The sequence below is a fragment of the Argentina silus genome (genome assembly GCF_951799395.1).
Source record: "Argentina silus genome assembly, chromosome: 12".
NCBI lineage: Eukaryota > Metazoa > Chordata > Actinopteri > Argentiniformes > Argentinidae > Argentina > Argentina silus.
The window spans coordinates 9017189-9079688 of record NC_139666.1 but is presented as its reverse complement, the minus strand read 5'-3'; the positions used below and the strand labels follow the sequence as shown (position 1 = coordinate 9079688).

Sequence of the window (62500 nt, the reverse complement as noted above, 5' to 3'; positions counted from 1 at the left end):
TTCGTACCATACAGTAATTGTTGCTGTGACAACTGTAATTTGTTACACTTTAACACAAAGAGTAAACAATATCTAAACAGCTGTTGTCTGCAGTACACACCGTAAATAGTTATATTAAACATATGATGCTTGACAATCGCTGGCTTTGTAAATAATGTGCTCAGTTACAGGATGTTACACAATAACACAATTTGATGACATGTCAAATATATTTAAATTTGTTGTCAATCCATTGAGAAGTAATTAATCAGTGGGTGGGACTACTTAAATATTGTATGTAGCTGAACACTGGATAATGTCTTGTGGATAATGGAGTTCATGTCATATCATGCTGTATGATATGATAGGATTTCTATTTGTATTTCTTTCAGGGACATGATGACCTCAATCTATTGGCCTCTCCTCCTGTATGCTATTATTTCTTCATTCAGGGCAGTTAGAGCTTGCAATGAGGGGTGTGACTGTCTCACAGACATAAACTATGTCAACTGCTCCAGTTGGAATTTTACCTCCCCTGTCAACTCTCTCCCCCAAAACACAGAGTACTTAGACCAGTCCAGAAACCTCTTGACAGCCCTCCCTGCGGGCTCCTTTGGGACACTGTGGAGCCTGAGGGTACTACTATTGAAAGACAACAACATCAGCTCCATAGCTGACGGAGCTTTCCTCCACCTCCAGGGTCTCCAGAGGCTGGACCTGAGCAGTAACCGCCTTGCTGCCCTGGGGGTAGGCTTCTCCCTGGGTCTAGACTCTCTCAATGAGCTCCTCCTGGCCCACAATTACCTCACAGTCCTGGAGAGCGGAACATTCCAGAACCTGGACAACCTCCAGAAGCTCGACCTCAGCTCCAACCTCATCAGTGTGGTCAGACCCAGAGCCTTGGGCGTCATGACCGCCCTGCGTCGCCTCCATCTGGAGGGGAATCGCCTCACTTCCCTGGACTCGGGCCTCTTCTCCACCCTGCACTCTCTGGAGGTGCTGGGGCTCCGGGGGAACCAGGTCAACTCCACCCAGCTGGGGGTCTTCACCCCGCTGTCCAGCCTGGCCCTGCTGGACTTGGCACACAACCACCTCAGGACCTTGCACTTCAGGACCCTGCTGAGCATCCGCACCGCTGCGGCCCACGTCCTCCTGGAGGGGAACCCCTGGACCTGCGACTGTGACCTGCAGAGGGTGTTTAGGAAGCTGTCCAGCGTCCAGAGGCTCTTCCTGGATGATTACTCAACACTGAGGTGCAGCGAGCCCACCGAGCTGAAGGGCAGGTCGATGAGGGAGGTGGACGCGAAGCTGTGTTTCGGGGAGACAGTGACCGTGCTGATTCTGACTGTCATCGTGGTGGTCACTGTGGTGGCCTCCATTATCATGGCAGAGAAGACCAAGAGGAATAATCCTGCGAAGGATTGGACGGTGGAGAGTGTGGGGCTGGAGTCCTACTGTGACAATTAGGGTCGAGCCTTTGAAAGGGCAGCACAATTAAAGGTTTACCACAACAATGTTTATGACTTGATGGACTCTATGAATCATGAACAGAATGTATCTGATTTGTGTGCATATCCAAGATGATCCAAGAATGCCTGTCCTGAACATGGTGAACTCTCTTAATTTTTTTGAGAAAATTATAGTATAGTCAATTCCACCTCAATTCCCCTTATGAGACAAAGGAAAAGGAACAGACTGAAGTTTACAGGCTTGTTACTGTATAACCAGTGACTATAGTTCCAATGATGACATGACCACCATTAGGGGCTGTATGAATACGCCACCTTACAACATATGGCCTCTTTAAAAGGCAATTGTTGACCACACAATGGAAGAAGAGGGCAATTTGAAATAATGTTTTGGATGCTTAACAAAGTAGAATCATGCATATTTTATGTGATTTCCTCTATTCATAACACATAATGGCTCTTAACAACAGCCTTTATAATTCATAAAGGCTATAAATGCATGCCCATCACATTCCATCCGCAGAGGACATGCATGGCTCGAAACGGTTACAACAATAAAAAGTATTTTTTGCATTTAATTTGTTTAATGACCTTTCTCCCTCATCCTGGCACTTGTTTTAATGCCATTCTGATTAGAATGGTGTTCGTCTGGTGCGACATGTGAATAATTTATCTCGCTCCACTCCAGGGTACATGTTTTATCATCATGCCCCATATCGCCGTTACCAAGTCGTAGATGGCGGCTGTCCAGCATGGCTCCCAGCTCTACATTACCTCTCACAGTGTGGGCTAATTAGATTAATCCAGAGGTCATTAGTGTTCACAGTGACTGAATCAGGTGGTTTCCAGAGTGATAGAATAACACAAAGTGAAAAGAGAAAGGGTAGATGGGAAAATGTTGCAAATGAATGGCATTTGACATTCTATTTATTAAATAGCCAGCCTTATAGTGTACTTATGTAATAACACCAACCGCTTGACTCCATTACTACGTAATTGTAAAGCAATTAGGCATGTATTATGTAACAGCATGTTAGTCCAATGTTATTACCACGGGTTATTACACAGGAATAGGGGCAAGTTAACGTAAAGTGTGACCCACAAAAACATATCGATTTGAATAGAATTACCCTTTTGAGATCCAAGGCTGACTCAACTACTCTCAGAGTAGGTGTACTATTTGTGTGTTTACAGTAGAGGGCACTAGAAGATTAATCAACTAGAAAAAATAGTTTCCACCTCAACCATCCTCGGCAGAAACACAGAGCACTGCACACTGCAAATAACTTCCACGAGAGGGGGGTAGAAGATAAAGTTTGAAAGGCACATGCGGTAATTGCCATAGCCTTGCCTATAGTTCTCATGGGAACCTCTAATGAAGCATAGGTTCAATGTATGTGGCTTTTTCAGGCTTATAGGTCTTCAAATATCATACTCTACTCAATGTCTCATGTCAGATATTACACCTCTGTATGCACTGAGCATCACATAGACAATGGCCCTACTCAAAATCCCAGTAATACTTCCTTCACTTCCTGAGAGTGGCTGCCTTGGAATTAGAGGGGAGATCCTGATCAGGTGACTTCTCAGAGTGTCTGACTCTTATACAACCCAATTAGCACGATGACACCCAATTGGAATACACCTATCCAGGGATCAAGCCACTCTAGTGGGCACACTACCAACATGATGTCCCAACCACAATATAAACAATAACAACAAAACAACAACACCAACAACATCATTAGCTTGCTTCAACAACAGCTAAGTCAAGATAAGACACCAGCCTATTCAGAGAGTCTTGGCAACCCCGTCCTTATCCCCTAGCTTATAAGAGGGATGTCAGGATGACTGATCAGGGAAATACTACAGTATGTCAGAGGAAGGAAGTACAAACCCCATGAAACCCAGCCCGAGGTAATCTAGGTTTCAACTGCACTTAGTCTCTGAGATTAAGAACGGAAATCACAGCGGAGGTTACTCTGCAATATGTAGTAGGTTATGGTTAGTGACAAAGCACTGTGAAGATTTCGGAACGCATCAGTGTCAATAAATATCTTACTCTGTGTTGTATTTCATGCTATGGTAACTATGGTAGCAAAATAGCTCAAATGCACTTCAAATGCACTTCACTTGTCTCCTATTCCACTTCCCAGGTCACAGAACAGAGGAAAAGTCTGACTCAACAAATTACTTCAATCAGAATAAAATGGTGGCACGTGGCCAACAGACAAAACCGCAAAACCGTTAAGGAGCCTGTTGGTTTTTCCCTTGGTTTCACTAAAATCCATATTAAGTCCACTTAAGCAATTCACTGTGATTTATTTGGCTTAAAGAGAACTCTCACTCTTGTGTTAGTTTAATGGACAAGCATCCTACTCAGCAGAATTCAACATAGCAGGAGTGCCTGTGGGACTCATTTTGCCTCCCTTTTCAGGTCCCAGAAGGGTCAAACAGTGCGGAGAAAGAAACACCCTGGAACCTATAATTCTCCCATGGCATTTTACCCGTCCAGAGCCAGCTTGCCAACAAAGCATTAAGTAAGCAGCCGAAATGTGAGGTGGGCAGCACCGCCAACTTAATTCAAAGAAGTGGCATGGCCTCTATAAAGCATTGACCTAAAGACTAGCACAAGTATCTTCTCTGCTCCTCTAGCTTGTGTGACTCGTGAAGGATAGTAACTTTGGCACATAAGCACACGCATTTTGGCAAACACAGAACATTTCTCTTTCTCTCACACACACCTTACAGTAAGAGGACCAGTGACAATGTATTGGCTGGAAGTGTTCGGTACAGTAGACCGTTGACCTGAGTACTGTAGTGAAAGTATCCTATGTCTGACTGACCTTTCACAGAGATAACACATTGATACCATCATTTGAAAAGACACAAAAAACAGAGAAGTGTTGTTGAAATTACACAGAATTGCATTGTATTGTATTTATTTAATCTTTATTTATACAAGAGAGACACATTGAGACTCTTTTGCAGGTACACCCTGTCCACAATATTTACACAACAACAAAACAACACATAAAAAATACAACACAGTTAAATACAAAAATCAATACATCATATAAAACCACAATATATTAGGAGAAACAATCACATACTTCACCAAGGAGGTCCTCAATTAACACCATAAATTGCCCGAGCGGCACCAGAACATCCAACTGAAATGTTTTCTGTAGATTGATCCAGCACTGAAGTACACCGGAACTAAAAGCAGATTTACCCAATTCACTGGAGACCCGAGGAACCTCAAGAGTCAACCAACTCTGAGAACAAGTTAGATCATTTCTGTTCTTGAACTTCAATAATGAGGTTATGTAAGTAAGTAAGTAATGCAAGTTTATGCAGTAGGGCTTTATACACAAAAAGGGAGTAATGAAGAGATCTACAGGACTTTAATGAGATCCAGCAAACCTGTTGATAAAGCATGTAATGATGAGTATTACAACTATCACCTGTGACAAAGCCATGGGCGCTGTGGTAGATGGGATCCAAAGGTTTAAGAGTAGTGGCTGATGATATCACCATAATCAAGCACTGGCAATCAGGTTGATTGCGCAATATTTTCATGGCATTGTTATGTAGTATAGTATAATACAATGCAGTATGCGTCATGACTTGGTCCACTCCTGAGCCACATCAGGTCTGTCACCTTAATCACTCAATCACCTCATCCCCCCCCTCTCTCTCTCTCTCTCTCTTGCTCTCTCTCTCTGTCCTGGCCTGTGTCTCGCCACTGGAATCCTCTTAGTAAATCTTGTGTCCTGGCTGCCAATCTGACACTCCAATTACACTAAGCTGTCACTGTCAGTGTCACAGCAGTGGGATGGCTCTCTTGTGGCAATGGTGGTGGTGGTTGGATTCTTTGTTCACCTGGCTTGAGAAACCATACTGAGGATTTAGCAAGACTGTTTGCCAATGTAGTGTGTACAGTATGTAGGTGTTTGTTGTTGGTTGTTGGTTTTGTTTTGATTGTGGACTGGATCAAGCTTATTTCAAGTGACTCTGATTTAAACCCTACAATGATCATTGCAATTCTGTATGTTGGTCCAGTATGTAACATTCAAGCTTTCTAAATGCTTTGCAATGGTTGTAATGACTATGTTAAATCAGTGGCTATCAGGGAATGAGATCCCTTGAAATAAATATTTAATTTACGAAAGCTGTTTTGGTCCTACCCGACACTTGGTTTGTATATAAACATTGTTGTTGTTACTGCCAGGGGTGTTATAGGGGAGTGGACTCACCCATTTTCGCCTTTCTGTCTCTGGTGGCTGCCTCTTCGAATTGTGTGCGCATGCAGAAACACAACAGCTAATGTCCAACGCTGCAAGTCCATTCCAGACCGTTATATGATTATTATGTTGTTGTTTGGAAAGTCAAACTGAATTTCCCTGCGGTGGCCAGAGGTGGGAGAATTCCAACAAACTTACATTCTGCTCCTTTAATAATGACACTCTTCTAAGGCAATCATCATTTAAGTAATAGCCCAATTACTCCAAGATCCTAACCAGACAGTCATATGTCAAAGCTCCCTTGATTTCCCAACACCAGTATTTGTTTTGTCCCCCTAAAAATGCCCAAGGACTGTTACCATAGCAACCCAATCCGCCACTTGTCACATTCTAACCTTTAGATCTGCACAAAACATGATGGCAAGCCTCTCATTTGACATCTGGACCGTAGTGCGTCCCATCTGAACCCAAGAGGCTAAGAAGAGAGGAACAGAGGGTGAAGACAAGCACTTCAAAGCATTCAAACAAGGAACCATTTTACCATTCTATCCAAGATGGGGTCTGGGGTCTGGGGTCTGGGGTCTGGGGTCTGGAACATTCTATTGTCAGACACTGTCAAAAGGAAAATGTCACACCCCTGAAGCCACATTCAGCAGCCTCAGCGGAAAGGACATCAAGCCACAAGCTGAATATGGACTGGTTAGCCCCCTGGCTCCTGTGTCTGTAGCTGTAGCAGACGAGGTAGTTGTTACAGACTGTTCTGCCTCAGTGGGCTAACATTTCTCATCTGAAAGCAAGTCCAAGCCACTGAGGAGAGGAATACGGTTTGAATGTCCTTGAATTCAATGGCTGAAAGGGCTATTCTTGAAAAGGAGGTATTGTACATGGCACTTCAGGAAAGTTTGGCTAGACAAAGGAAATGTATATTCATAATTGCATAACCTAAAGTTGGGGTCTGTAAGTACTCGGCCTATCCACACCAAAACCAATCTGATTGCTACCTTCTTTTCCTACCTCCTTTTCTTCCAATAAGCCTGCTCACAATGCACTTTATTTAGTTGTGCATTCATTGATTTGGAAATCAGGAAGTAAACCCATTTGGCAAAAAGGAAACATATTCAATATCCTGCCACTGCAGATGTCCACCTGATCTATTACCCCAATCTCCCAGCTCACATTTTGTAAACAACATTTAAAAATCACCTCTGGCCCCTTCCAGACATCTCTAACTTATTTTTAAAAGCATTCCAAAATAGTCCCTAATGTGGCTCATTTTATCTGCCTTCTCAGTGGTTAGGATGGAGTGCCTGTCTCAGTCGGGCGACATTCAAATGCGTCTCTCTTTTCTTTGTTGGGGCTCACGGCGTGACTAACTCCATCAAGCTCTGGAGGGGAGAGAAGAAGGCCCCACCACAGCGAGGATCATAATAATTGGATGCGCACAGAGCCAATCTGTTGGCAGATGATTGGGAATGTCATTAGCTCCTCTGCTTTTATCACCCAGGCAGGCAGAATCCTTCAGGCCGAAGTGTTTGTGGTGGAACCGAAGAGAAATAGTTTAAATCAGGTGGAGCTAAATAGCAACAGAGGGTTTTGTTCTGCCATACTGTATGCTTTGCATGGTTATTTCCAGAGACAGTACAAATCAGAATATTGTGTTCATCTTATTGTTATTGTTGACATAGCATGTCTTTATTTGAGTGTGTGTGTGTGTGTGTGTGTGTGTGTGTGTGTGTGTGTGTGTGTGTGTGTGTGTGTGTGTGTGTGTGTGTGTGCGTGTGCGTGCGCGTGCATGCGTGCGTGCGTGCGTGCGTGCGTGTGTGTGTGTGTGTGTGTGTGTGTGTGTGTGTGTGTGTGGGTGTGGGTGTGGGTGTGTGGGTGTGTGGGTACTTACTGAGGTGTGTGTGTGTGTTTGTTTGTGTGTGCGAAGCAAGTGTATGCGCATCTGTGTGCATCTACGTGTGGGTGTGTAGTATGAATGGTGACATAAGACATCTCCCCGGCCCACTGCAAGGCCAGAGTCATTTGAATTCTGATCACATGAGAACCAGAAGTTCACCATGTCTCTCAGGAGATTGGAGTTCAAGCGTCTTCACTGAAGATGGAACAAGCTCAAACCCTTCTTGCCTCCTGGAGGCTGACGGGCCCTGGATCTCTTCAGAGAGCTCCTCTACACACACACACACACACACACACACACACACACACACACACACACATACACACACACACACACAGACACACAGACACACAGACACACAGACACACACACACACACACACACACACACACACACATACACACACACACACACACACACACACACACACACACACACACACACACATACACACACACACACACACACACAGACACACACACACACACACACACACACACACAGACACAGACACACACACACACACACACACACACACACACACACTCAAATAAAGACATACTGTGGATGTCAAGTTGATACTGCTTATTTTACTGCAGAATAAAGAATGAACCATCAGAGACGAGCAGTGAACTGAGGCTTCTTCCCCCAGCGGCGGTGTCAGTGCGTTAGCGGTAAATGACTTTTTGCCATTTCTGTCAGAGATCCATTTTTACTTATTTATGTGTTTGTACTGTAAGTTCAATATTGGTCTACAGTATTCGTGACATGTTCAAAAATATTCAATATGGCACATCAATCCCAGAGGATAGACAGGAAAAGGGTTATGTAAATGTATTCATACGTGAAGCTGACGAGATATTTTATTGAACTTTCAGGAAAAAAAGCAAAACTCGAGAAGTCCATTATCTTCAGATTCACTGAATGTAATTGAAAAATGTATCATTTCCTCTGTGGTTTTGCCATCTTTCAATTGGAGTGGTTATTTTTCCCTTGTCTATGCCTCTGTGCTTGATTGAACCATCATTTCTGGTCTGCAGTGAGGCTTGATTCACACATGTCCTACACTGAATCGTATTTGAATATGTTTTAGGCCTTTTTGTATTCATGATCTCTTATTTCCTTCTGGGGCGATTCTATGGAGATTGTGGAAGAGCGAAGTATAACGTGAGATTTAATAGAAAAACAAATAAAAAATAAATGCATCTTTTTTTGTACAGTCTTTGAGACTGTTGGAAAGATCATGATTATGCTGTCAGTAACAGTAGTATGAGCAGCTGGCCACAAGCAAGAAGTCTTATACATTTGTTGAAAAATATATGTTTGCTGTAAAGAATATCAAATGGCACCATGGAAAAATACATAACTCCCTATAAAATAGACCAGGCTAGAATAGAATAACAGAATACATGTGTGGATGTTTGGGGTTTCTGCAGGTAAAAGGTGCCCTCAACTAACCCAAGCCACTCTCTGATATTCAGTGCAGAATACTGATTGGCTTGGGATGAGGGAGGTGGTGTGTAGCCTAGTAGGGAGGGGTAGAGGGGTTGGGGGTTGGGGGGGTGGGGGTGGTGGCGGGCAAGTGCTTGGTGTGCTATTACTCACCATGGAAACCCAGGCAAATTTGAGAGATTGCAAGAATACAAAGTAGGGGATTGGAGAGGGAGAAAGAGAGTGAGAGAGAGAGTGAGAGAGAGAGAGAGAGAGAGAGAGATAGAAGGAGAAGGAGAAGGAGAGAGAGAAGGAGAGAGAGGTACCTCAATACCTCTAGGTGTGAGGTTCAAATGGAGATTGCATTCTGCCTTTAGCCAATATTCCTTCTTATGTTCTAGCCGAGAGAAACAGCCCTGAGAAACATTTGCACCCTTTAAACTCCACACTGCGTGTGGAGGAGGAGGAATGAATGATCGAGACTCTAGAAAGTGTGTTTACTCTCTGTTCTCTTTAGGGGGGCAAGAGATAGATGCTCATGGGGATTACTTAATCAATATTTAATGTTGTTTTCAGCATTTTCAACCCACTGAAGACTTTTTTCTTCATCTCAAAGCGAGAGCTTCTCTTATTACTATACTGAAAAGTCAAACTTCAAGCATTTAGGTTTTCTTCCCAGTCTATACTTAAGAAGTGACATGCAGGGGGCATCAAAGTTCAGAGTCTGGGTCAGAGATATCTGACATCATAGCATATATAACACAGTGTGCAGCTCAGGGTGGTAAACTCATGTCTTTTCAAGAGATTAATTTCGATCGATTCATCACCAATAGACAGGTCATGCCTTTACTATAAGGCCATACTCCTGCATTCAGGAAAAGTAGACTGACAAGAGTGACTACCCAAAAGGGTCACAATGTAGATCCTGTTACAGGTCAGGATACATCTCCAAGCGCATCACACACCAGTGGATGCCGGTGGAGGGAGAAATCGGAAGGACGGCTTGTGTTTCATACCATTCGTCATTCCATTCCTTGCATCACAATGAGCCCGTCCTCAGATTTCGACCTCCACCAGCCTCCCCTGCCACATGACATCTCAATCTTATATTTAGACTGAGGTAGAAAACATCTGAAATATAGTATCCCCTATCATCATTCCTGTATCCAAAAGAGGGAGAAAAGGAACATTGTGCTTCTCTGCATCTCACTGTATGTCTTTTTTCTAATGAGTACCAAGTTATAAGGATTATAAAAGGGGTGTTAAAAGTACGACTCGTTAAGTAAATATATGTAATACCAGCTAAAGCTAAAATTCTCATGTCAGGATATTTCAATGTCGGACACGAGGCATCCACTGCTTAGGCCCTGTTAATGACCTAATTCAATTTGACTCAGAGTAGGAAGTTCAGGAAGGAATAATGTGTGTTGCTTATCAATGGCTGCTAAGAGGCTGGCGTTCCGGTTCTTTGTGCTGCTGCTTCCACCATTTCTTTCAGAGGTAGTATGCTTCAGTAGTTGGCCCTTCTGTGATATGCCAAAGTAATTATGAAACTGTTTTTTTTTTTTACAGATGGCAGTGTTTACTGTTGTTTTGACTGTTACCATCAATATTTCAACTCATTTACTCTTTTCATAACGTCCCCACTCTCATCTCTGAAACGGATTAACTTAATGTAACAGCACTGTTGTTTGAAGCTAAACTGCTATAACTGTTAATACATTTCAAACAAAACCATAACCTGAAAATTTGAGAAAAAAACACCCAGAAAGGTTGATGGAATGTTCACCACTGTTAGCATGTGTTTTTCCTTTGAACAGAGACATACTTCATGACACACCCAGTCAGTGCTTGAGCATGAGTAGAAACCACAGCAGAAAGTCACATATCACAGTTTCAGCTACATGACACAGCATGCTCCCCTCACCCTGTTGTGCAAGGCTGTCTGATGGCCCTGCACACGCTGCCTCTGAGTAGCTCCACCCCCTTGGAGAGGTCACAAAGGGGGTGTACATGAAGGCATTTCTTAGGACTCTCTTTTTTTTTGTCATGGCTTTTTATTGTAGCTGCTTGTGCTTAGCTGTTATCTTATCTACCGACTTGACTTTGTTGTTGTTTTTTTAGGAAAAGACAAGAAAGCGCCCCTTGTCGTCAATGGGATAAAATGCATTTAGGTTCATTTATAATCAAAAGAACGATGTTCACCCTCTGATACAATGCAACCATCTTTATCTCCTGTAATTGTGGATATTGATTTGATCATGAAGCCTGCCTGTTCACTCCCACCTACACCAGTGTTCTCAAGCCTCACACAGAAACTTCTGAATCTGAACACTTGTTATAAGTGGGTATAAGGCGGGCGGCCACCCCCCAGTCTTTTCACAGGATAGGCATCAGGTGTCTTCTCTGTTTAGGCATCAGGTGTCTTCTCTGTTGTCTCTTAGCTTTAATGTAATTTTGTTTCATTACCTTATTGCTGCTACTGCTGCTACTGCTGCATGTCTGTCTAACTGTCCTGTCACTCACTGTGTGGAGCCAGAATGGCAGCTAGGCTCCTCTCTCTGATTTATTCTAGACACTGGCTCCAAAGCCAATTACTCAACACATCCCCTTACTCATCATCCATCAGATGGGCAAGCTGATTTAAGGACTTAATAATGAAAATACATAACATATAAATCTGCCAGCGCCTCGCTCTGCATTTGAACAGTGTGTTCTTCAGTATGAGAATCATTAGAAACTGTTTAACTGTTCCCAAATGTGATGGCATGATATAACATGACTCCCAGCAAACTCAAGTGTCTATAATAGTTATATTACAACTCTACTACAATTACCCTATTATGCAATATATGACATGGGATATAATGTACTGCAATACGATTTGATATGATTCAATACAATATGATTCAATACAATGTGGTATGATCCTGTACAATATAAGACTATACAATGTGATATAATCACTGAGTTCTTTCAGTGCACTCCTGAGATTGCCTGCTTATATTAAAACCGTAATTTTATAATCCTGAAATTCCTTGAATTTCCAGTGCTGTATTAGCTTTTTTCTGGAGTACAGCCTAATATATTCTGACAGGCCTTTTTAAGTGCCTCCGAACCAAATGAGTTAGTTTGTTTTATTCATGCAAGAAGTTCTGATAATGATATGTAATAAATTCAAATTTACTTAGGAACTTTTTAAAATGTATACTTTATTTCAAACATGTTTCTACAATAACTACATTGTTAATTATTCATGCAAAGAAAGTATGTACATGGACTTGTATCAAGGACACATGTTATCTAGGAGTCTATCCAATTAGCAGAGCCTTTACTTTAATTAGAATTGACATCTTTGGTGGGCAAAAAAAGACCTTTAGAATGCATGTTAACAAAAGGTTAGATGAGAGATTAAGCACATTATAGATGTGAAGGTTGTTACTCTTGCTGACACTATTATGCGTACAATCATTGTGTCTGGCAAAAATGGCTCCTTTATCAGAATTATTGGCACAAAGAGGACTTGTAGCCCTGAGGCTCAGACTTAGTTAATGAGGAAGTGAGGAGGTAGGGCTGACACTCTAGATCCTTGTACTAAACATATTCTTCTGATGTTAGCATTTAGCAAAATGGGACATTCAAAACATTGAAGACATACCCTACACTCTTAGATTTTTTTTTTTTTTTAATTTGTCCCTGTAGGCGATCCCTTTGAAGAATCATTTTGGGTTACATTTAGAACCCTCTGTAACATGAATACATGAGCTAAACTGCTATAACTGTTAATACATTTCAAACAAAACCACAACGTGAAAATTTGAGAGAGAAAAAACTAAACAGAAAGGTTCACCACTGTTACATGGAATCAAACATAGTTATTGAAAAGGTGCTCCTACAGGGGCAAACATGTCTACAGTAAACATGTTGTCGACCATGAATAATGTAGTGCCCCTGCCTGTGTGAATTGGTGACAATTAGTCAATCAGTGTCTTTTCAGAATTGCAGTTGTTTACCATAGCACCCCCCCTGGGCCAATCAGTGTCATTTTGTAAATGCCAGATCTCTATGGCAAGATGCCATCATTCACTCAAATTTCGTAAAAATTGTCCCAGTGGTGTCTGAGATATCGTGTGTGGCGTTGTGTAGGACAACATGGGGACAATGAAGAACCCTATTTTGGTACTAACTAGAACTTTCAGAGGCATAACTAGTGAGTGTAGGATTACAGAGATGAACTGGGATTATCCCAATGTTTGGCACAGTAAAGAGGAATACATCATTGCCTAGTGTGCATCACTGTGAATAAAATTCGATCCATTACTTTGATGAAGACAAGTTGCAGGCACTTGACATATTCCATATTTTATTACACTCTTTTCAAAGGTCTACAATGACCTTGAAAGACTGAACTGTGATGGAACGATTTGGAGTGAATTTAGTCTCTTTATGGTCCACTGGTATGCATTCAGGAATTAAATGAATTAAGCATGCTATAGTCTATAACTTGCATATTGTTGTCTTCCCAACAGGAAAATACATCTCCACTCCAATAGCATGCTTCTGAAACGACTGAATGCTGTAACATAAGAACTAATGTGTCTGTTTTTACAGTAAAAACTGCTGAAAAGTAATCTGAAACTCATGTAATGACATCATTATTAATGTAAACCAACTCCAGTCCACGCTCCTCCCTCTCGCAGTGACATCAGCTAGGTCTCGCTCTCCCATCGCCAAAGACCGTGGACTCACAAAGGAGTACAACTGAACTGGAGTCGTGGATCTCGCCAAACTACGCCCGTTTGATGCATTCGCTCCAAGGGATACATTTGCGGGACTTTTACCAGGTGAATTGAGCTCTTTTATTATTCTTTTTTTTGCGTCTTTTCGGCCGTTAAACTTTATGCTCATTCCAACATAAGTGCTTGCGTCGACAAAACAGTTATTGCACTACCTGGGCGCGTTCTAGTTTTTCTTTTAGGTTATTATCATTGAGAACTTTTTGAATAAGCCGACAGGGGACTTTTGATTTTTCTAAATGGTAAGTGTTGTTCTAATGATTCGACAGTTCTACCAGGTGCGTGCGTAGAACCTTTCTCGACTTGGCAAGGTGGTGGGATTTTTATTGCCCCTCTTAGCGGTGTTAAATAGTATCCATGTATGTGCGTTATTGGCTACATTATAGCGTTTTTTTCAAGCTAGGCGCTAGATCACTATTTAAGGCATTGCATCTATCTAGTATTTGCCATCTCACAGTATTTTCCCTCACAGTTCAGTCTTAGAAAGCAGTTAGTTTTGCCTCCTTGTGCAATGGCAGTCATAGCCTACATATGACTTCGTCTCCACCACCTATAAAACACAAGTAACAATGCTTTAATGATTTTTTTGTGTTTGCAACATTGATGTAATCAAGTCTTCCCCCGCCATTAAAAAAGTTGGGCAAAAGGCACTGCGCTCGCATGCGTGACATTCGTTGCCATGACATCAAACAGTCCACTCACTCTCCCTAGACGTCGGCCAAAGAAAGACCCTGAACCATCGAGCAGAGCAGTAGGATCGCGGTGTAAAATGTGGTGCTTTATCCATTTCATGTGAAGTTGTCTGAACTGGATTATGTTATTCCCCTGCATTCTATTCTGAAACCTCGCTCGAGAGGAAAGATCCGAGTGTTCTTGATATGACCAGGCTAGATGTAAGGGAAATCTTACAACCATTTTCAGCATTCAGCATATTTTCCTTTCCCTTACCCCAACCCTCTAAAGCACTCTCCTCCATGTGCAATAAGTACCATTCCTAATTACAAATACAATATTATTTCCCAAACGTATAGCCCGATTAGACCATCCTGGCTTCAATTTCACACACATCACGTTATAATCAGAGAGCAATCTGTTTCAGTGGTTTTCTCTGCAGATGTAGCTTGCACAGACACTGTACGTCAAAACCAAGCTGTAGCCTACCTGCCCATGCCAATATGCTATTTGAATAATGTATATCTCACTCATTTTGCATGGATCTGAAGAAACTGTATATCTGACAAGGCTCAATAGCCACCACATTTCTCACTCCTTTTTATTTGTTATTTAATTTTTTTTAAAACTTTTACTAAGTTAGCTTACTTCATATTGAATAATACATGCATGCACCAGTCCATGTATGTTTTATTTAGTCAGCCGAGGCATGAGAGAGTCTCACTTTGCCAGCAGCACGGTGTCATGGAGATGAGAGTGTCTGTCTCAACCAGGGTGGTGTGGTCTGCTCTCCAGACATCAGACAGACATGTAGCCTAATAAGCACTGTTGATGTTAAAGGGTCAATGCCAAAATAGAGCAACACATCAGGGTGGGCTTATGTCTATTAGTTGTGGCCTACACCGTCCCACATGTCATTTTGTAGAAAAGATATCTGGGGGCGTGTTTAAATTTTTAGCAAATGAGTAATTTATTATGGTAGAAATATTTCTCTCCATTCCCAGACTAGTCTCTGTTGTGGCTAGGTCATTTTGATCATACTGAAGTCACCCCCACCCCCCCCCCCCCCCCCAAACCCCCCCAAGCATAACTTTCCCATTTCGAGAGCTCAGTCTTGAGCGACTACTGGATTTAAATGGTGTTCATTGTGTGGAGTGAATGTGCATGTGATTCCTAGATAAGCTGCTCTCCCACAGTGTGAATGTGCCTTTCCCAGTGCAGGCTACATTTGTCCCAGGCCATGAGTCCAGCTGGTTACAGAAAGTCTTGCATTACGACACATGGGGCACACTGGCACCGCTGGCATTGGGGTTGGCATCAGATGGGCAGAGCTGCGGTGGCCTCCAGGCACAATGGAACCTTCTCCGACGCATAATAATTACAGCCACTGATTGCCAGGTGTGACTCAGGCTACTGATGTGCCATTCTGTGCTCTCCCCTTACTGTACTGTGCATCAGCTTAAATGACTGTGTCCTCCATTCTCCATGTCTTGAACAGTGGCGATCTGGCCATGGATTTCTTAAGAGAGGGTGTTGTATCGAAAATTGTGGTTGCAAGTTGGGGCAAGCAAGCAACACAGGCAGACCACTGTGGCTTCGGATTGATTTGTTCTCACAATTCTGATGCTTTTCCTCAGTGATTTATTCATCTCAAAGGGATCTACGCCAAACTGTTTTATGATATGTTGGGCTTTGTATTACCACACATCCAGGGTGTTATTGATCGATTCTTGGAGATTATTAATATTAATCACAGGCTGTTTCAGGAGAGACTAGGGTATTTTAGAGGATGCGTTCTCTCCTGGAGTCCACACAGCATTGTTCAAAATTTGTGACAAGATTGGCAACATCACATTAAGTCTAGTGAAACACTAGATAAAAGCATGGAATGACAGTCGAGAACACACCCTTTGACCCCAGCTTTGTTATTGAAAGAATGATACGCTTTCCCTCTCTTCTCCTCTCTTTTTTTACTTGAATAATGTATGATTTCATTTAAGTTCCAGCATTCTTGGCATTCCTTACCCCTGCACCATTTTGCGTTGGTATGTGTATATTCAGAGACAAGAAAGCAAGTGGAAAGGGAGGGATAGGCAAAGCTGTAGCAGACTAAGTTAGGAAAATGGGGTTTTCCACAACCATTTAAGGTCTGAGGCCTGTTTGTTGACACAATGGTGTAGAGTAATTACAGAGTCCCTACACTGGTAAGAGGGCTTAATGTAAGGTGATACCCACAACAATAACATGACAATAGTCAATGCCATTTGGAAAAGAGAAATTTATATGGATATATGACAACCCCAATAAATTAAATATTGTCACTGTCAGCCAACTTTGGTACCATGAAGACCAGAGATGATGTCACTGAGATGTCCTCATCCTGATGGTGTCGAGATTAGTCAACCTACACAATGAGGCTCCTGTTATGCCTCTGAATGTAGCTTTAATGATACTTTATCAAGTGGTCAACACTGTAGAGTAGCTCCACATAGTGTCATATTGTTCAGACCCTCTCTCTTCTGCATTGTTATGTTAGAACTACCCTTTTAGAAAGAGTTAAGTCCCCATAGTGCAGTTCTATAGATATATTCGTTTCATAGACCTCAATTTACCCCAGGCCTATTGGACCTTAAGAAATCAAACAAGCGAACACAAAGGAGTTTTGACAGCTCCACTCAAACTTTATGACAGCTTTAGGACTTTGTGAGTCCCGGGAGAAGCTTGCTCTGTATTTTTGCTGAACACTAAGAGGTGGTACCCTTGGTAATTCAATCTGACGCACTGTACTGTGTCACCAAGGTGGATATAAAAAAGTTATCTCTATGGGAGCTCGATATATATTTTTCGTCATGTAATGTTTTCATAAAAAAGTTTGAAAAGATTATATAAAGTAGGACACGTTAACCCCCCTCATAACTTTAAAACCAGTTATTAGTTTTTTCTTTTTTTGCAACAATATGACCACTGGGCTAACACCATATTTGTTTTCTTTTGTACACTATGAGAGCTATTTTGAAGACAGAAACCCATACTGTATGTAATTGTGGGTCTAGCTTGCAGTAACAGACGATAGATAGTCTGTCCTCAGAAGGTACTGGTATTGTGGTCGTTTACACAAGAAGCTTATTATTAGCTACAACTACCCACAGACATGAGAGTGGGGAGGTCTGTTGACCCTACATGGCTCAAAGAGAACCTACTCTCCATATTCCCATGTCCTGTTTCCTGAGAGTGTGGCATCTGTGTGAAACTCATTATCTTTTAGATTCACAAGGAATCTAAATGACCTCACCTCTGCACTGACTCCTGTCATCAGGGTGACATCAGAAGCTAGCGAGTTCACTGAAATGCAAATCGACTGCATCCAATACATATTTGCCAATGCCTTCATTTTATGTTTCAGGCAATTTATCTGTATTTTCACAGTTTATAGTTTAACAAGAGATCTGAATAATGTACTTTAAACAGGTTGTCACAGTGGAAGTGTTTCAGGCTGGGAGAGTGCAAGGGGGGGGGGGGGGAGGGAGTGAGGGTGGGAGGGAGGGAGGGAGAAGGCGGTGGGAGGCATAAGGGATCTGGCTGCCCCTCATCACAAAGGCATTTCCTCCTTGTTTCTGCTCCTCAGGCACTTCCTGTCCAGGAACAGCCCTCCTTAAACAGAGAGGCTAGAGGCTCCTCTGAACTGCTAGCCAAAGAGAACACACAGCCCTCCACTAGAACCTCATCTGTACAGCTAACTCTAACCCTAACCCTTAAACAGAGGCAAGAGCCTTCTCTGTACTGCTAGCCAAAGAGAACACACAGCCAACCTTAGCCGCCTATATCTCTCTTTTATTGCAGGTCACTGTCTGCTTCTAACCTTATTTGGTGTCTTTGGCCTCCTACATACATAGCCCTTACCTCAACTATAATATACTTTACTGCATGATAATGTTATTATTATGTTGTTAGTGTTTGTCCTTGTCCTGTCCAAGTACACACACACAAGGCTATACAGTTCTGAGAAAATCTTCCTCCGTCTTAGCAACGGACCATTTTCTTCCCCCATGATGAATCATGACATAATGCAAGGACAGGGAACAAAACAGTATGTTCAAGGACTTCTTGTCTGCATGAAATCCAATACATTCATACAGTACTTTTGTTCTTTTCACCAGTTAAAAAGCAAACTACTGCTAGCTTGTAGGAATACATAAACAAAAAGTCCTTGGTATTGAACCCTAGTTCTTAACCATTCTTACTAGAAGAATACACACTTGTCCTAACAAACACATCACCTCAGGTTAGACTGACCAAGACAAAACAATTAGCTCAGTGGTGAAGGCTACACAGTAACCAGTAGTATCTTACACAATGTGCTGTACTGCACAGTAACATCAGGGAAGTCATAATCCATTTATATGATATTCAAACTAGCTTTTTAAAGTGGAAGCTCATGCTCACTCACACCTGCAGTTTATTTGACAGGTCATGGTAGCCTTATCTGCAGGTGGGTCCTATCCCATGTCCCTGATGTGCACAGTCATTGTCAACACAGGACAGCAGTGTCGTCAAGTCTGAAACCGAAAAAAGAACACCACAAAGACCGTAGTTGTTCACCCGGATATGTGACATGTTTATTACTGCTGTAGTGAGATTAATAACAGGATCACTCTGTCCATCTGGTATTAGTAAACACTTCCATGTAATTAATCAGTCTAGTACACAGGTTTATCAGGCTTGATCCTCTAATCGGATCTGGAGCACAATGTGCACATGCTCAGAGGGGTGAGTGTCGGTCAGTCGAGAGGTAGCACAATGTCTACAGAAGGACAGCGCTATCTGTACGTGTATACCATTGATCATATTGTCTGGATGTGTGTGACTATTTTGAGTTTGGGGTGACGATTGTGGATTGGGGGTAGCTTTATATGTTAAAAGAATCCTGCTAAAGTTAAGTTTAACAAATGACACACTTTTCACAGGGCTTGATGGAAATTAGCTCATTGTTTCATGTTGAAACAGTCACCCAACAATGTCCATTGTAAGCTTGATTTTTTTTTTTTTTTTTTACTTAGAACCCATTTCTTTCCCTTTGAAACTTGAAAGAAGACTGGCCTCTCTCTTTCCCCCCCAGTTTTCAGTTTGGACTTCTTAGATTTCACAGTTAATCCTCAACTTCACACCGAAACAATGAAAACTGGGGAGCTAGTATCTTTTTCCATTTTCACATTCAGCAGATTGTCAGATAGTAGCCTGGGCTTGCAGTATAGGAGATATGTTACAATACATTCTTACATTCAGTACATTCATTCTTTGGAGAAAGAAGGGGATTCTTTGGAAAAAAGACAAAACTGCATTTTTTCTGCATTTATGTTTATTGTGATGAGAAAACTGGATCCAATTAGAATTGAATGAAATTTCTTTATACCAAGGCATTTATCATTTGCAAGACAATTGTAATAATTTCTGCATTATGCAGTATTGCATGTCCATCCATATGCATGTTAAACAGACAGATTCATGACTTGTGCGTGTTAGCAGGATGTAGGGCCTAGCCTATTCAATAATGTGTTTCCTCACACATTGCCCTTGGCAGAGAGGCATGAGTACCTGCTGTATGTGACCTGGAAGTAACACACTAGACGTTGTATTCTATAATAAAAGCCATTTGCACCACGATCTCTCCTTGGGGGATGGGGGGGATTGAACATGCCAGCAACAAAATTGTTGGATAAAAGGAGTGGCGTGTGGATGACAGATTCGTAGTGCACTTCCTCTCCATGGGGATCTTAGCGGAAAGGGCATTTTTGCTGTTTCTCTCATGGCCTCAGTAAGCACTGGACCCGGGTGTTATAATCCTCTTACAGTCCCTGATGCTCTGTGTGGTTGAGTTACTCATCCCTCGCTGCCTTGGGGGGGAGGGGGGGGTTAGGGGGGGGGGGTTGGAGCTGTGCTTAGTTACCCAGCCAAGGGTCCAACAAGGAACGAGAATATCCAAGTTTCAAGTTGTAGCAGATGTAGATGGAGTGTTTATTTTCACAATGTGGGTTTGTCAGTATGTCAGGGTCACATGTTGGCGAGATTATGCTATTATGCTTTTCATTTGACTTGAATTATGTAATTAATTTGTCAGGCCAGGTTTCGAGTGAGGTGGCCTATATTAATGTGAGATAGCAGGGTTTAATGGAATGCCGCCCTAGTTGATTGGGGTCCAGTTTTATTATGCTGAAACAAAATGAGGAAACTAAATGATATTTCACCAATCGTCGGGCATTGTCAGCCATGTGGATAAGCTTTGCTGTTGTTAACAAAGGCTTTGTTCTGAATGGTGCACTTCTCCAATATGAAGGGTAAAAGCTTGATTGGCTCCAGAGCTGTTTAGCGAGTGTGTAGCTTGTCTGCTGGGGAATTCCACTGCCGATTCTCTGATTAAAGTACCTGCGTTTCAACATTGTAGTCCGTGCCTAGGACGAGACAGTTCCCTGGTCGGTTGCATGTAACCGTATTAACTTTAGATTTTTCCCCGCCAAAATGTGATAGAATAATATACGCCATTTAGCTGACGCTTTTATCCAAAGCGCCTTACATTGCAGTGAATGCATACAGTTCAGTATATACGGTCCCAGCAGGAATCAAACCCACAACCTAAGCGTTGTTAGCGCCGTGCTCTACCAACTGAGCCACAGAGGACCACGACATGTGAACCAAAGAGGCTAAGATAGTGGCTCAGCAGCTTACCAGAGCAGAAATGGCATTTGAAGACAACCAATGGGACTAGTGGGACCAGGAGAAGTTGAGGCTAAACCATCGTCACAGCCTCTCTGAGCGCCTTGCTTGGGTGCAACTTCAAGCTCATTTGCATCCAGAGCATCGTAAAGCTGTCACTTGGTTCTCAGCATTTTGGTCAACATTCCATCCGTCACCGTCTGCCATTGTTCCTGTTGATCTGCTGCCGGGGTGGTTAAAGACCTGCAGGGTGGGCAAGGCCAAAGGACAGGTTTAGATAGCTGCTGATACAGACCACCCATGGGTTGTGTTATAGCAGATGGCCACATACAGGCTATATTGAGTTGGCCATCAAATTCTCCCACAGGCCAGACATAGATAAGTCTATGGATGGCTCTCGCACAAGCTAGGCTACTCTCTCTGGTTCATGTTAGCATTCATTGTACAGGATTGAGGATTGTATGTTAACAGATTTATGATCAAGCAATTTCACTTCACTCCTCATACTCTTCGATCCACTGGGGCCTGGTTATACGTATAAAACATGGCGGTGTCATCAGATATTTCTTCCATGAAAACCCCCTCCCCTCCCCTGAGTTTACAATATTCTGAATTATAGATTGAATCTAAAAAGATGAGAGTATCTTATTGATGTGTGTCAAGCAACATAACTACGTTCCACTGACCCACATCTGGCTTTAAGAGTGGTGAAAGAGAAATGAGAGCTAGTTTAGAGTTTATGGTCCTCTGCTTATAGGCCTTTTAAGACTTATTTTGCTAATATGCTTTTTAGGACAGATCCTCAGATCCAGATTAGCCTAAAGATAAGCCTAGTCCTGGATTAAAGACCATGTCCAATGGGGAATCTTCATTGAAAGTGCGTTCGAGGCCAGGAGTAGGCTTGACCGGTGTGTTGTAAACAACCCATTCGGATTTGGCTATTTTTGCCAGGAAGTCCTCTTGCGACAGTCACAATACAAAGCTCTTCTTACATCTTACTGCTATCCCAAACTGGATTGTTCAGAGACTGTCACTTAAATGTTGAATTCCGATTTTCTTTTAGCACCTTATCACCTCACCATTTATTAGGCCCAAAAGTAATTTTCACGGTTTGTTGGACTTTGAAGGGACACACACAGGGAGATAAGAGGGGTTTCGGCCCGAGGTACAACCCACCTCCCCAGAGTGTGGGAGAGGAGGCAGATGTGACATGTTTTCCATGTGTTTCTGGTCGTCCACCAAATATGCAGAACATGAACAGAGGCTAGCTGAGACAAGTTCTGGATTTTGTTTTTCTTCCATGACTGATTCTCAGAAATCATCAGACCAGTCATCAAGTTCCTGGCAGCAACATGTCTGTTGCTTTTCTACAAGCTGCAAGAGATGTAGGGAGTCCTCTGAAGTTGTTGTGAGATACCACATCAACATGTTGAAATGCTTGAACATTTTGTCACACCAAAGTCATGAATTCATGAGTCTGTCAGCCAACATATTTACTTGGAATCAAATGGAGCTTTTTTGATTTACACTTCATTTGTCATTCTGTTGCAGTATGGATATATTTCTCCCGACCCAGAGTGTATCCTCAAGGTTCTGTTTGATGGCTCTCTTATTTCTTAGGAACTCTGGTAATCAAGTTTTAGAGGGAATGGATATGTAAATTAGTTTAATATACAGTACAATATATGCAAAATACACACACACACACACACACACACACACACACACACACACACACACACACACACACACACACACTCACTCACACACATCCTCACACACACACACACACACACACACACACTCACACTCACACACACACACACACACACACACACACGCACACACACTTTCACTGATACAGCCTTGATGGTTAGATTTATGTCAAAATAGAGGAAAACTGATTGGAGCTAAAACCATGAAATAGCTTCAAATGTAAAACATTTGGAGAACTCAGGGTTTGATATTTCAAGGATAGGGTAATGGACAAAGGTAATGGAACAACATCAATAGGATACATTACAAAGGCTAGGGAAGAGGTGTAATATATAACTATGGTGGTGTGTGGCAATCTGAAAAGACAACATACATTTGGTATAGAACTGTAAATAATATGTAATGGCAAGGTGCTAGATATAGACTAGTATAATCCAGCACTTGTATGGCTTTCTCGTGTGTGTGTGTGTGTGTGTGTGTGTGTGTGTGTGTGTGTGTGTGTGTGTGTGTGTGTGTGTGTGTGTGTGTGTGTGTGTGTGTGTGTGTGTGTGTGTGTGTGTAATACCTGTCCCTTTCCCTTATTTACAGATCCTGCAAATTAATCTGTGCATTCATTTTAACTGAAATAAAAAATATGGTTGAACTGTTATTCAATTTTCCGGTTTGTTAATTCTGATATTAATCGTTTTGTCATAATTTCCTTGAAAATGGGACTTTTATTGATCACATTGATTAACATCAGAATTGCGGCATGATGTAGCAAAACATGCCCTTGGTTATTGCAGAGGAGAAACCTTTGTTGATTCTCTTTCAATTGCCACATTCAAAGTGTCACCACAAGGATAAGGAACTTGCAAATGTCTGGGGACAGATGAAAACTCAATTTACATTTACGTTCTGTCACAATTTGCAATCCATTATTTTCTGTCTCTTAATTATATTATTGAGCAGGTGGCAAGTCAGATTCAGTTTCTTAATCAGAATGCATCAGGCCTCTTTAATGAGATTGTCAAGGGCGGCTAAAAGCTAATTCGAAATATAAGCCATTAGTTAATCCAGTTTTTCTCTTGTTTCATTCAGACACCATGGAGGGTTGTTGATGATTGACTCCACTGCCATTGGCTGAAGGGAACCCAGGAGAGCAGCCTGAGCACATAGGTGCTGTGTGCAGGGAAAAGAAACAACAATGGCCGCCCATCGAATCAGAGCAACTAACAACAACAACATTGCACTCCCACGGTGCAAGTCAGAGGGGACGCTCATTGACCTCAGCGATGGAGTGTCTGAAGCCAGTCTCACAGATGTCAAAGGTCAGTCACTTATGTTTGTTACCCCATTTGAACACACTTGAACTAATATATTGCCCCCATGCCTGTGTAATAACTGTAATAATGGAGTTGAGAGTGTTATTCCTTATTAATTTCACCTAGTAGCATATTTTCTGTGTTTTGATTTTTGTAGTGCCTTCTCCCAGTGCCTTAAGACTGGATGCCACTGCCTCCTTTGGCACTGCCAGGGAAGTTGTTGCCATCAAGGATTACTGTCCCTCCAGCTTCACCACCCTGAAGTTCTCCAAGGGAGAGCGTCTCTTTGTGCTGGACACATCAGGCGGAGAGTGGTGGTATGCCCACAACAACACAGAGATGGGTTACATCCCATCAGCTTACGTCCAGCCCATCAACTACCGGGACTCCTCCTTCAGCGACAGTGGGATGATTGACAGCTTAGGGGACTGTTCAGAGGAAGCAGCCAAGGAGCTGGATCTTCTAGGTGAGTGGACGGGGGTGATCCTCAAACCCAGTGCACCCCAAAACGGAAACCCATTTGCGGCCAACCGCACCTCCACCAACCCTTTCCTCAATGGGGCCCTCCAGGGCTCGCTGGATCAGAACAGCAATGAGAAGTCAGTGGACCTCCTTCTCTTTGACACCCTACCTCCCTCAGAACCAGTTTCCACCAGCAGCACTGTCAACATTAATGGCTTTGGTAGTGGGATCTTTGATCTAAACCCCATAAGCCCAAGCCTGGGGATGGGGCCAACGATACGCAGGGACAACCCATTCTTCAGGAGCAAGAGATCCTACAGTCTCTCTGAGCTCTCCATCTTACAGGCTCAAAATGATGCCCCTCAGGGGTCCTCAGGTTTCTTTGGTGGCCTGAAAGCCCCTGCGCCCGAGCAGTTCAAGAGCAGAGAGGACTTTAGGGAAGCATGGCTCAACCATCGCAAGCTGGCCAGATCCTGCCACGACCTGGACTCCTTGGGTCAGAACCCAGGCTGGGGCCAGACACAACCAGTAGAGATCAACATTGTGTGCCGACTAGACAGCTCCGGAGGGGCTGTCCAGCTCCCGGACACCAGCATCAGTATCCACATCCCTGAGGGCCATGTGGCACCTGGGGACACCCAGCAGATCTCTATGAAGGCTTTATTAGACCCACCACTGGAGCTCAATAATGACCGCTGCACCACTGTGAGCCCTGTGGTGGAGATCAAACTCAGTAATATGGAGACCAAAACCACCGTCACCTTGGAGATGAAAGTGTCCGTGGTGGTGAAGAAGGAGAGCAGACAGAATACAGAGGTCATGTGTGTGCGGAGTGATTGTAAAGAAGGCCCCTATACGCCTATTCCCCAGGCGTACATGTATGGAGATACGGTCCAGGTTTGTCTGGATAACCTGGAGCCCTGTATGTATGTGTCTGTTGTGGCCCAGTCCCAGTCTGTTACCCCAGACTCCACAGTCTGGGACCACGTAGTGAAGAAGGTCACACTGGGCGTCTATGGGCCCAAGCACATTCACCCATCCTTTAAGACCGTGGTGGCTATATTCGGCCATGACTGTGCCCCAAAGACATTACTGGTGAGTGAGGTAGGGAAAGAGGCGCAGTCCACCCCACCAGTGGCTCTTCAGCTCTGGGGGAAACATCAGTTTGTCCTCTCCAGGCCACAAGACCTCCGGGTCGGGGTTTACTCCAACATGGCCAACTATGAGGTCAAATCCAGTGAGCAGGCTAGAGTTGTCCGGGGTTTCCAGGTTAAACTGGGCAAGGTTAGCCGTCAGGTCTATGTGATAGCCTCCCGCACTGGTGAGGATGTCTCAGATTTCACACTGAGGGTCCAGGTCAAAGATGACAATGATTTTATTCTGGCCCAGTTCTGCGTTCAGACACCAACACCACCACCCAAGACGGGCCCACGGACCTCAGCGCATAGACGCTTCCTGAAGAAGAAGGAAGTCGGCAAAATAGTCTTGTCCCCTCTGGCCATCACCACTAAGTATCCTGTGTTCCAGGACCGGCGAATCAGCAACCTGAAGTTTGGAAAACTGATCAAAACGGTCATCCGCCAGACGAAAAAACAATACTTATTGGAGTACAAAAAGGGGGATTTTATTGCCCTGTTGAGTGAAGAAAAAATCAAACTGAAAGGTCAGCTGTGGACAAAGGAATGGTATATTGGGTACTACCAGGGCAGGACAGGGCTTGTCCATGCAAAGAACGTTCTGGTGATGGGAAAAGTGAAGCCCATTTACTTCAGTGGGCCAGACCTCACCACCACACTATTACTGGAGCAGATCCTGAAGCCTTGTAAGTTCCTCACGTACATATATGCCTCTGTGAGGACTATACTGATGGAGAACGTAGGCAGCTGGAGGGCATTTGCCGATGCCCTGGGTTACGTCAACCTGCCATTGACACACTTCTGCAGAGCGGAGCTGGACAGCGAGCATGAGAGGGTGGCGTCTGTGCTGGAGAAGCTGAAAGAGGACTGCAACAATGCAGAGGGCAAGGAGAGGAAGTCCTTCCAGAAAGAACTGATGACTGTAAGTTCTGGCCTATTCTGGCCATATTTTTCAGTGTGCGTGTGCGTGTCTGTGTGTGTGTGTGTGTGTGTGTGTATGTGTGTGTGTGTATGTGTGCGTGTGTTTGCGGGCGTGTGTGACTTGCGTGTGTCTTGTGTGCATCTTGAGTTTGTATCGACATTTTGTCTCGTGTGACTGCATCTGTCAGTTTCAGTGTGTAGCTTGGGTCTCCTTTTTTCAGCACAATCACGGCGTAGGTCCTTTATCTGCTTCCAGCTGCTGGAGGCCATGGTCCAGTGGGCTAATTCTGTTGAGAGTGCAGTCAATAAGTGCAGCGTGGGCATCAAGGTCTAATGGGGACTTGGGAGTTGTGGAGAGCAGCAGAATATTTTGGCAGAGTCCAGTCCCCATCCCCTCTGTCTTGTAAATCACATTGAGTTAGAGATGTGCCTCATTCGTAAATCCAACTGATGGCTCAACCTGCCTTCTCAGCCTGCCATAATAATGCTCCGTCTTCATTTTAGCCACAATGTATGAATCACAACCCTACAGAAAACAATGTCAAACTTTTTTATGGAATAGTCTCTGACTTCAAGATTCAAGATTCTTTATTTGTCACGTGCATACAAGTATACAGTGAAATGCAAAAGTGACAGTGCCACAGAGTAGTGCAACAATAAGTTTTAAAATAGAATAAAATAAAATAAAATAGAAGTAATAAAAAATATAAACATTATAAACAGTATAAACAGTATAAGCAGTATAAACAGCGGTGAAGCAATGTACGCAATGGAATGGCAATATACAATGGCAATGACAGGTTGACAGTACATGTGTCAGTACATGAGTACTTGTGTCATCAGTTCAATTCTTGAAGTCATGTTTACTTTTCTGGCAGTTAGTAGTGGGTGTCATGGCTCCCTCACCGTGACGGAACATCATAAACTTAAAGAGACAAGCTGAAGAATAAAAATTTAGAAGCTTGTCATACTGTATAAATTAACAGAAAACCGGGTGAATACTCTTGCTTTCATGATGCTGGCAGACAGCGTCCCTGTGTGACATTTTCCTCCTTGTCTTGCTGAGAGATATTATGATATATTATTATGAGATATTATGGTATGTTTAAACAATGACATGGATATTATGTGAGGTCGTTTCCCCCCTCAAAGGAAAGCAGATGTGAAGGAAGAGAGGCCACACAGACTCACACACACACACACACACACACACACACACACACACACACACACACACACACACACACACAGATAACGATTGTCATCTTCTAACATCTGCGTTATTCAGTCATCACTTGGTGACCCTGATGTGTCAAGATAGTAGTTGACACTCGCCTCACCCCTCTTTCCCTCCTCTCCCTCTCCACCCCCTGAATGGACTGTAATCAGCTGCTTTAAAACAGTCAAAACACTACAGTTTTACAACCCAACTCATTATCCCACTATTGTGTGCATGTTGTGAGATGTTAGACTAGAAATGGACAAAAGAGTTTCTCTCCAAAGAATATTCTTCTCATATGAAGGCTATCTCTCCCTCTTAAGATTGTTACCTCTCAAGCGTTGAGGATATTAAAGAGATGTTATGACATAATATATACTCTAATTATCATTTAAATCACCAATTGTGTCATCATCTATTATGTCGAGGTCCACAGAGGGACTGCGTTGAGAACACCTTCATAAACTGAAAGTGGTCGTATATTTGCAAAAAAATACTTGAGCCTTCCTCCTGCAATACCTCCTTCTTCGCAATGCTTTTTTTTTTCTCTGTCAATAACTTTGTGCTGTTGAAGTCCCTTGGAGGTCATGTCCGTAATCCATGACGGAGCTGGCACTGAGGTACGATGGAACATAAACACTGTAATTTACATGGGGTTGTAAACACCGGTTACGGCCATTTATAGACACAGAAGAGAGGAGCTTCTGTGGGGAAAAGAAGAACGTACAGTATTATAAGGTGGTGGTGGTGGTGGATAAAGACGTTCCACAGCACTTCCACATCTCAGGACCTTTGGGATTCGGTTGTTTTGTTTATGCTTTATATTGATGTCGTATGTGTCGTATTGCTGGTGCTTTTCCTGCAGACTGTGCAAGACAACTTTTCTATTCGACTCTTTCAAATCCTGTGATGCTATCTAGTTTTAGTTGATGCACTAAGAACAGCTAAACAACCTTAGACATGTCCATGAAAAATGTAAGGAAATAATTCGTAGCTCGCTGGATAGGTGTCTGGTAGTGATGGTACTGCATGTGCAGTAAAAGCTTTGATGTTATCATGGGATTTGAAAGTATCCAGACCCCATAGGGTAGAGGTCTAAAACATTGAAAGTATCCAGACCCCATAGGGTAGAGGTCTAAAACATTGAAAGTATCCAGACCCCATAGGGTAGAGGTCTAAAACATTGAAAGTATCCAGACCCCATAGGGTAGAGGTCTAAAACATTGAAAGTATCCAGACCCCATAGGGTAGAGGTCTAAAACATTGAAAGTATCCAGACCCCATAGGGTAGAGGTCTAAAACATTGAAAGTATCCAGACCCCATAGGGTAGAGGTCTAAAACATTGAAAGTATCCAGACCCCATAGGGTAGAGGTCTAAAACATTGAAAGTATCCAGACCCCATAGGGTAGAGGTCTAAAACATTGAAAGTATCCAGACCCCATAGGGTAGAGGTCTAAAACATTGAAAGTATCCAGACCCCATAGGGTAGAGGTCTAAAACATTGCTACTCTCCCAACGTTCACGCATAGTGAAGGATCCCTAATGGAAGGGTGTCAAAGCCTTCCACATTCCTAAACATTCTTCTGGTTTATTTATGACAAATACCAGGGTATAAACAAGTCAACACAGGGGTAGTTTTGGCTTATGTAACAGGAGTGAAAATGGAGATTGACTGTGTAAAGTTAAAATCCAGTTCCCTCCACAGAAAGGATGTTAGTGTTATCAGAGGCCCCTCTGAGGTCCTCACCTCCCAAGGTACCAGGCAGAGAACAACAACATGCAGGAAACCACCTTATCCATCACCTTATAATACGTTATTATGTTCCCCTCTGAAACTCATTTACTGTGTCCATAATTGGTCTAGCTGGCTAGCAGATTCCCTCAATACCCGAGGGAAGGTTGTGTTGGGTTAGCAATGCGACTACCTTATTTGCTTTTATTGACAATACATAACAAAACAGTTGCTTACAGAGGGCTGCTCATGTGGACTGAAAATGTGAAACTGTGGCTTTTTGAGTGCACACTTTGTCTCGTATCAAAAGAAGCTTATTTTTGTGTGCATCCCCAAAATAATCAATTTCATAAAATGGGCCTCCATTTCCTTAGTATATGCTGTCAATTGAATTACCATCTCCTACCTCCCTTGCCAATTAAGTGTGTTCTCTCTGACATTGAAAGCAATCCCTCCTGATTTGCTAGCATGTCATTTGACAGAGAGCTGCGAGTGTATTTTTAGAAGAAAGCGAAGGAAATCAAAAGGATTGTGTGAGTGCCTCTGAAAGGAAGATGACAGGCTCTGTGCCCAAGTGTGTGAATGCATGCACATTTCTTTATTGTTAGGGAAGAAAAGGAATTATTATCAATGTGTGTGGGGAGAGGCGGGGGTGGGGGGTAGAGAGAGAGAGACTGAGAATAAGACAGAGGTAGATGGGGGGGGGGGGGGGGGGGCAGAGAGAGAGAGACTGAGAATAAGACAGAGGTAGATGGGGAGGGGGGGGGGGGGGGCAGAGAGAGAGAGACTGAGAATAAGACAGAGGTAGATGGGGGGGGGGGGGGGGGGGCAGAGAGAGAGAGACTGAGAATAAGACAGAGGTAGATGGGGGGGGGGGGGGGCAGAGAGAGAGAGACTGAGAATAAGACAGAGGTAGATGGGGGGGGGGGGGCAGAGAGAGAGGGGACCTAGGGGACCTTTTTCCCTTAGTTCGAACCTCATCTATCATTCTCAGTGAGTAGAACTGCATTCCTCTGCATTTCCCGTAGTTGTGCTTAGAAACATATTTCAATTCATTAGACTCAACACTTTCAATACCAAATGTGTTATCACCATGAATTTCAGGTCTACAGCTAAAACTGCTGCACTGACGCTGAGGACATTACTTATCAATGTCCGTGGGGCAAACTCACAAATGACACATTGAAAACGGCAGTGCCCATAGGCTTATTATAAAACCACTCATGAGAAAATAATGTATATGAATAATTCTACAGTACACATGCCGTATTCACGTAGCTTGTTTATATTCATTTGAATTACAGAACATTTGAAGAGTGTGAACACATACAGAATACAGAATTCTGTTGTGATCTAGTGACTTGGTCTCAACGATTTGATCAATCACCCTGATTTTGTATCCCGAATCTGATAATTGAGCTTCTGTCTTGTTAATGGGCGAAATCCTCAGGCCTTAGAGAGCAAGCCTCGCCCTACAGGTTCACTGTGGACTTTGGCAAGGGAAACACAGAGCTCCTCAAGGGTGCTGCTCTAGATCTATCATGTTGCACTGCCCTGCCAACAGCCCACTGGGTCGATGACACGCAGAGTCATTTGTTAGAAAAACTAAGCCCAGAGCAAGCTAAACAGAAAGAGCGTAATTCCTTCTCCCCGTCACATTGGATATGCTTGCAGCTGGAATACATTGTAATGTTGACAGGTTGAGGAAATATCGAGTGCACTATATTTGTCAGGTACAACTTGCCTGAGTGGATGAAACAGTAGTGAACTGTAGTAGACCTCAGCAAGAGATGGATCTCAAAGTTTGCCTGCCACCTTGAAATGCACATTAACCAGAACTCATGGTCTTTGATGTTGTTATATTGTTTATTTTGTTGTTGTTTTACTTTGCGTGTCCTTGCTTCCTGAATTATGTATTCAACACACGTTTTCACATATCCCCACTTGAATACTCTGCAGTACTTGTTCCTTCCTCAGGTAAAGGTAGGCTGCTATAGGCTGTGCAATGATATGAAGATAAGCTCTTATAAGCCAGGGTGGCCTTCATCTGTCAGTCATCTCTGTTGGTCTCCTGTAAAAGAGGTCTCCTGGTGCATCCTGGATAAATAAAGTTTGAAAAAAAAGATGATAGTCCTGCCACTCTCCCATTTGGCACCCAGAGAGAGTGGTTCTCTGTCCTGAGTATATCCTGCTTAACCTGAACTCCAATCATCTCTCTGCCGGTGTCCATGAGTCAACAAAGCTCAGAAAGAAGTATTTGAGTCAACATGGGCTTGAACAGGATCTTTCTCAAGGAAAATGTTTGTGTGTGTGTGTGTGTGTGTGCGTGCGTGTGTGTGTGAGCTGTGTCTGTGCCTTTTTTGTGTGTCTGTGTCTGTGGTTGTGTGTCCGTGTGTGTGTCCATGTGTGTGTCTGTGTGTGTGTCTGTGTGTGTGTCCATGTGTGTGCGCATGTCTATATCCACCTGCTGTGCTCCCACTTTGGTCTTATGCATGTTTGTGGCCTGATTTTAACAATGCATTGTTTCTTTCTCCATGGTACTTGTTATATCACAAGCCCCCACTTCGGAAGGAAATGACAAAGCCTTTAAATCAGTTTGCTAACCCTTCCCCCAGGCTTGTAAGATTAAAGGCCCCTGTAATTCCTAACATTATGGAAGCATTTAAACCACACATGTATCCTGTGTTTACAAAATGGCCACTTTGCATAGTGTGTGTGTGTGTGTGTGTGTGTGTGTGTGTGTGTGTGTGTGTGTGTGTGTGTGTGTGTGTGTGTATGTGTGTGTGTGTGTGTGTGTGTGTGTGTGTGTGTGTGTGTGTGTGTGTGTGTGTGTGTGTGTGCGCTGTAATTATCACATGTATACAGGATGGAAGTACAGCTTCAGGACTATTGATTTGACAGTTTCTACAACAAGTAAACTTGGAGAACGTTTATCCAGTAAAGCTGGATCAGCAGGGCAATAACAATATTTAGACAGATAAAAAAAAAAAATTAAAACCCAGAGGAGTTAAAGGACAAAGACCCTCTTGTGCTTTGTTTTGTTTGGGCCTTTTATGTAATCCCAAATATTAAGAACTGAAATTACTGTATCAGATGGACGGTGGAATTCAAGTGTCAGACATCTTCAGCAGTGAAGTCTAGGGTTTATTTTCTGCTATGTTGTTGTAAAGAATAAAGTGAACAGCACTGACATCACAACTCCATGTTTCTGATTGACCAAAAATACGGGTCTCAAGTTGTGTGTGTGAGTGTGTGCGGGTGCATGTGTGCTTGCATGCGTGCTTGCGTGTGTTCGTATCATGTAGTCTTCTCTTACATAATACCGAGCGTGTCTGGAGATGACCCCCCCCGGTCTGAGGACCAGAGGTCTGTAATGGTGGTGGCGTTGTGCTGGGCGATGGATGGGAGCCAGGACATGTCTCTGTGGAGGATCACAGCCACACAGATGTTTCCTGTCTCATTGTTACCAAGCTAAACAGAAGCGCCAGTTATGGACCGGGAGGCGCCTGTGGTCCGCACGACGACCTCCCCGTGCCCCCCTCGCCTCAGACAGATCCTCAAACCTATATGCCAGCTACACTGCAGACAAGCTCCACAGAGCTGTCCGTTCCGTCTGGCGTCGGCATTTGATCTGGCAGCCTGTGAGTGCGATCTCCTGCCCGTGAGTGAGTGAGCTGACTGCTAAGACGGCCTCTGAGCTGAACAACGGAACCTCTTCGTCAAATTGGATCTGGAAAAAGAGAGAGAGAGGGAGAGAAAATCTGTAGGAGGCACCCCACTGGGTCCACTAGGTGGGCACCCCACTGTGACCTGTGGAAGGTACCCCACTGTGACCTGTGCACTAAAAAGAATTGAGATCCAACCACGTCTCTGCAGCCGTCCCATTATACCCTTTGAATTATTCACAGAGAGAGAGAGAGAGAGAGAGAGATCGCTCCAGTTGATAGCACTGGGGATTAATAATAACAATCTATTTCTGTGAGACGGCTTTGAAAACTGAGAGGCCACTGGGATGATTAGGCGCGATTACGTCGACATTTTGACATTTTTGTATACAGACCCATTTTTTTCTCACCATCCCTAGGCTCCATCCTCTGCTGTATTTTTTTTTTTCTTCCCTTCCTGCTTTCCGTCTTTCTTCAGCAGAAGGGTGTGGCCAACTGTTGTGCTGGAAGACTCGACAGCTTCAACATATCTATCTCTCTCTCTCTCTCTCTCTCTCTCTCTCTCTCTCTCTCTCCCCCCCCTCTCTCTCTCTCTCTCTCTCTCTCTCTCTCTCTCTCTCTCTGCCATCTTACATGCAAAGGGTGGAGTGTCATAGTAGTTGTATAATCAGTTTAGCAGGCTCATGTTTGGTTGTGGGTGAGGGAGCCGGGTTGGTGCAGGGCCATTCAGTTCTCATGTTTGGTTGTGGGTGAGGGAGCCGGGTTGGTGCAGGGCCATTCAGTTGGATATAAGAGCCCACATCGGGGAGAAGAGGGAAAGAGATTGGGAAGCAGGTTGCAAGAGACACCGAATTAGAGAGCAAGAGCTTGACAGAGAGATGTGTGCAGGGGAGTAAGTGGATGAGATGGGAAGGGAGACAGGGCAATTCCGGGGGAAATGGTGATAGAGAGATGTGAAATGATGTAAGAGAGATGTGGAGAGATAGAGGTAGAGAGATTGACAAAGGCAATCTACGCAGAGGATGAGTAATGGAGAACCAGTAGAACGAGGGAGGCTAGAGAGACATTCGCGAAAAGAAGAAGTTCTTAACTTTCCATTGATCATACTTTGCTACTCTTAGATTGTGTTTTCAGGCAATTTGTTTACGAGTAGAAAATGCTGCAGCTTAGACTGTCTTACACGGTGGGAAGACAGATACAGTTGAGACACTCCGCCCCATCTCCAAAACATGTCTGCACGCCTTGACAGGCAGATGATTTATGCAGTGTAGTGTGTCTTCGCACTGATTGCTGAGCTGGTGAAACAATCCTTGTGACATTTAAGACACACACACACACACACACACACACACACACACACACACACATACACACACACACACACACACACACACACACACACACATACACATACACATACACACACACACACACACATACACACACACACACACAATCCCATCCATAAGGCCGTACTGACATTTGCGAAAAACAGCACAGCATATCATTTCTCTTCAGCTGTCGGTAATGTTCTATGGCCTGAAGCTGTGTATATGGCAGTAATTATGCCCAGCATGGATTCCCTTTTACCTTCTCTCATTGTTGCACAATTATTAGTCTGCAATCATTAAAAATGTTATTAAAAAACATTCAGTGTTTGCTAAATAATGAAAAGAAAAGTAGGTACCACTTAATTTCAATGTCATGTTGAGCAGTGAAACCATAGCCAACCCTGACCGATGTCTTTGTGTCAGGCTTCACAGCAGGCTAATGGAAGCCGGCAACGGTTGTGACGCACGTTGTCGTAAACTGTCATTGCCATGTGTTATGTGACAGCCTCCTGTTTTCAGTCTCATTGCGAATAAACACACCCCTCACCAAACCCATATCTACCCCCTGTCCCTCAACTTGGAAGTATTGACAACTATAGGCCTAACACCAAATCTTTAGCCCATTTAGTCCAACTGCATTTTCACCATATTGCTTTCACCTGTCTAATCCTCTCAGACCTCCATGAGTGCATCAAGAGTAAGAACCAAAGGGGACAGTTTTTGAAATGCAGCACCTGTCATTTTTTCATCCTCCACTTGCCCTTCTAATCTCCAGTAATGCCCACCAGTGGCAGCAGCCTTCACAGTTCAGCACCAAGTTACACCGAAGGGGAGGGATCAGACGCAGCTTAGCCAGCAATTAAACTGAAGCTCGCAGTATTAACAGAGTGCGAAGAACAAAGAGGCACTGGGGAGCACAGGGAACGGGCTTACTGGCTCAATCAATGTCTTATTCGTCATCCGACTCCCAGCACTGGAGAGGAACGTGGCTCTCTAATGGAAAGACATTGTCAGTAGTGTTTGTTTTGTGTGGGAGTTCACCACACGAAATCGGCCATTAACGGTTCCACAAGGAAAACACCCCAATGACAGAATGTCTGGTCTCCTGAATCAGTAACAGTTTGTTTGCTAGCTTGTTAGCGGTAAAGAGTGCCTTTTCACCACATTTTCAAACACATTCGAGCAAACTGGTATTTTATTTCAGTTCTCAAGTGAACTGTGTGGGTCAACATTGAAACGACTCTGTTTTGTTTGTAATGTCAACAGTTCTATATGCGGAGGAGCATTGTCGTCTGTGAGCACGACTCCTGTGTCAGAATTAGCTTCAGGTGACACAGGAAGTGCTCTCCTTTATTCCTGCAGGGATTTCCTGTTGGTGTTATCCTTAGAGGAAGCAGGTGTTTGCCGGAGGTCTTATCTTTTGGTAGGACCCTTCCCCTCCACAACATGCGACATACACAACCGCACACACACACACACACACACACGCACACACACACACACACACACACACACACACACACAGACACACACACACACACACACACAAACAAAAAGCCTGGCACCAACTGATGTTTGTTTCCCTAAAGTGATTTGCCTCGCTGAAATGCAACAACACTCTATGTCTGGTTTCTGGTAAACAAACAAATGCAATCTGAATCCTTATCACTTTCGTTGAAACATATCTGCCCAAGTTGGACCATGAAGATTAGGTTGCAACAGACCCAGAAACGCTCTCGGAACTTCTGATTCTGTGTAATCTGGCCGAGGCTCTGCATTCCTGGATAAATGATAGCTGGCCAGTTGCCAAGCACTGCTGCTATCTCATCCTCTTGTCTGTAACCTGTCTTTGAGTTAGAGAGCTGTTGCAGTAGAGGCATCACCGTAGCTGCATTCCTCTCCCATCCCCCCCTCTGTCTGTCTCCCACTGCCCCCCCCCCCCCTCTCTCTCTCTCTCTCTCTGCCCCCTCTCCATATCCTGTTCATTCCATACATTCCTGCCCATGGAACTGAAGCCCAGCTAGGAGCTTTAGCTGGCGGCGCATTAAAGTCCCATTCTGCTCCCTCCCTCCCTGGCCCCTCCCCTCCCTGGCCCTGGCCCCTCCCCTCCCTGGCCCTGGCCCTGGCCCTGGCTCTGGCCCCTCCCTGGCCCTGGCTCTGGCCCCTCCCCTCCCTGGCTCTGGCCCCTCCCCTCCCTGGCTCTGGCCCCTCCCCTCCCTGGCCCTGGCTCTGTTGAGTCTGCAAGTCACAGAGCGACTGAGAGAGAGAGAGTGTTCAGCCATGTGAGCTGGGATTGCTGAGTGTGAGGGAAACGTGTGTGTGTGTGTGTGTGTGTGTGTGTGTGTGTGTGCGTGCGTGCGTGTGCGTGTGCGTGTGCTGTGTGTTTGTTTGTTTTTAAATGTGATTGTACAGTATTTGCATGTAATTGTGCATGTGTGCCTGAATATTTGTTTTTTTGCAAATGTAAATGTTAGGACACTGTGTAGGTCCTGCCTGTGATTTACCTTGCCTACACCACATGAGTGTACATTGCAAAGTGTTTCCAGTTCCCATGAGCAATGCCCAGAGGGATTTAGTTTGACAGGCACAGAGAGGGGTTGCAGGGTTCAAATCATATCAAACTGTAGGTACAGTGCCTTCGGAAAGTATTCAGACCCCTTCACTTTTTCCACATTTTGTTGTGTTTTAGACAATTAATTTAAAATGGATTAAATTAAACTCAATTAATTTAAACTCAATTTAAAATGGATTAAATATAAATAATTTGCCATCAAACCACACACAATACCCCAGAATGACAAAGAGAAAACAGGTTTTTTGAAATTTCTGTAAATTTATTCAAATTGAAATACAGAAATACCTCATGAACATAAGTATTCAGACCCTTTGCTATGACACTCTTAAAATTAGCTGAAATGCAAAAATGTCATCAACAAATCACTCAATAAGTTGAATTGAGTCCATCTTAATGCAAGGATAATAGTTAATGTAATTTTGGAATTAATATCTTTGTTTTTATAGGGTCTCTGATTTGCATAGGAATCAATTACACACTGTGTGGATCAGGTTGTCATTACAAACTGAGCAAATGAAGAGGAACAAAACTGCTCAGGCATGCGACCCTGAGGCCTGGGGAGACTTACAAAAATCTACAAAGTTGAATGGTGGAGAGGAAAAAGCAGTCGATGGGACAACATCATCTCAGTCACTCTACAAAATTGGTCTGAAACCAAGTGGCCAAAAAGAATCCCTTAATGAAAAGTAATCGATCTCCTATCCATAATTGTGTTTGCAACAATGAATTCAAGTGATACAGCAAAGAAAGTGGCTGGAAATGTGTTTATTTGGTTTTACTACAAAGCATTAAGTTTAGTGAAAATCCAGTACATGCAATGTAATTTCCGCACCATCTCTCGTGTGAAGAATAGTGGTAGCTGCATCAAGTTATGTGTATGTTTGTCATTGGCAGGGACTGGGGAGTTTGTCAGGATCAAGAGAAAGTTATGACATTTTCTGAGTTGGTAGTGACATCCTAATCTACACAGTGTATAATTGATCCCTATGTAAATCAGAGATCCTATAAAAACAAAGATATTAATTCCAAAATGATTGGACTCAATTCAACTTATTGAGCGATTTGTTGATGACATTTTTGCATTTTAGCTCATTTTAGTGTCATAGCAAAGGGTCTGAATACTTATGTACATGAGGTATTTCTGTATTTCAATTTTAATACATTTACTGAAAAATTTCAAAAAATGTTTTTTCGCTTTGTCATTCTGGGGTACTGTATGTGGATTGATGGCAAATTATTTTAATTTAATCCATTTTAAATTGATTCTATAACACAACAAAATGTGGAAAATGTGAAGTCATCTGAATACTTTCTGAAGGCACTGTATATAGCACATTTTGCACAAACGTTGCTCTCCATTGTACTTTGTACAATAAAACAAAAGGAATAGAAAATGCCACATACTGGATTATGAACATAGAAGACTACTAACGCAATACTTGAAGGCCTAGTGTGGGCATTGTTCCAAACCAATTAGACCCACTGAAACATAAGCCATGTTGGAACAACCCCAAATGAAAGTCGCTCTCATGTAAATTTTAAGCACAGCACAGCAAGTTCCCTGCTGTTAGCTATGCTAACCGTACTGGCACAGCTGCACGTAGGTCCCCTGCCCACCTGCTGCTTGGCACAGTGGTAACCACCCAGGCCGGCCTCTCAACTCCTCTGCAAAGAACAAGCCTGAGAGCCACAGCCTGAGTAGCTGTGGAACGCTGCAGCCCTCCTGGCGAGATGCTTTAGAAGCTCAGCTCCCAGCAGCTCCCTTCCATACAGCACTGCAAATATAATAATGTGCAATATCTAGGATTAGTAGAAAGGTTGGGAGGCAGGGCAGAGAGAAACACAACACAGGGGAGCAGTGAAAACATGTTGTACTTTGAATTGTAACTGTAGTACAGCTCTGCATGTGTACATTGGGGGGGGGGGGGGGGGGGGCGTGTGTGTGCGTGTGTGCGCGCCTGTGTGCGCGCCTGTGTGCGTGCGTGTGTCCGTGTGTCCTGTATGTGTTGCGTTTCTCACTATTTTAACCCAATCCTGACCACCCTCTCCCTACCCCCCTCCCCCCCAACAGGCCCTGTTGAAGATGGACTGCCAGGGCCTGGTGGCGAGGCTGGTCATGGACTTTGTGCTGTTGACCACGGCGGTGGAGGTGGCAGGCCGCTGGAGGGAGCTGGCGGAGAGGCTGGCCAAGGTGTCACGCCAGCAGATGGACGCCTACGAAGCCCCGCACCGGGACAAGAACGGAGTGGTGGACAGCGAGGTGAGCCTGCTGCCGGTGATGACAGTACGACGCTGTTGACCACCGCTGCGTTGAAAGGCTGGGTGGGACGTGGCTGTTTGAAGCGATATCGCCTCTCGTTCACGACAGACACAGAGATACTTTGGTAGTCCTCGTCTGTTGGGCAATTGTCAATAGGACTTCAAAAAGAATTGATGAAACGTTGAAAGGTTGTAGCTGTAGGGTATCCGCTGTCATGTGCGTTTCTGGTCAGTCAATGTCTTTAATGTGCTTAATGGTCTTAGTGCTGCGAAGCTGCCGGGAATCTCCTCACTGATTCGTTGTCACTTCAATATACGCTTTTAAATGGTCAACACTAAGTGCTCGCTTCTTCTTCTTCTTCTTCTTCTTCTTCTTTTTCTTCTTCTTCTTCTTCTTCTTCTTCTCTCTCTCTCTCTCTCTCTCAGGCCATGTGGAAGCCAGCCTATGACTTCCTGTTGACGTGGGCGGCTCAGATCGGGGACAGCTACAGGGACGTGATCCAGGAGCTCCACATGGGTCTGGACAAGATGAAGAGTCCCATCACCAAGCGCTGGAAACATCTGACGGGCACGCTCATCCTGGTCAACTGCCTCGACGCGCTCCGGAGCTCCGCCTTCAGCCCCGCCTCTCAGGACGACTGTGCCATCTAGACTGACCTCGCCCTGCCCCTCCCATCACTCACGCACAGACTCTGCCTCCTGCTGTCACTCTGTGTCACTACAGCCTAAGCTCTATTCATAGCATTTCTATATCTGCAACGTTCAGTGTGTTGCACTCTCCTGAACGCGACCCAGCTGTCTGCCCCCCCCCCTCCCGCCACCCCCCCCCCCCCACTTCATCCTGATCTGCCTTCAACCCTCCAACCCCCCCCACCCCCACAGGAGGACATTGCTAGACTGCCCCCCTTTGTGTGGCCACCAGCCAAACCACACTATGCTGTGTTCTCAGTATTCACAAAGACTATTTTAATCAATCCTCGTTGTCCTGCGCATAGTATGTATTTTTTTACTCTCAAATATGGCACAGCATTTTTTTAAAGACACTTTGACACTTCTCGTTGTGACCTGTGGAAGATAAGAAAATACGCTTTTGAACATATGGTATCCTTGTTACAGTTAGCCTCGTCACGTGTGTCAAAACCAGCTAAATATATGTTTATTTATAAACAAATTGTTACAATTAAAAACGCACTCTTAATGTTCAGGGTTTCCTCTTACCGTGGTCCATTTTATTTCATCGTTTATGTTTGGGAAAATGTTATTACTAAGGACCGAACTGAGCTTCAAACTCACCGATGAGCTTATGTGCTTTTATTACAATTATGTTTTTTTTTATTACTTTCTTTCTTTCTGCTTCACTCACCTAACTCCTTCTGACTCTCTTGCCACATTCTGGCCTTGCCGTTTCCTGTTTTTCTACCAGTTTTTCTCAATATTTTATACCAAAGCTTGTCAAACATTAATACAGCTCTACAGTATATACACACACACACACACGCACGCACGCACACGCAAACACACACACAGACGGCCTAGTTCAATGTCAAACCACTGTTGTAACAATGCCAACTCTGTGTTAAAGCCTCTGGATATGCTGGGCCCCTGTATTGTATGTGTCGTATTCAGTGCTGAGTACTGTATAGCTCCATATTCAGTGGTGCACTGGCATACAAACTTGTGCATCCTCTTTTGTGACTGCATACTTTTGTGGAAAGAATATAAATAAAATGTAAATATTTGTACACATACTTCACATGGTGATGGAGTGGTATTATTACCATAGTCCTGATTTCTCCTCATGGCAGATTGCATTAGATTCCCCGACACAATCACGCACACGCAGACAAACAGAAAGTAAGGTTAGCCTGATAGAAAATTGCAGGATATTTATTATCTTCAAAACGGTGACAGGTTGTTATGTTGAGTGTATCATCAGCGTTGTGTTTGTACAGACCATCCAACATCACACAGCTCAGAGTATGTTCTGTTAAGTACAAAGGAGCTGTGCTGGCGGAGGGAGCATTACAGAGTCAATATGGAGAGAGAGAGGGTGAGGACAAAGTGAAGATAGAGAGAGAGAGACAGAAAAAGAGAGATGTGGACAAAGTGAAGATTGAGAGAGAGAGGGATGAGGACACAGTGAATATTGAGAGAGAGAGAGAGAGAGAGAGAAAAAGAGAGATATGGACAAAGTGAAGAAAGAGGAAGATGGACTGTGTGGTACAGAGTGAGGGAGGGAGGACAAAACAGACAGGAGAGAATCAAGGCTAAAACAGGGAGAGATTGAGAGACCCATGGAGGAGAGGAGAGAGGGAGAAGGAGGAGGGTTGTGGAAGTTTCAGACTGGATGACCTCCAGCAGCCTGCTTGCTTATCTGCTTTCTGCATTGCTAAGCACTCCCCATCACTCAATACGGCTGATGTTGAAACCATCAAACTGTTTACAGCTCCAGCAAAACCTCGCCAAGGGTGGGTCTGGGTCTCTCTCTCTCTCTCTCTCTCTCTCTCTCTCTGTCTCGCTCTCTCCCCCCCTCTCCCGCTCTCTCTCCCCCTCTATCTGCACCATAAAAGCAAGCAGGCCTTAATTAAATACACAGATTAATGGAGGAGAAAAAAAAGCCAAAAGGACTGGAATTAATTATAGCAGAATATGGGCAGACATGCGTCAAATCCCTGCTCTGAGTGTCAGTAATGAGCTTTTCCCATGGGGCAATGGCACAGAGGAAAAACACTGCTTGGCACCTCACACTCACACTCACACACACACACACACACACACACACACACACACACACACACACACACACACACATACACACACACACACACACACATACACAACTTTCTCTAGTTGTTTTCAAAGTGTGTGCTCAATTATGGATCATCCAAACAATGATGGGACTGTTGTGAAGTGTCCTTTGGGGTCAAGCTTGGCGTGTTTTGATAATTTGCCATGTCACGTGTCCAACACACTAGACCCTAGTCAAGCCGCTAGTTTCCAGGGCCAAGACTAAGCCTTTCCCTGGACTAAAAACTCATTTAAAGTGTGTTTTAGTCTAGAATAATCTGCGTCTGGGAAATCGCCCCCTGGTGTTCAGTTAAGATTAGTCTGTGCGATTTGGATTCCATTCTTTTATGTTTTAAGCATAGTGTTTCACTGTTTAACCAGTTACTCTCAACTCCACAGTATTGTACCTGTGAGCTGGTGGTTTGATGGGAATCCATAGTTTGTAGTAGACTCCCGTCTTGTGCATTAAAAGATCTAAGCGAGGAAAAACATCATTCATTTCTTGTTCTACTGACTCATGCTGGCTGCACACCCACGTCTGGTTGGAGATGAGGGATACATGTTAGAGACCTCATTAATGCTATCTGTGGTCCTCTTGCTTTCCTCATGGCAATGAAGGCTATTTCCATAGCTCTGATCTTAATTTCATCCTTTGTGGGGACCAGACGGGAAACAGGAGAAATCAAAGAGCACAGAATTGCAGATTTTATACAGGAGCTGACAAATATATCTGATCTCATCAGATGACCTAGATCTAATCTAAATCAAGTGTTAGCGAGCTGGTTTCCTCCTTCCACAAAGTTATATGACATTTCATGAGTGGAAAAACAACATTTTAGCCCACCGCACATGTCTGCGTGATGTAGAGGGAAAGGACATTGATTTAGAGAAATAAATCCTAGGTAATCCAAAATGGATCCTGGAAAAGTGGCTCTCTGGCTATTTGTGACCAGCAGACCATTTCAAATGTCTGCCGGGGACGTCCTCACGTCCATCACTATTCCTCACACACTCATCACTGTGTTTGAAGACTTCTAATCCTCAATAAGTTCCGGAGGCACAGCGGTGATATCGGTGACCATAAATAGTGACATATAACATCAATTTTGATTCTGCATTATGGCTCAAATGGCGTACTTATTACTAACATATTCATCATAAATCATTTGCTGTATGAAAGTTCAATCTACTGCCAGTGACAACATTATTTCAGCTCCTGTCTAAACGAGAGATATAAACCCCAGAGGAAGCTTCATGTCCTATTCTGAAAATGAAAAACCCAATGTGATTTGAGGTCAGGCTCTGAGTGAACCACTTAGGCTCAGGGTACTGCACACCAGTGGCTGGTGGAGGTAGAAATTGGAGGATTATGGGGTTATGGAACGGAATGAGGAATGGTATCAAACACACATTTGATTCCATTCCTCCCTTCATTCCATGCATTATAATGTGCCCGTCCTCCGATTTCTACCTCCACCAGCCTCCCCTTGCTGCAGACAGACTAATGGAACTTTTTCTGCTGAACCCTTTTAAAATTGGACTTGGAAAAGGTTCTTTGGCTTCCCTTAAATCATCACTCACTCTCTCTCTTTTTTTTTCAGCCGTTTGTCTTCGTTGGAAAAAGATTTCCGGAAAATGTGCGCATAATGTTTTTGGTTTGTTTTCAACTCTGAAACAGTCGCAGAACGAGCTAGATACTCTGTTGTTATGAGAGTACAAGAATACAATATCATTTTATTGCCACACAGCCAAGATGGGTGAAATTTGTTTTCAGCACAGCATGGTGGGGAGCTGTACATTTACAGTCATAATAATATATGGCATTTAGCTGACGCTTTTATCCAAAGCGACTTACATTGCAGTGAGTGCATACATTTCAGTATATATGGTCCCAGCAGGAATCAAACCCACAACCTAAGCGTTGTTAGCGCCATGCTCTACCAACTGAGCCACAGAGGACCACAGCAATAAAGACACGACAATCAATGCAATACAGTACAATACAGTACAATACAGTATGTACAATGAATGTGTGAGTGGCAGTAGGATATGCAAGTGATGAAACACACTATCGAACTTGAGGGGAAGGTGGAATTGTGACGTCTTCCCCCTTGCTGGTAATTAGGTCTGCACTGATGCATCTCAAGGGGAAGGCTGCTTGCTTATTGACCCACACTCAATCAGCCTGACAGGAAACAGCTTGTCCTTCTCAGGGACTTCTATATGACAAAACACCCCCTCACTTTTCTAGAAACAAGCACGGGCACAAATCTACAGTACTTAGGCACTGAAAGCACCTTCTGCCTGCTTATCCACATGATGTATAGAATGATTTTTTTTTTTTATCTCTACAGCGCAGCTGCTCTTCCAATGTGTCTAGATAGCCTCATTTAACAGGAACAATGGGGTAGCAATATAACCTGAGAGAAATGCTTGAGGGTAAGCGAAGCAGTTTTTTGTCCTGTATGTCTCCCCCATATGCTTTAAAGTGGCTGTTGATTGAGTGGGACAGACTCATCAATTTCACCGCAGGTCAGTTTGTCATTTTCCACCCATTTTCCCAGACGGTTTTGTCCCCCCAAAAAATGGATATAATTTCAGCTGACATTAGGTGAACAATAGCCGGCTTGTTCTGTGTGCGTGTTGTTGATGGGAAAGGTGGGTAAGATCGAAACCTGGCTAAGGGGGCAGACTTTGTCGTTTCTGTGTACACAAGACCCTGAGCAGGTCCCCTGCCATCTCTTTGGTGTGTGTGTGATGGCAATGGACCCACTTAACCCCTGTGTGTGTGTGTGTGTGTGTGTGTGTGTGTGTGTGTGTGTGTGTTTCTGTCTGTGTCTGTGTGTGCCTGTGTGTCTGTGTGTGTATATGCCTGTGTGTGTGTGTGTGTGTGTGTGTGCGCCTGAGTGTCTGTCTGTGTGTGTGTGTGTGTGTGTGTGTGTGAGCAAGTGCCTGCGTGACAGTGAGAGAGAGGGTCATGTCATGGTGTGCAGACATAGTTTTGTAGTCCTGTCTGTTGATGCTCTCTCCTTCACTTAGCGAGAACTGAGCTGAGTTGTGAGGGGAGTCGCCTGCTAAAAGGTGGTGGATTCACCCAAATCCCCGGACAGTAAACTGTGTGCGTCACTGTCTGTTTTGCCTCAAGCGAAGGCCAGTTCGGTGTCACTTTTTGTAGACTTCCCGTGGATGACAGAAATGGCATAATGGGATGTAGGGGTGAATTGTTTGTCTCCAAGGCAACCTCTCCACAGTCCCTGCCTGGAAGGAGGATAGAGACAGCATATGAGATGAGACTGTCATCTCTAGCTCATAAAAGCATTTAATACGAATACACACACAAAGCTTTTAGAGTTGACCATATCCTATCCCATCGTGTCCACACAGCAGAGCAAGCAGTCATCTTAACGTCATTTGGGAAAAGTGTATTGATTGTTTTATTTGTGTATATATATTGACCAGATTTCATTATCATATCGTTTCGCAATACTTCAGTGGCAGTTTAATACTTTCATCTCTAGCATCCTTGTATCACAACCCATCATTCTGACTGAAACTATGCATTGTTCTATTGAAGATGGATTATAAGAGGAGCATGGATAGCATTAAGAAATAATGGGGAAAATAAATCTTGAGCCTTAAATTTAGCAGCAGGGGGGAGGCTTTTTTCACTGTCATTATCAATGTGAATATGGGGTAATGGTCCAACAGAGGCCTGGACCTTGCACGATTCAGGCTATTAGGCTCTTGTTAAGACTATGAACACACACACCCACACACCCACACACACACACACACAACCTGCCTCCTCCTAGGCTGCAGAGACAATTACACCACCATCTATATACTTTACCTGTAATGTACCCAAAACCACAAGTATCCATCCATGAAAAATGTCTGTCTCGTTAAATACGTGTTATATAAAGACTGAATGAATAAAATCGATACATTTGACAATGATCTCCCAAACTTAAAAAACATATTATATGTGACTCTAACATTTGCTCCAGCTCAGGATACTGCTTTTCTAAAGAGCCAAGGGGGAGCACACTGTCCTCTTTTTGCTTTATGAATTCATATGGGGTTAGCTAGCCACTTGGGAATCAGTTCCGCTTTGGGGCTGTTTGGTGTTGGTCTGATGACTGGAGAAGAACAGATTCTCTTCTCTTCTCCTCTCTCTCTCTCTCTCTCTCTCTCTCTCTCTCTGCCAGCAGAGTCTATTGTATGAAATCTGTGTCACTTTAGATGGTTTGACATTGAGTAGAAGAAGAAACAATGTGATGAAAGGATATAGATATGAAACAGAGGTGGAAAAGGATGTGGTGGGAAGCAGATGGATAATTCTGATTGATCATAGCAGTCCCATGTCATTACAATCTATTGCACACTTTGTCATTATCCATCCTATTGTACAAATGGAGCAGTAATCACAGAACATGAATATGATCTTTTCTCTCCCTCTCTAGCAGTAGCAGCCAGCCAGAGACCACCTATTGAACACAACACAATACTCTTAATAAACACTGATGTCATGGCAACCCCCAGAGTGCACCAAGGCAAATCTCCATAGCCTTTGTGTGTGTGTGTGTGTGTGTGTGCGTGTCCATGCACGTGTGTGTGTGTCTGTGCGTGATAGAAGGTGTGTGTGAGAGAGAGAGAGAGAGAGAGATTACCATGTAAAATATGTGGTCAAAACAAAAGAGACGACAGATTAACCTTAGGATAACCTTGACAATAAGTATTGAATGACAGCATTTGTAATACAAAATAGCATAATTGTCTGGTGTTAATGTACAACAACAACAATATTCAATAAAGAGAAAATCTAAAGAACAAAGTAATGGAGTATGTTTATTATTAATTATATTCACAGACACCATCATTACCTGGCCTCTATTGATTCCTCATCCAAGCATTTTGCAACCCATTTCTACACAACGTGATATGTAAATGAAATCAGCATGCTCTGCCTGTGAGATGGCTAGGCATATTCTCATTAATAGAAGAGTAATGTCCGCCTATTACAGTCGATTGCTGTCTCGGGCAGACAGCTGGGAGGAAGGGTATAATCAGAGGGAAATTCGTTTTCATTTTCACAGTTCGCTTTGACAGATCACATCATCTTCAGGCTAAGGTTAGGATATGAGCCTGTCCTGTTAATGCAAGTGGCAGGTGGCGCTGGTTGAGCTGGGGTTGTGTCGTAAAAGCCACAGGCCACAGAATACTACGGTAATTGGTCTTATAAGAGATTATGAATTGGTTATATCTATGATGAGTCATCCAGATAATTGCCTGTGTGTGTCAAAGAGCAGGGCAGCAGGTACAAATAGCATCTTACTGGCTACAGCTAATCTGCCATAAGCTGTTCTTTGAGGATGTTTTGACCGGACGAGGCTAAAAATTGTCTTTTAAAATATTTTCAAATATTCAAAGTACGCAAATAACCCAAAACTGCTCGGGTACATTGTATTTGATGGGCAGGGTTTGCTATTTTGAGATTATTTCATTGGCTCCATGATTTCATTGGGTCCACAAGCGTACCTCAAGCACAGTGTTTGAAAGAATTCCAAAGACCATTTCAACCCTGGTTTGGTTTTAACCTTCCCAGAATGCTCCCTGATAGCATGCCCCACATCACACAGAAGACACAGTTACGTCTTCCCCAGCCTTTATCTGACATTGCCTTCCTGCATCGGTTCACTGTTTGCCATCCCTCTGCCCATTAAATATTAACCTGGCCAACGTGTGGAATGAGGCCACTGCGTGAATACCATCACAGAGTCTCTTTGGCAGAACTCACTTTCAACAGTTCCAAGGAATGGGAGGATGTGAGCAGATGCCATAGATTGAGCCATAGATTTAAGCAGGCTTTGGTATCAATGTTGACATGGCCAAAAAAAAGAAAGAAAAAAAAGCAATGATTTGAAATTAAGTTAACATGATTTAAAGCTAATGAAGTTGAACAGCTGTGTTATTGAGGAAATGTAAACAATTTTTACTTTTCACTGTTAGCTCGGACTCCACACATACAGTACATTCACTGGTAATTCCCCATCCCCCCTTTGCAAACTAATACTACTACTGTAGACCCCCAAGCATTGTTTCACATGAACAAGGTATTATTTATTCAAAACCACTTAGGAGAGTTTTTGAATGGTTCGTACTGTACATGCCACTTCATGTCATAGAGCTGTTTGCTCTTTTCTCTCATGTTGTTGACATAAACCCAAACCCCCACACAAGTTATGCTGTTCATGACTGAAAAGCAAAGGTATCATTGTCATTATCATTGTCTTATGTCAGATAGTGCAGCTCTGGCCAAACTTATTGCATTATGTGGTTTTCAGTAACGTTCTTTATGCCATATGTAATAGTCATTATCTTGATATCAGCAAGAACCTTAGTGCCATGTATTAAGCTACACACATCCCACTCACCCACACACACAGACACACACACACACACACACACCCACACACACACACACACACACACACACACACACACACACAAAACCTCTATTCTCTACCCTTCCATCAAAGCACTCTTGATGCTTTTTGTTGAGACATGAAGCATGAAAGTGGAATTCATTCCGTCTTTCTATCCTCTGCGCCACTCGCCCCCTCTCTCTCTGTCGCCCCTCAGAAAGCAGAAAGCACTCTCACGCTTCACCTGAGGGTAAGAGACAGGATGCTCTCTTCAGGGAGGCCAGCCTGTGATGTCAGGTCCCATTATCCCCCACCACAGCCTATGGCAACCGACCATGACATAACCCAGCCTTTTATCTCCCACGTCAAGGTTCAGGGCAACATTGTCATGGAATCTCTTCTTGGCTCAGAGCAATATTGACATGGAAGTCTTTACGGTAGGATGGCCTTGTACACTAGTGATACTGTAGCACTCACAGGTGGAGCTATTCACCTAGATATAGAATTTGCTGTATGGCGCTCTTGAATGGATAGGGCTATATGATGTGTTGAATTAGGAGGGGCAGACATGAATTAAATCCATCCATACTTGTGACAGCATATAGAGATCAAACAATGTTTGAATCTGGTGAATTACACACTGAAAGGCCTTGGTTACATCATACGTCTTTTTGGGAGGTATTTTTTACATAATCTCACAAGCACTTTGTGGTCATAACAAAACCCTTAGAAGCTTGACCTGAGCATTACTTATTAAAAGACATACATGAAAAGATACACATGGTAGCATGCCAGGAGAGGCTGGTGGAGACAGAGATCAGAGGACGGGCTCATTGTAATCCATGGAATGGAATAAGGAACAGTATGGAATGAGGAATGGTATCAAGCACATTTGATACCATCCCTCATTCCATTCCATGCATTATATTGAGCCCGTCCTCCGATTTCTACCTCCACCAGCCTTCCCTGTAGCATACAGTCACAGCATGAGAACACCCTCAAAGAGCACTGTTTTGAAAGAGCCTGCAAGATTATTTCGCAACAAGGTTACAGATGATTTGCACCTGCATATTGAGCAGAATATGAGTTATTCTTTCATCAGTACAACTGAATATGGTATCTCTTTGTCCTTGAGAATCAAGTCATTATTTTTCTCATTATCTTCTCGCCCTTCATGTATCCATAAATTATGCCACCTTAACTACACCCCATCCAACACTGGTCAGTTAATTTTTAATAATTACATCTCAAGAATGCTCATTGTAAATATCGCCAGCAAAGTTCTAGAAGGTAGTCTAGTCTCATTTATTTTATTTTATTTCACCCTTATTTTACCAGACAAGTTGACTGAGAACGCATTCTCATTAGCAGCAATGACCTGGGGAATAAAGAAAATAGTTTAGCGTCTCATCTGAAGGACATAAAAGCCAATGTCCTAACATGATATAAAGGCCAAAGTCTGGCAAAGTTGGTCTGAGAGCAAAACTATGTTGTGGTTTGAGTAAAAAGAATGTGAAACAATAAGCCTGGTGTGTAGGTGTTGGTTGTGGAACAAGGAGTTAACCAGAATTAAGTATTCAGAGATGGCGCATCTGATTTGCACCATGGCACAGCTTGATCAAGACGTGACCTACTTTAGTTTATTGAATTATATCTTTGTATCACAACCATACCATGATGAAACATGTCGAGCGGCAACATTGCATGACATGTGTGTACGTCTTTGCGGTAATTGGGTTGTAGACTACAATTGTTTTTACCACACCCTGAGATCTAAGATTGGGAGTGACACTGAAACAAAATAAACATGTCCACGCAGAGTCCAAATATGGGAGGTGTAGCAGCCTCCCTTCTAGAACTTTACTTTAAAAAATAAAAAAAACTTGAAATTCATAAATCACACATATTGTATCTGCATTAATCAACATGGGGTCTTTCATGGTTTACTTTTAAAGCACTGGATGACTGTATCTTAAAATTAAACATTTGAAGATTAATTGACTCAGAAGGAGAGGGGGTAGCTAAGGAAGATGGATCTTTACTGACAGAACATCTGCTGGTTCTCATCCAAGACTTTGAAAACACACCTCCTCCCTCGGAATTCCTGCTTTGAGCCAAGACACACCTGGGAGTGTGTATGTGGGGGGGGGGGGAGTGCAATGTTGCCGCAGTGACTGGTACTCCTTAGAATAGTGATGAAGTACACCCTGACACCTTGGGCAGGTGTGTGTGTGTGTGTGTGTGTGTGTGTGTGTGTGTGTGTGTGTGTGTGTGTGTGTGTGTGTGTGTGTGTGTGTGTGTGTGTGTGTGTGTGTGTGTGTGTGTGTGTGTGTGTGTGTGTGTGTGTGTGTGTGTGTGTGTGTGTGTGTGTGTGTGTGTGTGTGTGTGTTCACACTGCTATGGGAGCTGTGACTGATACTCACTGGTATGGTGGTTGACCCAGACCCACTTTGACTCATCGAAAATAAATGTGTGTGAATCAATGCCATTCTGATGGCTCCTGTTACTACAGTCATGGGTGTGTTTCTTCATGTATTCCACTGCATTCCACCAGGTTCATTCTAGAACACCACCAAACTAACACAGACTCCATGTCGGATCTTTCAGCTCATGTGAGATTCCCTCCAAACCCCTTCTTGCAATTATCTTAATAGTATATCCTGCTTTGACTGAAATTGACATGGCATTGAGCAAATATTGTGTTATGATTGATATAGTGCAAAACATAAAGTGCATAGGTCTTAGAATTCATAATCCTTATGGTAAATCTCTGAAAGCAGAGAGTTTCAGAGTTAGTGTTGTGATACTGTATGTTGGGATAAGGTTGAGAGAACCCATTCCAGGTGTTTTCTGTATTACTCTGCCACCTAGTGAACAACACCTCAAAAACACCGCATACACATTTAGGGGAGGATGTGTTTTCTTTGGCATAAAAGTTTCCCTGAAGGCATTATGTGCTATCAATTACCATCATTATCATTATCATGAATTTATGACATGAATGTGTTATGGAGCATGGTGTACCATCTGCAACCTTACTGAAGATTTATTCAGTAAGAAGGGGGTGGGGTTAGAGAGAGGGAGAGGGAGAATGTCCCATTTCATGATGAGTGAGAACACCTCATGATTTCAGAAAAAGGGTGTGTGTGTGTGTGTGTGTGTGTGTGTGTGTGTGTGTGTGTGTGTGTGTGTGTGTGTGTGTGTATTTGCGGACGGGCATATGAATGAGAGAGAGAGAGAGAGAGAGAGAGAGAGAGAGATGCACCATCACTCATGGAGGCTTGCTCCCCTCTGGTCATTGGTCTCAGAGTGAGCTCTGCTCTCCTGTTACTCTATTAGATAACACATGACCTGTGGAGGAAAGCCAACTTCTAATGAAGATGAAGTGGCCTATTGGGATCCCTAATGCATTCATAGAAATATTTGTTCATAAGCAGCTATATGAACACTGCTCAAGCGCTTCGGTATTCCACTCGCATTCAAATTGTCAGATTCAAATCGGTCAGCAAACAAATGGAGTTCCTGGCTCTAAATATTGAGGTTTCAAAAGGGCTCTGCATTACTATAGTCGGGTGCTACAGACCACTGTCAGCTGTTGCTGATGCACTTCTAACGCTGTCACAGTTGCTATCACAACACTGCAGTACAGTGAGATCATTTTGACAGGTGACCTTAACTGGCTTAAGCCCATTTCTGATGGTTTTAAAGATCTCTGTAGCTCACTAAATCTTACCCAACTTATCGGGTCCCCCACACACCCTTAACCCCAAATACCCAGAGAAATCCTCTTTAATTGATTTGTTTTTAACAAATGTTCCAAACAAATATTCTGAGGCTGGTGTTTTTGCAAATGACGTTAGTGATCACTGCGTATATGCTGCAATTAGAAATGCTAAAATTCCGAAGTCCAGGCCTCGCTTTGTTAAAAAAAGAGATTTGAAGCACTACTCTGAACAAAGCTTTTTGCACGACTTATTTCACCTTGACTGGGAGAAAATCGATCTCATTGATGATGTTGAAATTGCTTGGTCACTTTTTTATGACTTGTTCTCTCGTACTGTGGATAAACATGTTCCTGTTTGAAGTACAACGCATGGTTCTCCCCTGACCTGTCTAAATTACTCCATGAAAGAAATTTGGCTTGGGCGAAGGCTAGGAAAACAGGGACCGAGGCTGACTGGCTCTATTTTAGACAAATTCGTTTTACTTAATTTTACTTCAAATTAGTTTTACTTCATTTACTTGATGAGCCAAGTCTGATTTTTATTTGACCACAACAACTGACAATTTGAATAATCCCAGGAAATTCTGGAAAGCCATAAAATCTTTATCAACCTCTAATACCCGTCATACGCTGCCCCCTTGGTAAGGACACCAAAGGACACCAAATCCATTTCAGATAAAAAAGACATGCTGGAATGCTTTAATGAACACTTCATTGCCTCTGGTTCCCTGTTTAACCTGTCCCCACCTCTAAAAAACTTGCCTTCTCCGCACTTACCTGCTTTTGATGGTCAGTCCTTTTCTTTTGTTCCTTTCTCTGATAGTGAGGTTCATAAAGCTCTCCTTTCACTGGATACCAAAAAACCGTCTGGTCCAGATAACCTGGAACTGTTCTTCTTAAAACTTGCTGCGAATTTTATCGCCAAACCCTTATGCAGCATCTTTAACCTCACCCTCACTCAAAATGTCATCCCCAAAATTTGGAAATCTGCCCATGTTCTCCCCCTGTTAAAGGGGGGGGACCCTTCGTTTCTTAATAACTATAAGCCTATTTCAAACCTAGCCATCTTATTGAAGATCCTCAAGGGGCTGATAAACGATCAACTGAAGGAGTTCCTGAGTGCTAATAACATTCTTTCACTGCACCAGTCTGGCTTCAGAAAACAACACAGTACAGTCACGGCATCCCTAAAGGTTGTCAACGATATTATCGAGTCACTGGACTCCAAAAAAACCTGTGCTGCTCTTTTTATTGATCTTTAGAAGGCCTTCGATACTGTTGACCACCTCATCTTGAAACAGCGGCTGCTCAACATTGGCTTTTCAGAGCAGGCCGTCGGCTGGTTTGAAAATTATCTGTCAGGCAGGACACAATGTGTTAAATTTGATGGTACTTCCTCCAGTGTAATGCATGCTGTCTCAGGGGTCCCCCAAGGTTCTGTTTTGGGAGCACTTTTGTTTACTATTTACGTTAATAATCTGGGTCTTAATGTTCCGAATGCAGTTTCATTTTTATGCCGACGATACTGTTATTTACTGTTGTGGTGCCACACTTGTTCAATCACTTGAGTTCCTGCGGTCTGCTTTTGATGTTGTTGAATCTCGGTTGTTTGATTTAAAGTTGGTGTTGAATGCCTTAAAAACTAAATTGATGCTGTTCTCAAAAGCCAAGAAAACACCCATTTCCCTTCCCAACATTACAACCTTACAGGGCAGTCAGATTGAATTAGTGTTAGAATACAAGTATCTAGGTTTTTATTTTAATTGATGATCATTTAACTTTTAAACTTCACATAGAAAACCTAGTAAAGAAACTAAAGCTCAAATTAGGTTTTTATTTCAGAAATAAAACCTGTTTTTCTTACTCCGTCAGGAAAAGATTGGTTGAGGCCACATTCCTCCCTCTGCTTGATTACGGCGATCTGCTGTACATGCACTCCCCTGCCCAATGCTTGCAACGCCTGGACACCGTGTACCACAGTGCTCTGAGGTTTGTTACGGGCTGCAAAGCTCTCACTCACCATTGCACCCTTTATGCCAGAATTCAGTGGCCTTCATTGGCCTTTCGCAGGCTAACTCACTGGTACATCTTTATATATAAATCTATCCTTGGTCTTATCTTGGTGGGTATATCTCGCTCAAAACTGTTTCCGCTCAAGCGACACACTTTTACTTATCGTCCCTAAGGGTCGCACTGAACTTGGGAAGCAGGCCTTTAGGTTCGCTGCCCCTGTAGCTTGGAACCACTTACAGACTGACTTACAAATTGAGGATCTGATCCCGGTCGCTTTTAAAAGTCTAGTGAAGGGCTTGGAGGCAGACTCCATAGGAGTCTGTAACTGCTTCCACTAGACCTGTTTCCCCCTGTCTCCTTATGCCTCTGGAAGGTATTTACTGTTACTGCATGCTTTGTATTTTATGTGCTTTAATGTTTTCCTTGTGTGTTGTGTTCTATGTCTTGCTTTTGTACCTTTTAATGCTGATTGTGTGTTGCTTTTGTGTGTCTACTGTTACACATAGGATCCTGTGTGCTGCTTGTGTGCTTTGCCTTTTGTGCTCTTGGTGTTGCTTGCTTATATGTTGCTTATATGTTGTGTTACTCTGCAGATGTTTGCTTTTATGTTGTTTGAAACTGTGTTGCTGCTTTCTTGGCCAGGGCTCCCTTGAAAAAGAGGTCTCGTCATCTCAATGGGACTCCCCTGGTAAAATAAAGGTTAAATAAAAAAATAAATCAAATCTGTCTGATGTCTGGTCTTTTCAGAGGGAATTCATGGGAAGAGTATAGTGGGTTTAACTTTACTTTATGATCTAACATTGAGGAGGGGGAGAGGCAGTGATGGAATTGAAGTTTAAAGTTCATAGTCATTCACTATGTGTGTTTTGGTCTAGTAGTGCAATCATTTATTTGTCCCATGTGCTCTGGTTATTGTCATTGCCTTGAAATACCCCTGAACATATGGCAGAATGCTGCTGTGAGACCAGTTTTCATGTGTTATGTAAATGGTTTATCACTGTGTATGTGTAGAATGGAGAATAATAAATGACAACAAGGTTATAGCTTATTGTCTGGGGCCTTTTAGGGTCAGGCTGAATGGCATGGTACAGCCTGTCCATGTCACTGGAGCATCATATCAATGTACAGTAGTAGGCTACTCTTCATGGAAACGTTATGTGCTTAAAAACTATATATTTGTGGGTATGAATATTATTATTAGTATTTTCTAGTTTTCGTATTTTCTAAATGCCGCACACACGCGCGCGCAACCATATACTTTCCATAAAGTCAGTTAGTTTCAACATTGTCCACAAGGTGCTGCCAGATCTCTAAAAAGCACTTGTTTATGACACCTTCCATGTAAAAACGTGGTGTATTCCTCTCGATCTGTGTGTATTGTGTGTTTAAGCCTCTTCAACGGCATCAGTCGAATTGAGAATGACAACCGCGAAACCCACCGCTCCCTCAAATACACAACGGGAACGGAATGTGCGCCGTTGGAAAGTGCTGCTGACGCAGGAATGCCTTTAACGTGATGACAGAGGTACAGTAGGCTATGCCATCCCCCGCGGGAAACTCTGTCACTTCAAATTGGCTCACAGTTTTTCTGTCAACTGGTAGTTGTGGCTCCTTAACTGATGTTTGAATTGCTAGATTCATCAACGAGTGCATACTTCCATCAATACACGTATAAACTGTCTAATAGCAGAATGTGTGTGTGCTTAATGGTTCGTTCAACATCCTTTGTAGGCTTATAATACGTCTGCAAAGAAAGGCCAAGTAAAAGCACTTTACTTTCCTGACATCTCGAATATAGTCTAATATAGGCCTATCATACTATTAACAGTTGTTACTTGAAAAAAAAATCTTTCAGTCACCATTTTTAGTAATGGCCTGCTATTCCTGAGCTGCGTCAGAAGATGGCATCGGCGTCCATGTATCGTAACCGTTATTGCCCATCATGAAGATAGATAGATAGATAGGTACTTCATTGATCCCCGAGTCCACCACCATTCTAAAGTCCACCACCATCTCCTTTGTCTTGCTGATATTGAGTAGCAGGTGGTTCTGCTCACACCACTCAACAAAACTGTCCACCAGTCCTCTGTACTCGGTCTCCTGGCCTCCGCTGATACATCCCAATAGCCTAATCACAGTACACCAAAACCTTGGTAAACTTAATGATAGTGTTATGGAATATCGTATATAACACATGTAATAATAACATTCTTCAACTAATCAAATAATAAGCTATGGCTCTATGGGTCTTACTATAATGGCAACACCATTCCAGTTATTCCAATACAAGTTGAAGCATTATAACTATGCTACTGTGATATAACAACTTTTACGCGCATAAGGTCTGCATGGACATTGTCATTGTATGCAACACTGCTAATGCATAATGCAATAATACGTTTAATCAACTTCTGATTGTATTCAGCCTTCCACTGTATTCAATAGTGTATTCAATATTAATGTTTTCACAATTACCATTTCCACTTACAATATATTAACGCCATCAGAATCCATATATGGTGAAGAATACAGCAATGATAATGCGTCATGCTATAGCTAAATATTAACATAAATATTCCTATATGTCAACAATAACCACCACAGCAATGTATCTCCATAATGTACAGTTTGTTTGGCAAACCCGAATGGGTGGAGCGTTGTGCGTAGCAGGCTACTGCGCTGTTTTGCAGTCTGCTCCCTCATCCTCTCAGCAGTGTGTACGCAGCGGCCGCAGGGGTAGGACCTCGTGTGCCGTGACGCACTGTAACATGAACACAGACTCACATCTGTTGTAAATAGAACATTGTTTATGAACGTGGTATAGATCTACCCCGGGATTACCCACCTTTGCTCACAATTTGGAGACGGATTTTATTTGCGTCATTGATCTCCGGAGGGTCGTTTTGTTTGGGACAACCGACGTGCCGATCAGGAGACGCGGGGAGACAAGTGCGCAGTGCTCACGGGGGAAACAGCTAAGGAGCGACAGTAAAGAGGGTGTTTGTATGAGAGAGCACCACCAGCATCGTCCTTAAGCTGTCCCTGGGTGAGTGTGGGGATTTCGGCTGTCGCAAAATGGAATCTTAACTGGAGTGTGTGAGGAGAATTCTAATGACCGTCGCGCTGCGTCCTACCGACGCGGACACTCTCCCTCAACGCCACTGAGGGCGAAAGTGGAGGTACGCTACTCATCCAGCCAGAGCGCACGAGGGGACTGTTAATGACTTGGAACATTAATAATTGTATAATAATTGTATACTTATTCATCAATCGACCAGGTCTGAAGGGCTATATTGTTTGAACATCCCAGATACGGGTGCGACAGAAGGCGCTAGACGCTCTTCTCACCTGCTATTGAAAATGGGCAACAGTTTCTCCAACATATCTGCCTTCCAATCCCTGCATATTGTGATGCTGGGTTTGGATTCGGCCGGCAAAACGACTGTCCTTTACCGGCTCAAATTCAACGAATTCGTAAACACTGTGCCAACGATCGGCTTCAACACGGAGAAGATCAAATTGAGCAATGGCACGGCAAAGGGGATCAGTTGTCACTTCTGGGACGTCGGAGGCCAGGAGAAGCTGCGGCCCCTGTGGAAATCCTACAGTCGGTGCACGGACGGCATCATCTATGTAGTGGACTCGGTAGACGTTGACCGGTTAGAGGAGGCTAAAACGGAACTGCATAAAGTCACCAAATTCGCTGAGAACCAGGGAACACCTTTGCTGGTTATAGCCAACAAGCAGGACCTGCCAAAATCTCTCCCGGTGGCGGACATTGAAAAACAGCTGGCTCTCCACGAGCTTACCCCATCCACCACTTACCACGTCCAACCTGCGTGCGCCATAATTGGCGAAGGACTTCACGAGGGTATGGACAAACTCTACGAGATGATAGTAAAAAGGAGAAAATCTTTAAAGCAAAAGAAGAAGCGATAACGACCGCCCATTGGTCGTATGGACCCTTGTAGGCCTATTACGCAAAATTACTGTAACTAAATGCTATTCGGGTATGCCGGTGTTGCCCTAAATGACATTTACTTTGCGGTGATCGTTGTATTTGTTTCATTTGGGTTATTGTCAAAGTTGCTGACGCTGTGAATAACCCTTAGCTGAATGATGCTTTTGCACGCAAGAGGGTGCTTCTCTATGGGTGGCATATTTACCAAGGTTAACCAAAAAAATAAACTTGAAATTACTTTTATCATAGGATCATGAGCATAACGAAATGAAAACGGGCTGGCCCGTTGTACTTGCTGCTTTACCCACGGATTATTAACGTAGCTCAACATCACATCTTGAAAAAGCCTATACAAGGCCCTATAGTAGCCTGAATACTGTTATGGACTTTTGGACATTCTATCCACAGGTCTCCATGGAATGCTTATTTGGACAGCGGGTTTTACTTTGCACGTTGGGGTCATCTCGTGAATTTGACCCTGTTCATTCAGAAAAAAGACTGAAGTCAAGATATGTCTGTATTATGATATGAGAGTCTCACCTCAGTCCCAAAGTGGATGTTATGCAGATGTTAACAAGGTTTTGGAGCGTTGAAGAAGTAGCCTTTACTATGCTTGGTGGACTCAGAGGATAACATTGCCTGCAACGTGGTCCACTACTTTGCACTTTTCATTTCCTAACAAAATAGTAGAGTACTACACACTGTATAGCAAAGAAAAATCCTGGCTGTTTATGTACTAGAAAGCCAAAATTGAAGTATTTTTTGAATATTAAAAGATTTAAAAGCATTTTTGAGACTGATTTACTTTTATGAACATGTTGATTATACCAATCCAGTCTCCAAATTAATATGTTCTGGGGGATCGTTTCTGCAGACCAAAGAATGCGTTCTGTACCAAAGTATTATGTGGCTATAATGTCAAGTAAATACGAAAGGCAGAACGCTGCATAAGGACATTGGTGGGTGGTTTTTGACGTATCGTACAGCACCACAGGTGGTCAACGCTGGTATAACCAGATAATACGTGCACACAGAACGTATTCTTTGGTCTGCAGAAACAATCCCCCAGAACATATTCCATTTGAGACTATGTTGAATTATACTGCATTTTAAATTGTAATTCAGCAGGAAGCTGATCATATCAACAGATGGTCAGGATGTAAGTGCTCAAATGTGCTTAAATGCTGTGAACTATTGACCCGACCTGATGGATTGGTCAGTGCTTACACTCTCCCCTGAGAGAACATTACACTTCATAGCCTACTGTAGGTGTGTGTGAGGGAGGGGTAGAGGGTCACTGGTCACTCAGTTCAAAGGCTTTAACCTATGAGGTGATAATGGGAATCTATCAAAATGCAGATCTGCCAAACATTTAAAGCTTGATGATACCCATCCTTATTGCTTGTGAATTGGTGTTTTAATGGAAGTGTTTGGATAGCTACTTTCTGAGTTGTAACCTTCACTAGTGTTAACAGTCTAATAGGAAGCAGGGGATGTGAAATGTACAGAGCTGCAATGCAGTGTTGAATGTTTTCATGCACAGGGCTTGTCAGGAGGAGGGGTCATTCAGTTCTCTATAGGGCAGTGAGTGGTTACTGTGTGTGTGTGTGTGTGTGTGTGTGTGTGTGTGTGTGTGTGTGTGTGTGTGTGTGTGTGTGTGTGTGTGTGTGTGTGTGTGGAAAAGTTTGAAAACTGAGCATGATACATCATTCTCCTTCAATCACTCATTCTCCTCAGGCAGACAGACAGAGACAGACACACATAAACACACATACTTTCAAAGCCATTTTCTCCCTCCCGCTATCCTGTCTTCCTACGTGTACATACAAAGTACGCACAGAGGCATGCACACACATTACTATACAAACACACACTCATGCATGCCCATACACACACTCCCCTCCTCCCCTCCCCTCCTCCTCCCCTCCCCTCCCCCTGTTAGTCATTAGGAGGATCCACTGGAGTGTGAAGGAAGAGAAGAGATCCCCTGGAAGGTGAACACTCCCCAGAGACCCAGTGGTCACACTACCTGCTGTGCCTTGTCTGTGCGCGCTTTAGCCCTGCCCTGGGGGTGTCCAGGGGGTGTTTAGGGGGTGTTCAGGGGGTCAGGAGAGGTGAAACAGAAGGAGATGGCCATCTGCAATGGGCAAGGCTGTCTGATCAGTCGTTTGCCAGATTGAGAGGTTCACTTCTCTTGTACACCAGATTTGAATGGGTTTTACTATAGAGCATATTTTGACTTGTTTGTGTATGCTACCATGTTAGTGCTCATTCTGACCATTTTGAGAGGTGTTTTTATGACTGTAGTTATGGAGACGTGTGTAGCAAACATCTGTTTTTGTCTTCTACCCCCAATCAAAGACATCCAGGTCCTTATTAGGACAGTAATGGCAGGCACTCTCCCTGCTCAATCAATAGCTTAAATCAATAAGCACTGCTGAGTCACTGTCTGCTAACTGAAAGCAACAGGCATGGTTCTTGTTTCAACCACATCTTCTTAAACCTTAAAATTGTTCATGCTGATGATATTCATAGTCTTTCTACTTCTTTCCCCCTGACACTGTAAAGGTGTCTACTCCTAATACAGATGACATTTATATCTTTTGCTCGATCTGATGAGAGTTGAGTGTGAGAATGTGTGTGGGTGTGTGTGTGTGTGTGTGTGTGTGTGTGTGTGTGTGTGTGTGTGTGTGTGTGTGTGTGTGGTGTGTCTGTGTTGTCTGAGGGATGACTCAACAGCGACTGGTGTATCCCCCGGAATAGGAAAGCCACACTAAGCAAAGACGGCCATTGTGGAGGAACTACAGAACAGGAAGAACTCCGTCTTCTGAGGAGATCCAGTTACTATGGTAACAAACAACAATGGGCAAAACATCAATGATTTCAGCTGTTGAGACATTTTCAGCTGAAAGTCTAAATGTTTACCCCACAAGGGTCTACCTCAGACACTGATTGTTAGGCGATCGTAGGTGTAAAGGTCGTTTGTCAGGTGCTAGATTTTCGCTCAATTTAAAAGACATGAGTGCTAATGAGAGGAGAGGTCAGAGGTGACACTAGCAAACCTGATCCCCCACCCCCCCCATTTGTCTCTTCACACTTAGCGCTGCTCGATAATGAAGTACTGTTTCCTTCCAATTTCCCCTCTGTGTCTCATGTTCACTTTCACTCCCTGTAATGCACATAGCACCACCAGAGTCAACACAGTGCTGTTGTCAAAACATAAAAACATGCAAATTTGTCAAATGTTCTTTCCCCCCTCGTGTAGTCCCAGTATCACCTGGTATTTACTCAGGAAGTGTGTGGTAACAGAGTCAATAAAAGCTGTATTTACATACCATGTCCTTTTCTTATATATGAGATCAGTATGCGAAAAATTTTAGTGTGGATAGCATAACATTTTACGTGTTTGACATTTAGCAAACGCTTTTTAGCCAAAGCGACTTACAACAAGTACATTTGTCTAAAAGTAAGTGAATCATCCATAAGAGGGTTTATTGTCCCTTGTAGGTTTCTTTCTGTTTTTCAACTAGTGCAGAAACAGGTCTCTTTCATGGGTCAAGACAACCACAAGACAGTCTTCTGTTCAGCTACCACAGCATTTCAGCAGATGGTTCCTAATTTCACAGATCCTGCTCTCCGACTGGGTGCTAATGAAATGCTAAATGTATCAGTTTGTAATTATTTGCCTAGCTTGATTCTTCTTTGCTCTAATAATTATTCTCCAGTCATTTGACACAGAAAAAAAAAAGAAAAAGAGGGGAAAAAATCACATAACTATGTACGGGTGGCACAGTTGTGTCAATAGCTCGCTGTTGCCAGGGAGACCGACCGAAAATGCAGATGGTAACAACAAACATCTATTAATAAGGGGATTATTATTGGGTTGCGGATAATTGGGGAGGACGCCTCGTCCTCATAGCTCCTACTGTCGTTTCTCTTTTTCCTTTTATGATGTCGTTTTTTAAAATATTTGAACCTTTATTTACCTAGGTCAGTCTCATTGAGATGTTCTACAATGGAGACCCGGTCCAAAGTATCGGATGGTTTGAGAGGGGAGCCCTATAGG

At 43.3% G+C, this 62500-nt stretch overlaps 3 protein-coding genes across 3 annotated transcripts in view; all 3 read left to right on the top strand.

The window, feature by feature from the left end:
• The window catches only part of LOC310813239 (uncharacterized protein), a gene marked incomplete at both ends in the record, with an annotated part of 1510 nt that extends 64 nt beyond the window's left edge, over positions 1-1446 (top strand). The window contains one exon of the mRNA XM_083682102.1: positions 432-1446. Coding sequence (XP_083538228.1) covers positions 432-1446 — 1015 coding nt within the window. The remainder of the gene's footprint in view (positions 1-431) is intronic.
• A 12332-nt stretch (positions 1447-13778) lies between these two features.
• Positions 13779-41258, top strand: LOC310813131 (SH3 domain-binding protein 4). Its single transcript, XM_083681991.1, has 5 exons — positions 13779-13870; positions 23999-24228; positions 24380-26742; positions 39337-39525; positions 39951-41258. The coding sequence occupies exons 2-5, from the start codon at positions 24105-24107 to the stop codon at positions 40173-40175; spliced, it is 2901 nt and encodes a 966-aa protein (XP_083538117.1). The 5' UTR covers positions 13779-13870; positions 23999-24104; the 3' UTR covers positions 40176-41258.
• Positions 41259-57201: 15943 nt separating this feature from the next.
• On the top strand, positions 57202-59215 carry arl4cb (ADP-ribosylation factor-like 4Cb). The gene has a single exon (XM_083681786.1). It carries the CDS (start codon positions 57834-57836, stop codon positions 58410-58412), a length of 579 nt encoding a protein of 192 aa, XP_083537912.1. The 5' UTR covers positions 57202-57833; the 3' UTR covers positions 58413-59215.
• Positions 59216-62500: the final 3285 nt, after the last annotated feature.

What these genes read in the sequence shown, in the direction of transcription:
- LOC310813131 (XM_083681991.1), top strand. Translation starts at nt 24,105, where the DNA reads ATGGCCGCCCATCGAATCAGAGCAACTAACAACAACAACATTGCACTC. An exon ending in TCCAGAAAGAACTGATGACT is followed by an intron (nt 26,743 to 39,336) that starts GTAAGTTCTGGC and finishes CCCCCCCAACAG; the next exon opens with GCCCTGTTGAAGATGGACTG. An exon ending in ACGGAGTGGTGGACAGCGAG is followed by an intron (nt 39,526 to 39,950) that starts GTGAGCCTGCTG and finishes TCTCTCTCTCAG; the next exon opens with GCCATGTGGAAGCCAGCCTA.
- arl4cb (XM_083681786.1), top strand. Translation starts at nt 57,834, where the DNA reads ATGGGCAACAGTTTCTCCAACATATCTGCCTTCCAATCCCTGCATATT.